The sequence below is a fragment of the Vicia villosa genome, linkage group LG3 (genome assembly GCF_029867415.1).
Source record: "Vicia villosa cultivar HV-30 ecotype Madison, WI linkage group LG3, Vvil1.0, whole genome shotgun sequence".
Lineage (NCBI taxonomy): Eukaryota > Viridiplantae > Streptophyta > Magnoliopsida > Fabales > Fabaceae > Vicia > Vicia villosa.
The window spans coordinates 54,539,432-54,611,520 of record NC_081182.1 but is presented as its reverse complement, the minus strand read 5'-3'; the positions used below and the strand labels follow the sequence as shown (position 1 = coordinate 54,611,520).

General features: G+C 32.1%; 6 protein-coding genes across 6 annotated transcripts; 5 read left to right on the top strand and 1 right to left on the bottom strand.

Annotated features, from left to right (window-relative positions):
• Nucleotides 1-7,788: 7,788 nt before the first annotated feature.
• Nucleotides 7,789-8,832, top strand: LOC131658073 (uncharacterized). The gene is made up of 2 exons (XM_058927408.1): nucleotides 7,789-8,428; nucleotides 8,630-8,832. Exons 1-2 carry the CDS (start codon nucleotides 7,789-7,791, stop codon nucleotides 8,830-8,832), a joined length of 843 nt encoding a protein of 280 aa, XP_058783391.1.
• A 34,580-nt stretch (nucleotides 8,833-43,412) lies between these two features.
• LOC131655765 (uncharacterized) lies at nucleotides 43,413-45,538 on the top strand. The gene is made up of 2 exons (XM_058925571.1): nucleotides 43,413-43,526; nucleotides 43,923-45,538. The coding sequence occupies exons 1-2, from the start codon at nucleotides 43,473-43,475 to the stop codon at nucleotides 45,333-45,335; spliced, it is 1,467 nt and encodes a 488-aa protein (XP_058781554.1). The 5' UTR covers nucleotides 43,413-43,472; the 3' UTR covers nucleotides 45,336-45,538.
• Nucleotides 45,539-50,934: 5,396 nt separating this feature from the next.
• LOC131655764 (uncharacterized) lies at nucleotides 50,935-52,939 on the top strand. Its single transcript, XM_058925570.1, has 2 exons — nucleotides 50,935-51,010; nucleotides 51,410-52,939. The coding sequence occupies exons 1-2, from the start codon at nucleotides 50,957-50,959 to the stop codon at nucleotides 52,820-52,822; spliced, it is 1,467 nt and encodes a 488-aa protein (XP_058781553.1). The 5' UTR covers nucleotides 50,935-50,956; the 3' UTR covers nucleotides 52,823-52,939.
• A 9,408-nt stretch (nucleotides 52,940-62,347) lies between these two features.
• On the top strand, nucleotides 62,348-63,046 carry LOC131658072 (uncharacterized). The gene has a single exon (XM_058927407.1). The coding sequence runs from the start codon at nucleotides 62,348-62,350 to the stop codon at nucleotides 63,044-63,046; it is 699 nt and encodes a 232-aa protein (XP_058783390.1).
• A 1,628-nt stretch (nucleotides 63,047-64,674) lies between these two features.
• LOC131658071 (uncharacterized) lies at nucleotides 64,675-66,839 on the top strand. Its single transcript, XM_058927406.1, has 6 exons — nucleotides 64,675-64,887; nucleotides 64,930-65,281; nucleotides 65,333-65,513; nucleotides 65,574-65,780; nucleotides 65,856-66,068; nucleotides 66,245-66,839. Exons 1-6 carry the CDS (start codon nucleotides 64,675-64,677, stop codon nucleotides 66,837-66,839), a joined length of 1,761 nt encoding a protein of 586 aa, XP_058783389.1.
• Nucleotides 66,840-68,699: 1,860 nt separating this feature from the next.
• Nucleotides 68,700-71,809, bottom strand: LOC131658070 (uncharacterized). The gene is made up of 9 exons (XM_058927405.1): nucleotides 71,696-71,809; nucleotides 71,086-71,535; nucleotides 70,792-70,965; nucleotides 70,492-70,741; nucleotides 70,302-70,386; nucleotides 69,715-70,155; nucleotides 69,155-69,495; nucleotides 68,994-69,057; nucleotides 68,700-68,832 (listed from the first exon to the last, which is right to left on the bottom strand). Exons 1-9 carry the CDS (start codon nucleotides 71,807-71,809, stop codon nucleotides 68,700-68,702), a joined length of 2,052 nt encoding a protein of 683 aa, XP_058783388.1.
• Between the last annotated feature and the right edge of the window lie 280 nt (nucleotides 71,810-72,089).

Below are 72,089 nucleotides of genomic sequence, written 5' to 3'. Positions count from 1 at the left end.
TTCTGCTTCTTATACCCTTGTTCAGAGAAGGTGCAGTGACAAACCTCTACGTGAAGTTATTCATGTCCTAAATGATGTCTTGACATCATATTGACTGGTTAATACTTGAAGATTCTGATCAATAGTATGATGATTTGGCAATTCGTGACTACTGTTGTCTTGATGACCTCACCATCTCGGGTTCTCTATGATGAGTGCACAAGCGGAGGAAAGGAGTTTTACATGGTGAATTGCAAAGGAAGATGATTGTGTCTACTTTTCTTGCAAGGGGTTGTTTCAATGTAGCGCTCATGGACATCAGAATGACATCAATTACCCGTAGCAAGGGGAGTGAATATCTTGTTCCTGTTCTCTATCTGTGAAGTGCATCTTTAGGAAGCATGTGCTTTGGTCTTGAGTTGAAAATCGTGTGTGCTAATCAAGCGAAACAAATGTTGAGGCTCTTCTGGTTTGTCTTGCTCTTAACTTGCATTTTTTTGTGGGAATCTTAAACTTACTCTAGATTCCTAGGGTTATTTTCCTTGGGGAGAAACTTCGACTTATTCTTCGTTTCTTGGGGCTTTCATTATTATTTTTAAAAGGCTTTGTCAATTGTTTTTTAAGAACCATGGAATGGATAGCCTTAGAGAATTTAACTTCACAAGACTGCTGTTAGTCAGAAAGAGAAGACAAAATTATATATCTTGGAAGCTACATTGTGAAACACAAATATTGATAATAAAAACATTACACTACTACGGAAAGAACATTTAACCACGGTTGAGAGAAGGATATTACAACGGGTGGAGGTTCGTGGTGAAGTGGGGTGTGTTAGTAAATGTGCTCTTTACCACAACGGACTGGAGGGCGTCATGAATTTGACATAACTTGGGTTACAGAGTCGAGGTAACGAAGGGCATCATGATAACTTGCCACTTAACCCCTCGATTTTTTAATAACCGAGGGAATAGTTGAAATGGTAATTGGTTCAATCCCCAATTATTTCTTTATTATATATTCAAAAATAGCGCCACATACCTCTTGATTTATGACCAAAACCAAGGAGAAAGAAAAAATATTTAAAAAATAAATAAATTACATTGTTTACACATAACATTTATAAATTAATTTGTTTACAAACTATTTTGTTTACAAAGAATATTACATCGTTTACACTGAATATTAAAGTAAAAAATAAGAAACAAATTTTGAACCTGATTCATCGTCATCACTTTCAGTGAAGATAAGATACCAAATCTTCAAATCATTCAATTTTGGGAAGATTAAATGTTGGATGAAAGTATATTATCAATGGCTTTTGCTTGCATTTGTTTCTGATATAAAACAAAAAAGGTTAGATAAGGAAAATAAATATTTCGTTATATGATTATTTGTAAACTTATATGGAGCTTCGCGGTATGTTCTTATTGTTCTCCATTATTGTTGTTCTTGTTGTTCTCTGCGCATTGTTTTATTGTTGTTGTTGTTGTTGAGAAGCTATATTTTTTTTACTCTTTTTTGTTTTATTTTCATAAGCTTTATTTGATTATTGATTATAGTTGGATGAAAGCCAATAAATTAAGTAGCGATTATGAGAAAGGATTGTTACAATTTCTTGATTTTGCAGATAAAAGCATTCCTAACAACAATGGTATTTTTTGGTGTCCTTGTATGAATTGCTATAATACGCAAAAACATCCAAGGGATGTTATATTCAATCATTATGGTTGTGCTGGAATTATTCAAAATTACACGAAATGGGAATGGCATGGTGAAGGGACAAAAAATAGACCTTTGTCACAAAAAGTTGAAGATGATGAATGTATGACTGATAATCTAGAAGACATCATTCGTGATAATTGATTCGATGCTTTCAAGAGAGATAATATGCTCTATACTTTGCAAAGAGACATGGAAGATTCATTGTACCAGGATGTAAAGGTTTTATAAGATTGTCAGATGTGTTAAGACTATTTAATCTTAAGGCAAGAAGCGAATGGATGTATAAGAGTTTCACTAAATTGCTTGAATTGTTGAAATAAATGTTTCCTAAAGATCACACGTTGCATGAGTGCCCGAGATGTGGGTGTCGTGTGTTAATTTATAAAATTGAAGTCTTTGTATTCCGATTGTCAACCAAATTATATGCAAGAGATTTATGAATGGCGAAGGAATTTGAGTTGATGTTATATATACTATGGTGCTTTCGAAGGCTTTAATTTCAACAAAGGGCATATGTTATAATATATTCAAAAAGGCATTTGGAAAAGACATTCGAAAAAGTCATGCAAAGAGTCAAATATTGACATATTGCATCGATCAAGCAAACAACTCCTACAAGGAAGTTATAAGAAGTTATTAAAAGTAGTTATCTAAAGGGACATGTGTCAATTTTAGATTAATGAAGTTATTAAATAAGACACTTGTCAAAATATTAGATGTGGGAAGTTATTTCCTTTTTCTATAAATATTTGTAATTACTATGTATTAGGGGTTGGATCCTATTTTCTGAAAAACTTTGTAGCATCCACGTTGTGGGGAAAACGAGTTCAGGGGTGGACAGAGATGGATTCCGACCATCCTTTACATTTTCAACCAATTTAAGATCGTTTTGTTTATATTCCTTTTTCTCTTGTAATTCTACATTTCTTTTCATTTTCTTTATTTCTCTTTCTTTTGAATGCTCACTTTAGTGTTATTTCTTTTTAAGTTGCCATAAGATAACTTGTCTTATAAAAGTTGTTGGAAGCAATTCTAACACTTATAAGAACAGGATTTTGTTGCATGAAGTGATATCATAAATCACGAGACTTGAACGAATATTTTAAAAATACTTTTATCCAATCCTAAAGTGTTGATGGATAATGATTGTTTACATTACCAAAAATCGGTGTAAACAAAGTGGTGAACATGACGTGAAATTTCAAGTTTAGCGTGATTCAACACTTTATATGCATAAAGAAATTTTGTTGAAGCCATTAAAGGAGGACACCCATAAAATTGGAGAATCTTAACAAAATGGTTTTGAAAATTTTTACAAATATTGAAACTGAAAAGTATTAGCCTTTGATTGACGCTTTTGAATTATTCTCAACAACATTTAAAGTGTGTTTAATTTATAGTTTATTGATCGGAACTTGTCTTACAAAAAGATTGATTATTTTTTACTAATATTTTTAAGGATTACAATCCAATAATGGTTTAATTTCCTTCTCGGGGATATCAAATTATTATGATTTCGGTTTAAAAAAATAATAAAATGCAAGTTATTGTTAATGCCATTATAACATGTCAAAGATGAAATATGACAGCATGCCACTTTGAAATGTTTTAATGACAATGAATTAAATGGATTGATCATGGTAGTAATATCAACATAATATTTTGATCAAGATTTTTGTATAATATGGAATTAATTTTTCCAACCAAATAATTGGCTAAGTCTTGGTCTATTTATCTTTCGATATAAAATCAATTTGGAGTCGAAATCCTCTTCTTCAAAATTTTGCTAAATTTCCAAAAGAGGCTTTTAAGTGTTTTCACTGAATTGGTGGGGGCCTCTGTTAATACCACAAATATATAATTGATGGTATTGAGAAAGACTCGGTGTTAGAGGTCGAATTGCTATCTTGTGTTTCTCACTTTACACATATATATTGGTTCAAGTAGGAAAACATGGAACCATGTGCAAGGGGAGTGAATATCTTGTTCCTGTTCTCTATCTGTGAAGTGCATCTTTAGGAAGCATGTGCTTTGGTCTTGAGTTGAAAATCGTGTGTGCTAATCAAGCGAAACAAATGTTGAGGCTCTTCTGGTTTGTCTTGCTCTTAACTTGCATTTTTTTGTGGGAATCTTAAACTTACTCTAGATTCCTAGGGTTATTTTCCTTGGGGAGAAACTTCGACTTATTCTTCGTTTCTTGGGGCTTTCATTATTATTTTTAAAAGGCTTTGTCAATTGTTTTTTAAGAACCATGGAATGGATAGCCTTAGAGAATTTAACTTCACAAGACTGCTGTTAGTCAGAAAGAGAAGACAATGTCTGACAAAATGTTAGGACATCTTATCAAACATGTTTGCTAAGTAACTGACAGAAGAGTTGAGTTGATAAGATCACACATGTGTCAGATAGGTGCGAAGAACTGTCCAAATGCATGCATCAAGAATTATTCCTTTTCAGCAGAAACAGTCAAGATTCAGAAAAGGTATTCAACGCACACATTGAATGGATGATAGTTTTCCTTGTTTAGCGTATCCTTTTGACCGAGACCGTTGAAGATCGTCCAAAGATCATTACCTTCGAGGCTCAGGTTCAGCTATTTATAGAGGGTTCTTCTTGCTTCCATCATATTGTGAGTTCTGGGTTCATATCAAACATGGGATTCATATGCGTGTGGGTGAGCTGCATCCATCTACGGTACTGTGAGAGACTTCTTTGTAAATTTTTGGCCAAAAGGGGGGAGAAAAGTATGGGTTTAATTCAAAGAAATCTAGAACTTGATTTTCCACTGCTGAAACGTCAAAGAAGAAGTTGCGTCATCTACTGAAGAATTTGTTGTTGTGACTTGTGATATGAGTTAACGAACACAATTGTGACTTGTAATCTGAGTTACAAAGAGATTGAATGATGTTCTACTTGAGAGATTTGTCATTGTCCATGGCCCTCTTTCTCCACCATTACAAGTGTAGATCATCTCTTTGTAACATAAAACGGTTCTAACGTTAAGGGGGGTTTTCATCAAATAAACACAAAACCTTCTTAGCGTTAAGAATAAGGTTGTAGGTGTCAAGGCCTGTGCTGCATTGAATCACTGGAAGAAAACTGAAGGAAGAGATCAATCCGAAGATGTTGGATCAAAGGTGAAGATGGTGAACAAGATGTCTTGACATAGTAACTAAAGACTGGCTTTATTCAACAGTTGTTGCATCCCACTGCCTTGTTGCTGAGGTCTACTGACCATCAAAAGTTATGTTCTACCTGTTTATATGTAATATTTGTATGTAATATGTAATTTATTTGTTTTAGCCAAAAAATTTCCAAAGGGCGAGATTGTTAGTTCTCTGTTTTTAGGGTTGACTTAATTTTTGTAAAACAAATAAAAGGATCAGTGTGTATAAATGTATAAAAATAACAGGTACAACAAAGAGTCCCACTGAAATGATAGAACATTTATGTTGGAGTAATTCAACATCTGGAATGACATGTCACATGGGATATTACGACATCATGCCTGAGCTGAAGAGAAGAGTTCTAATTAAATCTGTGTGATTTAATTACTACAGAAGAATGCAGAATATCCAGGGATATTGTGCAAATCAAATAAAGGCGTGATACATTATTTGACAGGACTGAAGAATCGATAAGAAGGTTTGAGGAATCATTCAGAAAAATCAAATTAGAATATTTGAAGATTATATAGTTTCTAATTATAGAGATATTCTCGAAAACTAACAGATTGAAGACCTTATTTGTAGCAGAAGATACTGTGATATTGTAACAGCAAATATGTTGTGATTGAAGGCCCAAATCTAGTTGGGTATAGGTTATAAATAGAAGACTTTGTAACCTAGAAAAAGAAGACAACCACCGAGTAGAAAGATGTAATCTTAAGGGTTTGTCAAGTTAAACCTTCCGGCATGTAGGAAGGTTACCATTGTGGTCCTCGAAGCCTGTAGACAAGAGGAGTATTGTTCTTGGAGGAAGTTTGAAGTAACTCCAAGTTCGTGGTCATAATCAATAGTCTTGGCTAGGGATTGTCATGGAAGTATGTCTTCCAAACTGTTTATTTGTGGGATCAGAATGCGTTTGATATTAGGTCGTTGTTACAGCTCGTGGGACTGGAGAACTGTACAACATCATTGCGATTATTGGAAGTGGGATGGAGATATTCCATATCTAGGGAGGACCTAGGTAGAAGGGTCATTAGGTAGGGATTAAGTGAGGGGTTGTAAACTTGGGACTAGTTTAGCTCTGAATTAATACTGTTGATAGTGGACTTCATTCTTGGCTTGGTATGCCCCTAGAGTAGGTGTGATTTCATCGAACTGGGTCAACAATTACTGGAGTCATTTATCTTTGAGTTTGACATAATTCAGTGTATATACCTTGCTGATGTTTCTTTACAAATCACATGTCTCGACATCTTTCAAGAAATCTGGATCTGTTACACCAGAATTCCACTTTTTCTTCTTCTTATTTTCTGGATTGGATTCAATTCGATCCAAACCAATTCAATTTTATGCGGATTAATTTTATTAGTTTTTGGATATCCATATTACAAATTATAATTTGTTTATAAATATTAATATTATAAAAAAAATACTATAAAATAATAAGTTTAGAGTAATATACAAAGACATTAAAAATTAAAATTACAAACAAATAAAATATTAAAAATAAATAGATAAATTAAACCAGTTAATTGCATAATATATCATACTAATAAAAATAAATAAATATTAAAATATATGAATATGATTCGGTTCGGTTTACATCAGTGTGTGCATGTGTGGTCTAGTGGTGAAAGTTTGGATCTTGAGAGTGTGTTCCCCTCAAAATCTCACACCCGAATTTTACTAGACACAAATTACTTATGAAAAAAAAAGTTTGCATCGATTTTAAAAAAATTGTGATATTTATTTGGATTTTAATCTATTATAAAATTATTGAATAATTAATATTGAGTTCCCAAATTTTATATTAAAGCCGATATTTAAACGGTATCACTAGAATTCAAATCCTTGTACTCAAGATTGTGTATGACTTTTAGTGGTTATTTAATTTTTATGTGAATTTTTTGTTTTATTGATTAAATTTTTTTTTATCAATTATCTTTTGACCCCTCAACAGTAAATAGAGAAAAATGAAAAAAAAAAAAAAAAACCTACAAATTTATTTGATTTTTGAACTAATTCTACAATTTTATTAGAAAAAATAAATTAGAGTACAAGTGTAAAACATTTTTTTTATTTTATATTTTTTACCTTATAAAAATATATAAAAAGATAATTGTGATTGCTCATTGTCGTTTACTAGAATCTACTTATCAATTAAGGTAATACAAATTGAAATTCTTAATTTTCTTTTTTTTTTTGGTAAAATGAAATCTTAATATTATTAACCTATGAAACTGAAAATCCCTTTTTAGTAGATAAAGTTTTCGTTGACAATAAACAAAAGTTAATAAATAATAAAAAAATATACTATACTACTAAATCTAAAACATAGTAATGATTAGTTTAAAAAATATATTTATTTTGTATCTTTTACTGTATATATAAATCAGAAACATAATTATATTTTAAATATTAGATTCAGATATATTAATGTGATTGACCAGAATATCAAATATTAAATTTAGATACATTAACGTGATTGACCAAAATATATGCAAAGATTTTTTCTATCAAAATCTCTAATTTTTTTGTCATGCTAAGATAATAAAAATTGGAATTTTTAATATAAATATATCAAATAGCAACCATAATGAACACATTGATTTCCTGATAGTTTTAAACTACTGTTTTTGTTCTTTTTATTTTCCGGAAAAAAATAAACAACCTTTCTCTTTTCTTTTTGTTCTTCTTATTTTCCGAAAAAAATACAAACAACCATTCTCTTTTCCTATAGTTTTTAATATTGTTTATGGAGATAGATTGGAGGAACTTAGAAGCACTTCCTTTAAGTTTAATTTTTGATAAATTAGCAGAATCTATAGATCACGTATATTTCAGTGTCGTATGCAAGAATTGGTATTCCATTGCAAAATTTAATTATCAAAATCGACAAATACAAAATAATGTATTGCCCATGCTTTTGATTCCCACAAAAAAGAAGTGCAAAAACAAGAAGTGGAAGAAAACGAAGAAAAATTTATATGGAATTTCATCCAACATTCCTTACACGTTCAAACTACCGGTACCTTATGACAAGAGGCTTTGTGGTTCGAGTCATGGTTGGCTAGCCAAGGTGGATTCTAGTTCTAAAGTTACCCTTATAACACTCTTCAATCCTTTTAAAGATGCGGCAGTATCCATCACTTTACCACCCATCTACTTCGTGAATTTATATAGAAGAAGAAAACGTTATGAGTATGATGTGCATAAGGTTATTTTATCGGCTAATCCTACATTTAAGCCACATGATTATGTAGTTGTAGCCATTTACAGTATGCGTAAATGCCTTGCTTTCTTAAAAGCTGGACAAAAGAATTGGACTTATATTGATGATATTCACCGTCTCTTTAATGATGTTATATTCTACAAAGGTTTAGTCTATGCGGTGGGACTATGGAATAACATTGTCTCTTTTGATTTGTCTGATTTAAAGGATGGAAGAGTAGTTTCTAAAGTTGTTTCTTTGAAGAGGGATGATTATGCTGATCGAGTTTATCTTGTAAAATCATTAGAAGGAGACTTATGGCTTGTAAGAAAATTTATTGGGTATCATGGTGAAGAAGAAGAAGATGATGATGATGATGATGATGATGATGATGATGATGATATCGAGTATAGTAGTGGTACAAAAAGATTTGAAGTATATAATTTGGAATTGGATCTTCAAACGGGTGAACTTATACAAATGTCAAAAATTGATAGTTTAGGAGACAACGTCTTATTTGTGGGTGATAGTGATTCTATTGCTGTGTCAGCTTCATATTTTTCTAATTATCTTCAAAAGGATTCAATTTATTATACAGACGACTTTTACGAAGATACGCCACCTTATCCTAATGGACCATTTGATATGAAAATCTACAACGTAAAAGATAAAAGGTTCAGTCAACATTGCCCTTTTTACCATTGGTTTAAAGAAAATCCACCTGCAGTATGGGTTATTCCACCATTTCAATAGGATTGACAACTTCAAATTGAAATATATTATTTTGTTTTATTTTATTCCTTTTGAAATTTATTTGTTTATTTAAGTAAAAAGAAAGTATTTTATTTAATTATGTTATATTGCTCATGATAAGGATTTATGTGGATTGTATATACGAAGAGAATTTAAAATTTACATGTCTCCAACTTTATTTAGGGAAGCAAAATAAAATAAATATTTAGTTGGCTTAACTTTGTCCCTAAAAAGCATATCCTATTCAATGGAGAAGGAAATAAATACATATAGTTTATAAAGGAGAATGCTAGACGAAGCAATTATATGCATTTGCCGTGTTTATTCTGTTGCATCATTAGAAGATTTCTATGGCACCAATGTGTCAATTAGTATTCATCTTTATCCTCATTCCGAAAATTTTAGATATATCTAATGAGAAATCCGTGCGTATGCAGGATTCTGGTATGGACCGCGGATATGTCACTAGATTATTATAAAATTTCAAAACAATTATAAAATATCAAAATATTAAAAAAAATAAAAAATAAAAAATGAACCGGAAGATAATTGATTAAAATTTTAAAAACAAACATTCGTTACGAAAAACTATTAAACATAAATCTTGTAAAAAAGAGAATAATTTAAAATAATTAAGTTTAATTGTTGTATTAATTATTAAATTTTACATAATAATATTTAATATTGCATTCTTAATTATATTGATAACTATAATTTAAATGTTATTTAATTATATTTTTAATCCAATGTTAGTATATATAAAAGGACAAAACTTATGTACAATTATTTAGGTGTGGTTCTTGCTATTTTCCAATAAAAATATGACAAATATACTTAAATATCTTTTAGTGAGTGAAAATAGGAGAAATTTACATACGTGTAAGTAGAAATTATACACTTGTCATATTTTCATTACAAAATAGTAAGAACAACGCCTAAAGAATTGTATCTTAGTTTTGTCCTATATAAAAAACCAATATTTAAATATGAGAAAGATATATTTGAACTAAAAATATATCTTCCTATTAAATATAAAAGGAATGACGTATTTTGAAAAGAAAAATAAAATTATTATACTAAAATTGTTTTACATCAATAATATATATATATATATATATATATATATATATATATATATATATATATATATATATATATATATATATATTATATTAATTTGTGCGTATGCGCAGATTTTAGTATGATTATCCGTGCAGACACGGTACCCGTGCGAACGCACGAGTAATGGTATGAAACACGCATTTGTTTTCAGAATATAATAAAAATGAAATAAACGAAAAACAAAATTTAATCCATAAAACTTATTATTTTTTAAAAAGATATTAATAAATTGATGTGTGCGTGTGTGTGTATATATATATATATATATATATATATATATATATATATATATATATATATATATATATATATATATATATATATATATATATATATATTATTAATATATTTAATCAACACTATATTCTTTTTGAATATAAGTCTTATTTTTGTTTTGCCATTATTTATCAAAATATTGGTAAATAATTTCATATTTCCGTTATATTAACTATTGTGATGCATTTAAAAAAAATTGGTATATTAATTGTATAGAAAATGGAAAAACACATTTATGTAGTGGATAGTTATGAAGAGTAGTACTTAAAAAATCTATTAGGATTTTGTATTCCCTTATATAAATATGAAGAGTAGTACACATACAAATTATTCAATCAATATTCCCGAATGTAAGTTTGGTGTAGGGGTGTTCGCGGTGCGGTTTGGGCGGTTTTGACGAAAAAAATCATCCGAACCGCAAGAGAAAAAATCGTGCGGTTTGGTTTGGTTCGGTTGGCTTTTAAAAAAAATCCGAACCAAACCAAACCAAACTAATGCGGTTTGGTTCGGTTCGGTTGGTTCGGTTTTTTCAAATATTTTATTGAGCCATAATACACATATAGATGACAACATAATTTTGTATTTAGACATTCATACACTATCAAATAACAACAAAACTCGTCATATTTTGACAACAATTTGCCATTTAATATGTAAAAATTAAATTAGAAAAAAGTTGAATATTAAATATAAAATAATAACATAAAACAATATAAAAAATATTATAATGAAACAAAATAATATTAGAGACAAGAGATTAGTGAAGGTGAAAAAGAAAAAAAAGTGTTGAGAGATTAGAGAAGAAAATGTGCGATAAAAACGAAACTGAAATACGGATCATTTACATAAAAATAGAAGGTGAAAAAGAAAGAATATAAGAGAGTAGAGATTATAGAAGAAGAAGGAAGATGTATGTGGCAAAGAAGGTGCGATAATGTTATTAGAGATTTGAGAAGATCGGGACTAAAATTATATGTGTAAGGATGAGAAAATTGTTGGTAATCATAAGGCTAAGGTATAATAGGTTTAATTTTTGGTTGGATGTGAGTTAAGTAAAATTTAGGTTGTAACATAATGCGGTTTGATTCGGTTTGGTTTGGTTTACAAAATATAAACCGCAAACCGAACAAAACCGTGCGGTTTTGTTAAAAGATGACCCAAACTAATCCGAACCAAATGCGGTTTTTTACGGTTTCGATTTGGTTTGGTTTGGTTTGCGGTTTTCTATTGGATTGGTTTGGTTTTGATCACCCCTAGTTTGGTGGGTATTTGTGTTGTGACTCATGAAGTGAAAGAGTTAAAAGACTAAAGTTAGATTCTTGTAATTAAGAACATATTAACATAACAACTAATATACTAATCGTTTTTAAAATAATACAATATTAATCTAAATAATAAATCATAGTGTGTAAAAATAAATCATAAAATACTCTTCAACTTCTCATTTCAATTGAATTATGTGAAAGTAGAAGCGTCTAAGAGCTTTCTTTTGTTTTGTTTCATGGTGTCTCATTTCAATTTAATTCATACTATTAAAGTAAAACTACTCGGTGTCTTCTCATTTCTCACACTATGATTCATTTGTTATTTATAAATATATTCGATAAAAAAAAGAACTTATACATGTGTGTATAAGTAAAACAAGTATGTTGGCAGACGGGTGTGCGTGACCTGGCGAGTCATAGGCGAGTAGTTTTAGAAATAACTAGCAAATGAGACACCAATAATAAATATCAATTCATAATTATGTTCAAAGAGAACAACATTACTCAATAACACTAAACATACATTCCCATTGTAAATTAAACATTTTGTGTTGTATTAATTCATCTCCAACATGAATATCAACAAAACATGACAACAATAATAGAAATATTAACAACAATGTTACTCACATCATCATCAGTACAATCTCTTTGATCATAAAGAGCTTGTTTCTTTTTGTTCTCAAGAATGAAAATAACTTTTTTCAATTTGCTGGGATTTTTCTTTAACGTGTTGTATGAACACTCAAAATTACATCTAGAAACACTAAAAAGCTAACGACTCAAAAATTAATAATATCATGGTTATGCCATTGATGGCCATTGAAATGTACTTAGCATCAAAATTTGGATAAAATATTTCCTTTTATGAAGTTAACACCCGATTCATCTTCTTGTTGTTTTAAAATTATCAAATCAACTTTAAGAAATTTAAGTTAAGGCCAAATGAGTCTTTCACTCTTTCCATGTATTCCTAGTCGTCTGTAGAGTTTAGTTTTTTTTTTTTATAAGCAAAGTATATTAAACAAGCACAAGGGGTGCTAACCCACGATTACAAAAGAGAGTAGTCTAAACCACTCTAAATTCCAACTAAAGCGGAAAAAAACCGGAACCACAAAAAACACTACCCAAACAAAGATTAAAAACAAAGCATCGGGTTTATACACCACTCCTCCCAACTAGAAGCTTCTTTCAAATTATAAGAAGAAAGAAACCATTCCCACGACACCAACTTCAACAACCCGACCATATCAAAGCTACTCACATCAACTCTATTGAAAATAACCGCGTTTCTACAAACCCAAATACCCCAACAAAAAGCCATGCCGAAAAGCCATCTAGTGTGAAATTTAAACTTTAATCTACACATAGCTTCCAAGCAACAAAGACGATTAAAAAGATTACCCGATAAAGAGTTGACGTCAATGCGAAGCCAATCACAAAACTTTGTCCACCAAAGGGAAGAAACCGAGCACGAAGCAAAAAGATGATCCACATTTTCTTCCTCCAAACCACAAAACGGACAAAAAAGAAGAGCCGAATCCACCAAAATCTTCCTCCTAGCCAAGTTCATCTTTGTAGGAATCTTATTCAAAATAAGTCTCCAACCAAAAATTAACACCTTACTTGGAAGTTTGGTTTTCCAAAATCCTTTCAAAGCCTTCAAACGACAATCATCAAGATTTGACACTCCACCCTTGCCTTCCATAATCATTTGATAAGCGACCTTAACCGAATATCCCGATGAGTTCCTCCACCAAACGAAAGAATCTTCCTTCTCCACCACCGGCGCTTTCCCTTCTAACACCGGTAAAAGAGACCCAACCGTAATACCATCCACCTCCCCATTAAAAGCTTCGACAAAATTAATGCGCCATTCCCATATTCCGGAAATCCAAAAACCGTTATCGCTCACTTTTGAACAACAAGGATCGGCTACACGAAAAAGAGAAGGGAACCTATCACAAAGAGGAGTTCCACCCAACCAACGATCATTCCAAAAGTCTAAATCGTCACCGTTACCAAGCTTGCAAATAATTGAAGATGGGAACCAATTTTCCAAAGGACCAACTCCACCCGAACCAACCACACAAATGTCCTTCCACCAAAGAGAGACCTTTTTTCTTCCATGGGACACCGAATTTGAAAGCATTGATCTAACTATGTCACCGTACCTGCAAGAAAGAATGTTAGTCCATAAAGTATGTTTCTCATTCAAGATCCTCCACCGCCATTTACTAAGTAACGCCTCATTGAACATCCCACAATGTTTCACTCCTAAACCTCCCTCCTTCTTCGAAAGACACACCGTCTTCCAACCGACCCAATTCACCTTCTTCTCCCCACTCACACCACCCCAAAGAAAGCCTCTTTGAATATTGATCATCTCCTTAATCACCACTTTAGGAGCCTTATAAAAAGAGAAGAGATAAAGAGGGATACTAGACAAGACCGAATTCAAAAGAACCACTCTCCCACCAATAGACAATTGTTTAAATCTCCAAGACTCCAATCGTCTACGGAGTTTGGAAATGACCGGTTTCCACATCTCCCGCCTCCTATGATTAACACCCACCGGAATTCCAAGGAACGAAAAATGAGAGGAGCCCACCACACAATTAAGAAAAGTCGAAGCCGATTGAACCACATCCGCTCCCAAATTTATACCCACCATCCTACTCTTCGAAAGGTTCACACGAAGGCCGGATACCAATTCAAAACCCCTTAGAATTGCCTTAATGCTCCAAAGATTATTCCTCGAACCATCTCCAATCAAAAGCGTGTCATCCGCAAATTGAAGAATTTCAAAATGCAAATGATGGCCAACTTTGAATCCTACATAATCACCCACATTCGAAGCATTAGACATCATAACCGAAAGCCCTTCCGCGACTAGAAGAAAAAGAAAGGGTGAAAGTGGGTCCCCTTGTCGAAGACCCCTAGAAACAAAAAAATCTTTAGTCGGGCTACCATTGACAAGAATCGACATCGAACTATTAAAGACTAGAGCTTCCATCCACCTCATCCACCTACTACCAAAACCCATTCTTCTCAACAAGAATCTCAAATAATCCCAAGAAACACAATCATAAGCTTTCTCAAAATCCACCTTCACCAACATACACTCCATCTTAAGTCTTTTTGCCATATCCAAAATCTCATTTAAAACAACTACTCCATCAAGCATGTTTCTTCCCGGGATGAACACCGATTGGCGTTTCGAGACTAACAAACCGATCACCTTCTTCAACCTATGAGCGAGAAGCTTTGAGAAAATACGGTATAGGCTTCCGATTAGACAAATCGGCCTAAACTCATCTAAATTACAAGGATTCTCCACTTTCGGGATTAAAGCAAGAAAAGACGCCGTGACCGCCTTAGGAAGAGTGGCATAATCAAAAAATTCCTTCACACAATTCATAACGTCCCTTTTCAAAAAAGGCCAACACACCTTGTAAAAACACATATTAAAACCATCGGGACCCGGACTCTTCTCTCCATCCGCACTCCAAATGACATCCCTCACTTCCTCCTCCGAGAACGGCACCTCAAGGTTCAACGCATCACACACAGGTAAACTCGCAAAAACCCCACCTTCCAAAACCGGCCTAGTGAAGGAAGTTTCAGAAAACCTCCTCTCAAAATGCCCTTTCACCTCCTCCTTCACCGCTGTCACATCCTCAATCCAACCCTCTGCCATATCAAGACCCGCCAATGAATTCCTTCTATTCCGAACTTTCACGGCTTTATGAAAAAAGCGGGTATTGGAATCACCCTCCTTAAGCCAAAGAGCTCGCGCCTTTTGCCTAAGGAAACTCTCTTTTTGGTGCACCGCATCCCACACCCTCTTAGAGACCAACGACCGATTAACCGCCATGGCTTCCATATCAACCGGGTTATCACCTTCAACAATAAAATCCAAAGCATTTAACTCTTTGAAAGCTTCCTCCTCTTGAAAATCAAGAAACCCAAAAACCTCCCTATTCCAAACCCTTAACTTTCCATGTAAAAACTTCAGCTTCTCCTTGAAAGAATAAATTGCTCTATTACCAGTAGGAGCCAGACTCCACATTTCTTCAGCAAAAGAAAAGAATTCAGAGTGTTTAGTCCAAGCATTAAAAAATTTAAAAGGCAAAGGCCCCCAATTGCGATAATTCCCCTTAAACCAAATGGGACAATGATCCGAAAGCTCCCTACTGCCAATAACCTGACACTCCACTTTCCATAAAACCAATAATTCTTTAGAAAATAGAAAACGGTCGATACGACTACTCGACGAACCATCCAAGCTAAACCACGAAAACTTTCTCCCCACTGCTCCCACATCTTCCACCTCCAAATTGCTCATGAAAAGATTAAACTCCTGCATCTCTCTAAAGTTAACAGAACTGAGGCAGCCCCTCCTCTCGGCCTCCGATTTTACAGCATTAAAATCCCCTCCGACACACCACTCCCCCACCGGAAATCTCGCCTTGAAATCCAATAACTCTCTCCAAAACCTCCTCTTCTTCTGTAAACAACAGGCAGCATACACATTTATCACATAAATATTCACTCTTTCCACAAAAAATTCAAGCCCAGAAAACCCTCCCCCACAAAACTAAAGTTCAACTCAAATAATCCTTTACGCCACAGAGTAATCGATCCCCCTGATCTGCCAACAGACGGTTTGGCGCACCACTCGACATCCGAGCCTCCCCATAATTCAAAAATCAGCTGCTCGTCAACACACTGTAACTTAGTTTCTTGAATGAGACACAGATCAAAACACTCCTTCCTAACAAACTGACTGAAACGCTTCCTCTTAATCCTAGAACCACATCCCCTCAGATTGTATGAAATAGCATTCATAGAGAAACAGATGAAGGTACTACCTGCTGAGATATAGAAATGCCATCCCTAATCTCAAAATCTTGAATCGCCTTCTCATAGCCACCACCGAGTTTGTGACCAACAACACCGTACGCCGCTGCCTTCGACCAAAGTTTACTAGCCATCTTCTCTGGAAAACTGTTTTTGAATCTATCATTTGCTTTCACCAAGCAAGAGTCTGAAATCGCTTCAGTGGAAATAGTGGCAGAACAACCCATCTCTGGCGTTGACGGAGCCGACAATGGAACCTTGGACTGAGTGTTGGACCGCGCCTGTCGCCGGAGAGGTTCATAAAACGGCTTCAAAATATTCAGCAAAGATTCATCTACAAAATCCCCAACGTGAGCATCCTGTCCCGAAATACCCTTGTCACAAACAAGCTTCACGCTGAGAGGAGCATCCAAAAAGGGATTAATTTCTGCAGATTGGGCTTTGCACAAAACCGGCCCAATCCCCTTCACAGCCAAGTCAAATTGGCACACCACCTCTGAAACCACTTTACGCACCTCCCTCCTTTTCTTCCTGGCCACGTGCCCCCTCCCTTCAAAACCTGACCCCACACCTTCTTTTAACCTAGTCAACTCAGCAGCCTCTACACCTGGCACCTTTCCACTAGCCCCCACAGAAACCCCATGCTGATTTCCTAAAACCATGCAACGTCCTTTCTCCCCCAACAAGCCAGACGCAGAAGTTTCCGAAACCATGCAAGTAGTCACATCATCATTAATATTGGCATTAAAAGTAGCAAACTTTGGTTCCCTCTCCAAACACAACCCTCCGCCATCAACCTCCTGCACCGCTACGCTGCCACCCTCCTCCTCCTCCACCTCTACCCCGAAAGCACGACCCACATCTTCTTCTAAAAATTCCCCCGAAGCCACCGAGGAAGAAGAATCGTCCTCCTCCTGATGATTAGAAACAGTACAAACCCGAAGAGGGCCTTGAGTATCCTCCACCACCTTAATCCTCAAAACCACCCCCGCAATCTTGACCGACAAAGTTTCGCTAATTAGAGAGAAACAAGACGTCCTGATCAAACACCTAGCCACATCCATCCTGTGCTGTGCAAGAGTAACATCATCCGCTCTAATAAACGCACCGAAGGGCAAAGAGATGAACTTAAAAAAATCTTCAGTCCACACATTGCAAGGGATGCCAAAGATCTTAACCCACGTAACCCTTTCATCATCAACAATCCCCGACTCCCATCTTTTGACCTCTAAAAACCATCTATCCAGCCATGAAGCTCCACTCTCCACCAGGCTGACAAGCTCCTTACCTTCACCCCTCTCTTCCAGCAGACATAACCGCGCTCCCAAAGGCGTCACTTTGACCCCAAAGAACCCCTCCAAGTCAAACACCTCTTGAACCTTAAAAGTCAAACCCGCCGTCACCACCCTACCCACAAAAGCCTTACTAAACCTTCTAGTGTCTTCTTCAGCAACAGCATCAAAAACAAGCTGAGTTCGATGGCCCGAACCCACCCCCTCCGCCAGCTCCTCTTTCCTCACCACACCAGCGTAGGATCTCTTGTTCCTAAACCCAGAGGCAGGAACGGAATTCCTGACCGGTTTACCCAACTTATCAAGAAGAAACTTTACTTGTTGTTTCTCCTTCGAAGCCCGTTGAAATCTTGGGACGTTAACGAATAACTTCTGTTTACCCACAAAAATGTTGTCAAGCTTGACAGCCAACAACGGAACATCATCCACACCAAAAAACCGAACAAAACCGAAACGATGGCCATGTTTGTTTCTCCTCTGGGGAATAAACACCTCATCAACCTCCCCATGTTCCTCAAAAAGCTCAAACAACTCCTTAGCCTTCATCTTCTCCGGAAAAGAGGTCACATAAAAGGAAGAAGATAGCCGAGAAGCATCTCTCCGACCCTTATGTGCCAAATCCCACCGCTTTCCTTTGCTACCTGACGCCTTCCTCCCACTCACACGAACCCACGGCTGCGCCTCCACGCCTTCCTCCGAAAGTCAACCCAACCCCCTCCATCTCTCTCCTCTCTCCTCTCTCCTCTCTCATAGTGAAAGAGAGTAATACCATATAAAGATTATTCATATCAAAGATAAAGAAGAAGAAAAAAAATAGTCTGTGGAGTTCATTGTTATTTCTATCAATGCACTATGCAGTAAACATTCAAATATATTCTATTGTTGACTTATCAATCTCCCTAGAAAAAAGTTGAGAAATCCAAAGTCGTATAACCTCTAGACTAATATTGTGATCAATTATAAATAATAGATAAATATAAATTATAGCATATATTAAGAGAACAAAGAATGAGAGAAATATTACTCTCATTGTTGTCTAAAATTTCCAAAGTATATGTTAATCGTTTAAGGGATGTTTAAATCGGGAAACAACTAACGGTAGTGACATTTTTGTTAAACTTAATTGAATGGTCTAATTGATCACGATTCATTTAGTTACAAAATTGAATTAAATAATTCATCAATAGTTAGTGTTTAATACAATTGATCATAATATAATTAACTAATAATTAATTTTTTCAATTCAAATTTGATTAATTAAATAATTAATCTAATAATCTCCACTTGACAATAATTAATTATTAAAAAATAATAATTTTAATTTTAGATTAATAAGTATGGTAAAAACATTAATCAATTAAAAGAAAAGTTAATTTTAACATTGTGAAAATTGTATATGATAAGAAAAACAAATCATACATGTTAAGAACTTATAATTTATATAAGGAATGATGAATTTACTGTAACATATTTACAAAAATAAGTTATTAAAAAATGACTCAAACATATCAATATGTTAATTATAAACTCCAGCTAACTCAAAATATCACAAAACTTACTCCAAAACTTACTCCAGCTAACTCAATATGTTAATCATAAAATGATTCTAATGAATTTTAAATTAAAGGTTGTAAAATATCCATATAGGTTTAATAGTGATTACATATAGACATAATATCCTATTACGAAATTTATTATATTTAATCATAAGGACCTTCATAACAAAAAATCACGCGTGATTGGAGTATTGATATTACATTTGTACTTTAATATTGCATACTAAAAAATTATTACTCCTTTTATATATATATATATATATATATATATATATATATATATATATATATATATATATATATATATATATATATATATATATATATATATATATATATATATATATATATATAAAATAGAACGAGACTTCTTAGAGTTAATGTGTATTTTGAAGTCTTCTTAGAATATGTCATATGTTATAGTGACCATAAGAATATACAAAAATATCATAATAATAATTTAAATATTTTAATTATATGAAAATGAAGACTAACTAATTAAGGGACACACTTTAAATCCTAGTAACTACAATTGATGTTTTATTTTTTTATAATGTCGTCATTCTTTTTTAATTAAATATTAAGTCATCTATTTGTTTGGTTATCCTACAGATTGAGGGAAAAGATAACTCAATTTTGTCTTTAAAAATATCCGTTCATTAAGTTTTGCTTTAATCTAACTCATTTGCTGCCACTCAAATTTGTAAACGTCATTCTCTTACATGGATTGCAAGACAGAAAAATATTTAATGTTTCTTAATTAATTAGGAAATATTTTAAAGATGTGTTGTTGTTTTTATTTTTGTTGTTGCTATTGTAATTGTTATTGTTACATTCGTTCATTGAAGAAACAAATTTTACGTACTTACAAAATATTTTTCTGCCCTTGCATTCTATCTCACAGAATAATATTTACTCCACCTTTCCAATCCATTCTTATATTTGGAAATAATTTATCAATATTGTCATCTAAGGAAAAAATTTAATGATTTAATTCTTTTCATAACTGACAATATTGAGAAGTTTATTCGTAATCATACTTAAAAATATTGTAACCCCAATAGAAATGGTGGATGGTAAAAAATATGTAAATGATATACCTTACAATTTACCATTTTTTCTAGGTCTGCAATAGAAGTAATTTATTCTCTCAGGTGAGCTTAAAATCGAGGGGAAACATCATTGTTTTATTTTATTTTTTATTTAAAAAAGAATTAACTCGTTACATTGAGTGTTCATAAATATCCAAGGGAAAAAGTGTCATAGTTTTGTCCATAAATGAATCTCTGTCATGGCAAACATATTAATCCAAAAGAAATATTAGTGATCCACGTGAAACCAGCAAGACAACCAATCAGAATGTGAATGCCAAAATTATATATCTTGGAAGCTATATTATGAAACACAAATTAAATATTGATAATAAAAACATTACACTACTACGGAAAGAACATTTAACCATGGTTGAGAGAAGGATATTACAACGGGTGGAGGTTCGTGGTGAAGTAGAGTGGGGTCGTAAATGCGCTCTTTACCACAACGGACTGGAAGCTGTGGTAAAAACATTGTAGCGCTTTACGTATCGCCATAGTTTATTATAAAAACTATAGTAATAGGTAGAGGTTATAGGTTCCATTCTCAAGCCAACATTCACTACTACAAAAAAACTCATTTAACCTCGGACACAAATTCGACATAACTTGGGTTACAGAGTCAGAGTAACGAAGGGCATCATGATAACTTGCCACTTAACCCCTCGATTTTTTAATAACCGAGGGAATAGTTGAAATGGTCATTGGTTCAATCCCCAGCAATATCTTTATTATATATTCAAAAATAGCGCCACATACCTCTCGATTTATGACCAAAACCAAGGAGAAAAAAATATTTAAAAAAAAAAACAAATTACATTGCTTACACATAACATTTATAAATTAATTTGTTTACAAACTATTTTGTTTACAAAGAATATTACATCGTTTACACTGAATATTAAAGTAAAAAAATATGAAACAAATTTTGATCCTGATTCATCGTCATCACTTTCAGTGAAGATAAGATACTAAATCTTCAAATCATTCAATTTTGGGGAAGATTAAATGTTGGATTAAAGTATATTATCAATGGCTTTTGCTTGCATTTGTTTCTGATATAAAACAAAAAAGATTAGATAAGGAAAATAAATATTTCGTTATATGATTATTTGTAAACTTATTTGGAGCGTCTACTTATAAGTTTGGTTCAGTGTAAAACTTTATTAATTTACGCTTTTCTAGTAAAATATGATTATCTAATCCTTCAGTTATTATAGAAACTGAAGGAATATATCATTACAAATAAAAATAAATATACCACTTTTAATGAAATAAAACATAATATGCATTTGATGGGATTTGAAGTATGTCTTGAATTATTTTTCTCCTTGATTTTATTTAGAAACTAGGGGAATATGTGGTATTTATTTTTTAAAAATGAAACATGGTGGACCATGGCATTATACCTCAGTTTTTTTTGTTGGGTGAGGTCACTACAACAAATAACATTTTTCATGACGAAGCTTTCACAACGTACGAAACAAAATCGCGGATACATATGAACAGAACGAGTTATTTTATTTAAAAATAAATATTAATAAAACAGTTACCTCTAATATTTATAAATCCGACATAAATATATGCAAAGATTTGAGGTTTGCTTCTCAACTCCTAATATTGAATTTTATATATGGAACCAAAAAGGCGTCATTATGTTTTCTAGATTTTACACCGGATATGTTACTTTGGTTTTTATGAAAAACGAGATAAATACTCCCTAATTTTTATCCTTTTAACGACTAAAAAGGCGTATTTTTTATATATTTTACGTTGGCTAATCTACCTCGGTTTTTTAAGTTTAACCGATATAAATTTTCTTTTAATTTTGACTCCCATGTCCATCTAATTCAATTTTCGAGCCCTAACGAAAGAACACTTCTTCTCTAAGGAGTTCATCCAACGAAAGAACAATTCTTCTCCAAGGAATTTCACCAACGAAAGAACATTCTTCTCCGAGGAGCTTCGCGGTATGTTCTTGTTGTTCTCCATTATTGTTGTTCTCTGCGCATTGTTTTATTGTTGTTGTTGTTGAGAAGCTATATTTTTTTTACTCTTTTTTGTTTTATTTTCATAAGCTTTATTTGATTATGGAATGTAGTTGGATGAAAGCCAATAGATTAAGTAGTGATTATGAGAAAGGATTGTTACAATTTCTTGATTTCGTGGATAAAAGCATTCCTAACAACAATGGGATTTTTTGGTGTCCTTGTATGAATTGCTATAATACGCAAAAACATCCAAGGGATGTTATATTCAATCTTTATGGTGGTGATGGAATTATTCAAAATTACACGAAATGGGAATGGCATGGTGAGGGGACAAAAAATAGACCTTTGTCACAAACAGTTGAAGATGATGAATGTATGACTGATAATCTAGAAGACATCATTCGTGATATTGGAGTCGATGCTTTCAAGAAAGCTTATATGCTCTATACTTTTCAAAGAGACACAGAAGATTCGTTGTACCAGGATGTAAAGGTTTTACAAGATTGTCAGATGTGTTAAGACTATTTAATCTTAAGGAAAGAGGTGGGTGGATGGATAAGAGTTTCACTAAATTGCTTGAATTGTTGAAATAAATGCTTCCTAAAGATCACACGTTGCACGAGTTCCCGAGATGTGGGGTATCGTGTGTTAATATATAAAACTGAAGTCTTTGTATTCCGATTGTCAACCAAATTATATGCAAGAGATTTATGAATGTCGAAGGAATTTGAGTTGGTGATATAGATACTATGGTGCTTTCGAAGGCTTCAATTTCAATAAAGGGCATATGTTATAATATATTCAAAAATGCATTTGGAAAAGACATTCTAAGAAGTCATGCAAATAGTCAAATATTGACATATTGCATCGATCAAGCAAACAACTCCTACAAGGAAGTTATCAGAAGTTATTAAAAGTAGTTATCTAAAGGGACATGTGTCAATTTTAGATTAATGAAGTTATTAAATAAGACACTAATCAAAATATTAGATGTTGTAAGTTATTTCCTTTTTTCTATAAATATTTGTAATTACTATGTATTAGGGGTTGGATCCTATTTTCTGAAAAACTTTGTAACATCCATGCCACGGGGAAAACAAGTTCAGGGATGGACAGAGATGGATTCCGACCATCCTTTACATTTTCAACCAATTTAAGATCGTTTTGTTTATTTTCCTTTTTCTCTTGTAATTCTACATTTCTTTTCATTTTCTTTATTTTTATTTCTTTTGAATGCTCACTTTAGTGTTATTTCTTTTTAAGTTGCCATAAGACAACTTGTCTTATAAAAGTTATTGGAAGCATTTCTAACACTAATAAGAACATGATTTTGTTCTTAAAGAATGCATGAAGTAATATCATAAATCGCAAGACTTGAACGAATATTGTAAAAATACTTTTATCCAATCCTGTAGTGTTGATGGATAATGATTTTTACATTACCAAAAATCGGTGTAAACATCGCGCTACAAACAGAAGGACAACGTTGTTGATGACGACGAGATTATAGTACCTACCGATTATTCTAAGGTTCAAGAGATTCTTTTCTAATGTTAGTGACACCAAGAATACTAGATTCCATGCAGATGAAAGAGTGTGTGATGGAAAAATTTCCCATGTAGTTGATTCATTACAATGGAAGAAAATTGATTTCTTGTTTCCAGATTTTGCTAATTAATCGAGGAACCTTAGGCTTAGACTTTCCACTGATGGAATGAACCCTTTTTGCAATTTGAGTACTAACCATATGTCATGGTCTGTTCTTCTTTTAATTTACAACCTATGTCCATGGTTGTGCATGAAGCGCGAGTATATGATGTTATCGATGATGATTTCGGGTCCAAAATAGCCAGGGAACAACATAGATGTTTATTTATCGCTATTGATTGAATATTTAAGAATTTTATGGGAGGAAGGTGTTGATGTTAATGATGCGTATATAGGTTATAACTTTAAGTTATGTGCCATGTTGTTTTGCACAATCAATGACTTTCCTACATACGGTAATTTGTGTGGGTAAAACGTCAAGGGTCATAAAGTGTGTCCTATATGTGAAGTTGATACAAATCACCATTGATAACCAAAAGGAAAAAAGACAGTTTATCTTGAGAATCAAAGATTTCTAAGCCCTAATCATTTGTATCTTAGATTGTGCAAGACTTTTAATGGAGAGCAGGAGTATGGTATCGGGCCAAAACCCTTAACCAAGAAGGAAGTTTATAGAAGACAACAACACATTAAAATTGTATTTGGAAAGAAACAAAAAAAGCCCATGGAGAAAAATTATTTGAAAAAGAAGTCGGTGTTCTTTGATCTTCCATATTGGACAAGTCTTGATGTAAGACATTGTCTTGATGTGATGCACGTGGAGAAAAATGTATGTGATAGTTTAATTGGAACATTTCTCAAGTTAAAGCAAGATAAAAGATACTAAAAAATCACACGAAAATATGGTTGTGATGGGTATATGATCGGTGGTTTTTACACATTTATTTATCGATTGATTTTTGTTATCTTTGAATTATTTAGTAAAGCATTTTACCTCTTTCTTCTGCATTTTATGTGTGGTATTGTGCTTTAATATTGTTATGCTCATATGGAGAAATTGGAATAAATCAGTGCAAAACTCATAGTTTCGAAGGAAGTTCAGAAAGCATGTTTCAGGAGGCCTAACACGGGTGGCCGTGTTGCTCAACACGAATCCTGTCAGGAAGAGATCTGGGTGCGTATTTTTCAAAGAAAGGAAGTCAGTGGTGCAACACGGGTACCCGTGTTGCCCAACACGACCTGTGTTGCAAGTCCTGGGACCAAAACAAGAAAATAGATAGAACAGAGGGCCAACACGGGTGCATGTGTTGCCTAACACGACCTGTATTGGGTGATGGCGCTGATTTTAGTGATCTTTCATATTTTGTTCCGTATTTGGCCCGCAAGGATGTTTTTGGTATTTCCAACCAACCTAAATAAGTCTGCACTATTTAGAGGAGTTTTGACGAGGAATTAGGGGATCTTTTTGGCACACGAAGAAATACACGATTGAGGAGTGAAGCCTATGCAATTGGAGAAGAACGAAGAACTTTCATGAGCGGAAGCAATTGAAGATCAAAGTTCATCATCTAGATTGTAATGTCTTTATTTGAAATTTATGTAATTTTTGTGAATGATATGAGTAGCTAAACCCCCCCCCCCCCCATTCTAGGGGGTGTCCCTGATTAACATTTGTGATGATTTTGAATTCTGAATGTCAATAATATATTTATCTTTCAAGTTCAATTTAATGGTATAAGGTTTTTAACACTTACCTCGTCGGACCAACAGGACTGATATATGACTAACAATTAGGATGGACCTCCATTGTTAGGGTTTTTATATCATTAGACTATAGTAGATATTACCTACGACTAAGGATACCCTATAGTAGCCAGAATATTCTTGATAATTCAAAGGCTTAATTTCATCTTAATTCGCTAAGGAATTAGGCTTTAGGATGAATGTTCAAAGGTTTGCCCACTAAGGACTTAGGAGCAAACACCCTTAAGAATCGGTAGTAGATAAGTTGGATTTTGTTAGTGAAACAAGGGTTCAGAATTGTTACATGTTAATTCACACACCTACCCTGACATGTTACTCATATTTGGCCAAATCAACCTTTTAAGCTTATTTGCAATTTAATTCATAATTTTCCAAACCAAAACCCCCAAGGCTTTTTTTTTAATTGAAATGAAACACAACTCTATAGCATCACGCAGTCCTTGAGATCGATACTTTGGGATTTTCCATTATTACTACATTGGCGAAATAGTACACTTGGTATTTTACCGATCAAGTTTTTGGCGCCGTTGTCGGGGACTGCCGTAATATAGAGTTTTTAGTTTAGTTCAATTGAAATTTTGTTGCTCTGCAACTAAAATTTTATTTTTCTGCATTTGTTTATAAATTATTCCTCATTCTAATCGTCGTCTAATTTGTTTATGCGAGGTAAGGCCTCAGCTGAATTTCTTTTTGACGCAGAAATTGAAAGAACTTTGCACGCAAAGCGTAAACAAGATCGTCTGAGTAAACTGGAATCCGAAGAAGAAGTTGTTTCAGTTCATTCAGGTTCAGATACTGAAAGTGAAGAAGAAATCATGGGCGAGAATCCACGAGCACCAGAGAGACTTTTGGGAGACTATGATGTTACAAACACACCAGGTGGGAGACTAACAACTGTCAACCAACCGGTGAATGCTGCTAACTTTCAACTGCATCCTAGCACAATCAATCAGCTTGAAAGAAAAAATTTCACCAGAAAGGTTAATGAAGATGCAAACAAGCACCTGTAGAGGTTTTTGACCATGAGCACTACGTTAAAAAGGAACAGTATCTTATATGTCGGACTAAATGTTCTTGCAAAAACTCTCTGCGTCATGTAAATGCCGGACTAACAGAATCTTGATCAAAAGGAACATAAATCTCACGTATGGGTACCGGTATGCTTTGATGTTCATTTTCTCTTATAATTGTCGCTTGAGGTCAAACAACAGTTTAAGTTTGGGAGAGTTTGATCGGTGGTTTTTACACGTTTATTTATCGATTGATTTTTGTTATCTTTGAATTATTTAGTAAAGCATTTTATCTCTTTCTTATGCATTTTATGCATGGTTGTGTGCTTTAATGTTGTTAGGCTCATATGGAGAAATCAGAATAAATCAGTTCAAAACTCAGAGTTTCGAAGGAAGTTCAGAAAGCATGTTTTAGGAGGCCTAACACGGGTGGCCGTGTTGCTCAACACGAGCCGTATCAGGAAGAGAGCTAGATGAGAATTTTTCAAAGAAAGGAAGTCAATGGTGCAACACGGGACCCGTGTTGCCCAACACGACCCGTGTTGTAAGTCCCGGGACCAAAACAGGAAAATAGAGAGAACAGAGGGCATACACAGGTGCCTGTGTTGCCTAACACGGTCGTGTTGGGTGATGACGCTGATTTTAGTGATTTTTCCTATTTCATTCTGTATTTGGCCTACAAGGGTGTTTTTGGTATTTCCAACCAACCTAAATAAGTCTGCACTATTTAGAGGAGTTTTGACAAGGAATTAGGGGGTCTTTTGGCACACGAAGAAATACACGATTGAGGAGTGAAGCCCATGCAATTGGAGAAGAAAGGAGAACTTTCATGAGCGAAAGAAATTGAAGATCAAAGTTCATCATCTAGATTGTAATTTTTTTATTTGATATCTATGTAATTTTTGTGAATGATATGAGTAGCTAAAACCCCCAATGCTAGGGGGTGTCCCTGATTAACATTTGTGATGATTTTGAATTATGAATTTCAATAATATATTTATCTTTCACATTCAATTTAATGGTATAAGGTTTTTAACGTTTTTCTCGTTGGACCAACATGATTGATATATGACTAACAATTAGGATGGATCTCCATTGTTAGGGTTTCTTAATACCATTAGACTATAGTAGATATTGCCTAGGACTAGGGATACTCTATAGTAGCCGAAATATTCTTGATAATTCAAATGCTTGATTTCGTCTTAATTCGCTAAGGAATTAGGCTTTAGGATGAATGTTCAAAGGTTTGCCCACTAAGGACTTAGGAGAAAACACCCTTAAGAACCGATAATTGATAAGTTGGATTTTGTTAGTGAAACAAGGGTTCAAAATTGTTACATGTTAATGCACACACCTACCCTGGCATGTTACTCATATTTGGCCAAATCAACCTTTTAAGCTTATTTGCAATTTAATTCATTATTTTCTAAACCAAAACCCCCAAGTCTTTTTGTTTAATTAAATTGAAACACAACTCTATAGCATCACGCGGTCCTTGAGATTGATACTTTGGGATTTCCCATTATTACTACATTGGCAAAATAGTACACTTGCTATTTTACCGATCACCATACGACAAGAATTAGCCCCAAAATAAGTAGGAAATAGAACATGTTTGCAGGGTATCAAAGTTCTCCAATGGTACTCATCAAATGTGAAGAAACTTGTGTCAGAGAATGATAACAAATTAATTGGCTTAAAATCTCATGATTGTCATGTCTTGATGCAACAAATTCTTCTAGTGGTTTTTCGTGTAATCTTACCAAGAAATGTAAGGGTGACTATAACCAGATTGTGCTTATCATTTAATGCTATATGTAGTAAAGTTATAGATCCTGGAAATTTAGATGAATTGGAAAAAAAACTTATAATTATCTTGTGCCAATTAGAGATCTTTTCCCTCCATCATTAATTGACAATATGGTTCATATAGTTGTTCATCTATTAAGGTAGATTAGAATTTGTGGTCTAGTTTATTTGCGATGGATGTATTCGGTAGAGCGTTACATGAAAATTTTCAAAGGGTATACAAATAATCATCACTGTAATACGGTGGGAGAACTGACTTTTGTTTTGTTATTTCACAAAACATGTTGCGGTTAGCAAGAGTCACCACCGACTTTTATTTTGTCCAATTAGGAAAGACAAAAAGAACAGGAAAGAGCTTTTGAAAAAGATTTTGAGTTCGGCGGGTAGGTTATATAAAGGGAAGGTGTAAGCACCCTTTGTATCCATGATTATACATGGGCTCTTAATTGCTTAGCTCACTTGTTTGTTTTAAAATGTTTGAAAGTGTAGTGTGTGTTTAGTAAAACAGTTTGAAAAAGAACTTTAACTTTGTAATGATCTTCGTACGGATGTATACAAAGTGTAGTCTTTGAAAATTGTCTTTAAAAAGGAGGTGTGAAAAGTATTCGTTGTTTTTGTTGTGAGCAAGCAATTAGGAGTTACCTACCCTAAGTTCGTAAGGTCTTTCCTTTACTTTAAGGCTTTCCTTGGGCGATAGTACTATTTATACCATTAGTGGGTAGGTAGTCATATACATTGGATGTGAAGGGACATCGAAGGGTCATCAGATGGTTATTAAAGGCAACATTGTAGGGATACCTTAGCATTCAAAGGGACTATCATCATTTAATTGACGGACGAGATCATTTAAATCGTAGGCAACATTGAAGGGACCATGATCTATAAATCGGAGGGAATATAATGATTTTTGACTCGCAGGCAACATTGCTAAAGGTACCCCCACGTTCGAGGGACTTGACCATAATAATCGAAAGGCAACAAGAGAGGTTACCCTAAAGGTGAGTGTGTGAGAAGTGTGGGGTACTCAGATATTTATCTTGAAGTTAGTGAGCTAGCGTTCAGTTGTTATCTTTCTATACAATCCTATTAACATACATCTAGCAATTATATAGCAGTTTATATGGTGCGGAAAGTAAAGAGCAGAAATAAAATCATACGCTATTACATGGCTTCGGGATGGGGGGTACATAACCAATAAAAAATTGTTGCGGGAAAGTAAAGTCCTAGTTACTATTACAACCCATGGGCAATTACATAAGTAATAAAAATGCAGAAAATAAATCCTAATTAAGCTATTACAAACTCGAAGCAATTACATAATAATTGTAAAAATATGCGGCAAATTTAAATTGTAAATGTCCAAAGAAATAATTAATTAAAATTAAATCCTATGTCTAAGTATTAAACCTAAAATTAATCTAAATCCTAATTATTAAAGTTATTAAAAAAGATTAAAAATAAAAAATTAATTAGTTAAAAAAATCTAAATTCTAACTATTTTTTATATTTCTTATGGTTTTGTATGATTAAGTGTAATTAACTTAACCTAATAAAATGTTAGAAGAAAAATTAATTAATTGATTAAAAAACTAAATTATAATTAAAATATATTTTTTTTGGCCAAATAAGTTAATGGTGAAACTAATCTTATTTGATTTTTGGGGTTTGTCATGAGTGATTATAAGGAAAAAGAAAACAAATAAAAAGAATATTAGAGAAAATGGCCAAAAAAATATGGTTTGTGGCCTAGGGATTTGAAGTGGCCAATAAAGATTTGGCCAAAATAGGATTAATGGCCAAAAATAGAGATTTTACCAAGGTTATCAAGCGGAAGTGGCAAGTGATTAGAAAATACAATGGAGTGATGAGAGATAGAATTTACATTTGCTCCCTTTAATCAAAGGAAGTATTTGCAAAAATAGGATAATAATAATAATAATAATAATAATAATAATAATAGTAATAATAATAATAATAATAATAATAATAATAATAATAATAATAATAATAATACAAGAAAAGAATTGGGGTTTAGAAAATTAAATTATGGCCAAAATTACGAATAACCTTGATTTGGCCAAATACCAACAGATTTTTAGCCAAATACGAATAACCTTGATTTGGCCAATAACCAAAGGATTTTGGCCAAATATGAATAATCTTGATTTGGCCAAATACCAAAGGTTTTTGGCCAAATACGAATAACCTTGATTTGGCCAAAAACCAAAAAGTTTCTGGCAAAAAAAACAATTGGGGTACCCCTTGAGGTCAAGGGGTAAAGCTCCATCCACTTGGTCAATCCGTAGGAAACCTATTCATAAACCACTACAATGTTCCGGTTAAGAAAATAAAATCAAAAAAATATAAAAACCTGGTTATAAATCAAATAAAATAAGATCACGAACCTACAAATTTTGAGATTTTTTTGAAAAATATGAAAATAGAAATTAAATCAAATAAAATAGAAAAAAAAAGAGGAATTTGCGATTTTGAGTAGTTTCAGAATTCTGGAAAAAATTCGGAGCAAATCAAAACAGTAGTTTCAGAATTCGGCTGATAGGCTGGAAAATTTATCACTGTGTTGTGAGGAAGGAGAATTAGGAAAGGATGGCGTCATGGATCCGTTTTGCTTCTGAAAAAAAATCTTCTTGTTCCTTTTGATCTTTCAACCTGCAAAACAAAAAGAAATTGTTACCCGAAAAAATTATGTGATTTTGGATGTTTGATTGTAATTTTTTAGAGTGACGGTATGTTATTCGTAGCGGCCAGAAACGATGGTGAATGGTGGAGAAAGGTGAATGGAAATTACTGGTTAAAACAAATAAGGGTTTAGTTGTGAGAGAATGAATTGAAAAATTGACAATTGTTAGTTTGTGAATAAGGGTTAAAAAATTGTTAGTGAGGGTTAATTCTTAGTCCCCTTTTGAGAATGAAAAGTGTCTATTTATACACAAAAATTAGGTTAACAGAAAAAAGAAAATCATAATAAAAACTAGTGAATCAAATCAAGGCCAAAAAATTAATTTGTTTTAATTCTAGCAAGAAAGTAAATCAAAATAATTCAATGAGATTGACTTACTCCATAAGATATGAAAAGTGCTATAAATAGAACAAATAAGATTAAAAACTTCCTTTTTTGGATTTTTTTTGAATATTTTATGATTTTTTGACTAAAAATGCATAAAAAGTGAAAATTGATTATTTTAAAAAATGCCTAATTAATTAATACGAAAATTAAATTTAAATAGTAAAAAAATGAAATTTTTGTGATTTTTGAATAAATGGAAATAAAGTTAGAACTAAAATTAGAAAGCAAGTAAAAGGGAAAATGTTAGAAGCGGGATTCGAGCCCGGGACCTATCGCTCTTGTATCTTTTAACCTCAAATCCTTATCAATTGTGCTATGCCACTTATTCTAAATAAAATGACATATTCAAATATATGAGGATAAATTTTGGGGTACAACAGTTGCCCATGTTCAATCTTTTTAAACCTGAGGATGTAGATTACCTCGTTTGCCATTCGTAATGTGAAGGTGGAAGAGGATTGAACACTTAAGTGCCCAAAAATTTGCATTCATAATGTGAAGTTTGAGTTCAAACGAACCAGGATAACCAAACGTGTCATAAGTTTTTATTTTATCAATAACCCAATCCAACGCCCCTTATTGTGTTTTTCGTACCTTCTATTCAGATATATGATGCAATCATATAAGGAGTTATATGTTTAACAGATCAGAAGAATCAATCAAAATATTTGAAGAATATACAACTTTATATAGTTTCTAAATAAGGAGGTATTCTTGGAAGCCAAGGAGTTGAAGACCTTTTTTTAGCAAAAGTTACTGCTAATTTTTAACAACATATTTGTTGTGTTTAGAAGCCCAAATCCAGTTGAGTATAGGATATAAAAATAAGGATTTGTAACCTAGTTTGGTACAGCTCAAGATGTAGGAGTCTAGGGTTTGTCAAGGTGAATCTCCCGATTTGTGGGATGGTCACCATGTTCTTCTCGAAGCTGTAAAGCAAGAGAAGTAGTGTTCATCTTGAAGCTTGTAGGCAAGAGGTGTATTGTTCTAGGAGGAAGCTTTGAAGCAACTCTAAGTTATTGTTCTTAGTCAATAGTCTTGCCTAGATATTGTCATGGAAGTGAGTCTTGTGCGATTTTCTGATACTGTAGAGTCTCATTGTTTGTGATTGAAGGGATTTGAGGAGGGCCTCTTATCTAGGTGAGTCTTTGGTAGAAGTATTGAATTGGGTAGTGATTAAGTGAGAAGTTTTAACCGGAGGTTGTTTAGATTCGAATTGATACTATTTAGTGGACTTATCCCTGGATTGGTATGCCCCCAGAGTAGGAGAGTTGTTCCGAACTGGGTTAACAATCACTTGTGTTCTTTACTTTCCAGTACTGTGTGAAACTGTTTATACCTTGCCTGTGTATTTCATGACAGATCGGATGTCTCTACATCCTTTAGGACATCTGGGTATGCTGCACCAGAATTTCATTTATCATCTTTGCTTTTTATTGTGTTCCCCATTATACTTTGTTAGAGGTATCCTTTTCACAACACCTGTCATAGAAGGCTATCTACCAAGAATTGTTGCTTTTGTCCAAATGAGGAGTCCATCAATCATCTATTTTTTTATTGTTCCGCCACTAGGAATATTTGGAAGGAGGTCCTGGATTGGATCCAAGTTGAACATAATTCAAAGGCCTGGAATAATGAGATGGAGTGGTTTATCCAACAAGCAAAAGGAAAGAGCGCTAGAGCTTCCATCATGAGAATGTCATCAACATACATAAGTTCATAGATTGTTATAAGATGTATTCCTTTACATAAGATACATTTATAACAGGTAAATGAATTTTAGATAAATTTAGAACTATAATCTATAATGAAGAAATTGAATAAAACAAAAACTAGGATAACTGCTTTGTTCTCTTTTGAATTTAGAAATTTCTAATTTTACACTTGTTTCAGCTATCATTTATTCAAAAAATTTATAAAAAAAAAACAGCCTTATGTACTCTTTTACACTCTCGCGCGTTTTTATACTACTGCAACAAGAAAAAAAAAACACACGAATATATATATATATATATATATATATATATATATATATATATATATATATATGGCCTTCTATTGAGGGTTACATCCACAAGATTAGGGAGGGTTTTAATATTATCTATGGGAAGGAGAAGATTAGATATATTGGTGGATGATATGTTTGTCACAGCTTAGTGGTCAGTGCTCGTTTTGTTGTATTGAATTATAATTGAAATGGAAAAAAATGAAATTTGAATCTGTATTGAGTTTTTGAAAGAAACTGTGTTTGAGTCTCTAACTCAATTGTTTCGTTTTCCTCGCATGGAAGATCCTTTCTATGATCGATATATCACTCTAATCTGGATCTTTGATGATGACCTAATGTTGATGAAGAAGGAACATATGTCATTGTCATCATCGAATATGAATTTGGTACTTTGCGATTTCAAAAATGGTTCTTTTAAGATTCAAATGATTCAATACATCCATGATTGGATTATCTCTAAAGTTTACATTGAGAGTTTGATACCACCTTATTTCTAATGTGAGGATGTCAATGTGATAGGTACTATATGACTTGAACTTTAGACTCAATTTCAACTTATCTGTTATCTTTATGTTACTTATTTTATACTTGTTCTAGTTGCTAGTGACTTTATTGATCATTGTTAATTGCTGGTTGATTGCATATATGTAGCTTGAAAATTTGATATGTCATTCTCTTTTAATATATAGTTGCGTTCGTTGATTTTCTGTTCATGCATTACTTATTATTTCACAACTATAGGTTTCTTTGGATGATTTGCAATTCTATTTTATAAAAGTTAAATTTAAACTTATTTATCAAATCAAGGCACTAGTGTATCTGTTAAAGTGTCTACTAACCACAGTACAAAGTTCATATTGTTTGTTTCGTATCTTATCTTATCTCATATTCTCATTCATTATGAACTTGGAAATTAAATATGTATCAGATATGTGGTTCTTAGTGAAAAGGTTCAGGAAACTTTAATAGATATGTCATCTTGAATTTGAACGTTATATAGTATGCTTGTCTATTTGGATATTTTCTGTCTATATATAGGATAGTTGGGATAATCTCTATCATCATAAAAATTACCATGATAAGTGATGATGACGAGGTAGATTATCCAATGCCTTGTTGTCATTGAAATTTAAGTATAATCGAAGATAGCGATGTATCGAAGGAGTTAGACCAATAAACCATAACCTATATGTAAAAGAGCATGAAATGACCGATGAGACGCATGAAATCAGAAAACAATGGTTTGTTTAAGTTGGTTTTCAAGAATAGTTAATTTTCATACTATAGACTTCTTCATCAATTGTACTACTTGTATTTCTTTAGCAAGGTGTTTGGAAAAACAAGCAATCTACATATTATATTATAAACTTTGGGTACTTTCAACAACGATTATCTATTGTAACCGTGATCAAATGTACTTATGCTTTAAATTATTTGCTGTTGTTGGGTTTCGAACCCAGTACCTACGTGTATATATCACAACGATATATAAGAATAACCGTTGTGATATGTGGCACGTGCCCTGACTTACAATAAAGGTTTCTAGACCATGGTGGAAACAACAAACTTACAACCATACCTTACGTAACAACAATATGACATGTGTGATGGTACCCATTTTCCAACCGTTGTGTAATAGGTTTTCCGTAGTAATGCTAGTAGTGCCAACAAGAGAAATATGTCTGAAACCCCCATATGTGAAGGAGTATAAACTCTTGGAACCAAGGTAACAAAATAGAAGGATAACTCATGAGGAAGAGAAGCAAAGTGATGAAATTGGTCAAACATGACCCCTACATCGTCCCTTAAAAGGTGGCAAAACCTCCTAATAAAGGAGAAATAGAACCTATCAGGGCTAAGACTCTTATTTTCATGAAACAAAGAAATTATCCATTAAATCTCAGAGAGGACAAAAGGAACGGTAAGACTAGTGCGATCCTCCTAAGAATGAAAAGGGAAAATAGCCCTATCCAACCGAGGTAGGTCAAGAAGAGGTTCTCTAAAATGGCTAATAAAATAATTGACCACCTTAACTCTAGAACTTTGAAGAAGTTTGGAATCTTTAATATAGAGCACAAACTAGAGGTTCAAAAATGTCTTCTTCCTATAATAAATCTCCCCCGCCAAAAGACTGTCATGCTCAACTCACGCATCTAATGCACACACCTCATCCTTTAAGGAAGCAATGTCATAATCAAGGTTACCAAACACTTGATGGTTCCAAGATTTCAACACAACTTTGAGAGATTTGATTTTCTCTTTTAGGAATAATGTTTTCTAACCAACAAAATGGGAGCTAGGCCAATTACTAAGTACCACCTCAGAGCGCTAGCAGTGAGAACGCCAATGATTAGTGAAATGATAAGGATTTGGAGCCCAAAACTTATTAGAGTTAATAATAATGATAGGTAATGATCAAATGCATCTCTAGAAATATCCTAGTCTCGTCCCCTAGAATCCAACCATCCATTCAAAATAAAGATCTTAACCAGACAATTGGTCGCCTCACCAATAGATTGGTACCATGTAAAACTTCTACGTAGAAGAGCAAGATCCAACAAGTCCATCTCAGAGATAAAGTTTTGGAATTCAACACAACCAACATTATCATATAAATGGACCAACACATCCCATCCAATTCTTTCAGGCGGAGAGGAAACAAAATGAAAGTTCTCCAAAACACACCACACCTCCTCACCAATATTATCCTTCCTCAGTAGAAGATCACTCCACATAGCCCTATTCTCTATAGGACTACACTTAGAATAAATGTTAACCATAAAGTGAATGGTCTTAGTCACCCCCTCTCAAGACAAACAACCAAGTACCCGGGATCGACAAAGGAAAAAAGAGATAAACCCTTCAAGTTACACCAAATATAGAGGATGCCACCATTACTATACAAAGATGGGAAAAAGTTCACTCACAATAAGGGTTCCCCTAAAGAGTATGGACAAGAGCACGAGAGATGACACCAAGTTTAGTCTCATGAATCACAAGGAAATTCAAGGATTTTGACACCATGAGGCCTCCCACCTTATTTTTCTTAATCGTACCCCCAAAATCACGGATATTAAACGACCTAATTAACATCCGAGTCCTTGGATTTTTGTTCCAAAACATTTATTTGAATTCTTCTAAAAGACCTTTGGGCAAGAAAGTTTTCCCCATATTTATACTATTATCCCTTCATCTTTGCATTTATCAAAATATTTCAATTCTACCTTTTCAACTATCAAATACTTTTACAATTTAATTTTTACAATCACAAGAAAGTTTTTCAAAATTGGAGTAATTTTGTCGCCATACACCAATGTATCGGAAAATTTTACTTAAAGGATTTCGGTAAATAGTTTCCTTTCAAGTACTACGGTAGGGTTACAGGGTTACGTGTTCACTAGAAAAATTATAATTGAGTTATGCGGTGAAGATTATAATACCAGATAAATTTTATGTAATTTATATAGAATGAAATTTTTAAATTTTTTTGCCTTTCTATGTTTCAAAATTGTTGGTCTGACATTAACTAAGTTAACATTTGGTGTTACATTGGCCGATATGGAATTTGAGTAGACATAGAACTTTTGTCGGATTTTGGATAAGTTGAAACAACTATGTAGGAAGAAAGGGACTGGGCCATAAGTGATTATGACTCATAGAGATCTTGACATGAAGAAAACAACTGAAGTTGTGTTTCCAAGGATGATTAAATATTTTTCTTTTTTGATGTCACATCAACAAAAATGTTCAAGAAAGATTCAAAAAATATATTGTGAATGATATGCAAGAGGAGTTGTATTATTCGTGGAAGGAAGTTGTATGGGTTAGTAATGATGTGGAGTATCATCAATGGTTGCAACAACTTGAGCAAGCTTGTGTTGATTATGTTGGATTCATTGATTATGTAAAAGACACATGGTTAACTCCCCACACGCATAAATTTTTGGATGCATGGATCAATCTAGTACTTCATTTGTGAAACACCACAACTAATAGGTACATACTTTAAGTAGTTTTAGTTTTTATTTTTAGTCTACATTATTTTATGTTTTCTTTCATTTTAGGGTTGAGTATACTCATTGGAAGTTAATTTAGATGTTAGAGAACAATATGGGTGACCTGGGAAAATGTCGAGCCACTATAAACAACAACATGAAGTTACAATTCAGAAACATTAGAGCTTATTTTCAAAAGAGTTTTTATGAGGTTAAACATGCCCAAACTAGTCTATTTTGTTAGAATCTGCGTGGGTCGATATCAAGAGCTACTTTGAGAGCATTGCTGGAGAGTTTTTGAGGGTTGATTTCAATGAGTCACATTAGATTGGAAGAAATGATATTCCTAGGAAGTACGTCTTGAATGTTAAGATTTCCAATGCGTTCAAATCATTGGCAATAACTTACATGTGTATTAAACATTGTTTGTTTAAAATAATACATTGTATTATATTAGATGCTACTGACTCAAAATTATATTAGATGCTATTGACTAAAAATTATAATGAATAAGTATCAAAATAGTAATACATCAATCTTAAAATAATAATACATCAATCAGGATAAATCGACTATCGTGAGCTAAGCGTAATGTTTGAAATATCTCTACAAAATCATGATAGTCCTAAACAACACCTAATCGGTTGATATAACAATGAAGCTCGTGTGGAATATATGAAAGTCATGGAACTGACGGTCCTTCATCATAGACAAGAACCGAAACTGCTATTTTCTCATCCTTAGGGGGTGGTATTAACAGAAGATGCGACACCTTGTAATGCCACTCTAAGTATCCAACGCCAACATCATGTGGGGTTCTAGCCACATTTGTCGGACGAACCGTATCGAGCATGCTAGAATGGTATCTAATCCACTCAACATCAATATCAAGTATGTTGTAATTGGGAGGTAGAGGTGGTATATATTGTCTAAATTCAAATTGGCATATGCACTTGTCATGCAATTATGGAACCATTGTGTCATACCATTTCAAACTTCCTTGTATAAACATATATATCATCATATTATCTATCATGTCTATGACTCTTGAATGGAGGCCATATGACATCAACATGCCTCAATACGCCCAACATGCTCCTCAGCTCATCAACCTTGTTTACCCATTGCTTATAAGTCCATCTCATTGCTCATGGAAGTCCACTACCGCATGTCATAATCCAGGACTTTCCACTCTTGTCAACAGTTGGAAAATAATCGTGAATCCAACACTCTTACAACATGAATATTCTTAAATAAAATAAAAAATATATCTAAATAAAAATAAATAAAAAATAAAGAAACTAAATAAAAAATACATGTAGCAGAGTGATATATCCGTTGGGCTACTTGCAAGTAAATATAGAAGCATATCATAAATATTTATATAATGTGACCAATGCAGTTGTGCCCCGACTATATCTACCACATCCTTACAGGTTTGTAAATAATGGTAGATATCTCGCCTCTATAAGAGTAAAAGTCTTGTCGGAAAATATAATGCAACCAATAGCACCATCATATATCTCTAAGAGCACAATCGAATTGATCATTAACTCGATGATGCACGAATAAAATATTCATCCACTCTAGCTTATAAAATGAAACCTAAAGGCATAAACCTCGTGTGTTACCTCCTTTATAGTCACTCCCAAGTAGGGATGTAAATTTGCATCTGTTAATGGAAATCTCTATGGGGATTATCTGTTTGGAGCACTGAAGTTGGAGACTTTTTCCCCCGCGGGGACGGGGATGGACGGAAAAGTTCCCCCGGTGACACTTTGAGGAGGAGATTGGGAAAATACCCCCCGCCCTGTGGATTCCCCGACTCTGACCATATTATTTAAATTTTATATTTTGTATATTATATAATATATAATTATAAAAGTTTACATAAAAATATTAATGTATTAGAAAATGAAGAGTCATTAGTGTAACATTTTATTTTTCATGTGTTATTGTATAATGTATTGTTTCACTACCCAAGTATCTAACTCTAGAAAGTGAACCCAATACATAAAATATACACATTGTCTCCTCATTTTCTTTTCTCAATTATCTCTGTCTCCTTCATTCATTATCCTCTCGGTTCTCTTCATAATCACCACAACAACCACTCTCTTTGTTCGTTGTGCTTATGGTAATTACTCTTAAAATATATGGTAATAACGAAATACTAATGTCATAATTTTGATTAAAAAGTATAGAAATTTTTTTAAGATTCAATATCCGTGGATCTCCATGGGGATGGGGATGGGGGAAATATTCCCACGTGGCGGAGATTGGGGATGGGGAATAAATTGGAGGTTGGGGCGAGGAGTGGGGAAACATCTTCCAAACATTCCCTTCCCCGTTGACATCCCTACTCCCAACAGGTCAAAAACAAGAGTAGCAACAACTTCTTTAGTGATACCCGGTGGGGGTGGGGGGTATAGAAATCACTCTTACGAATGTTGCTAGTAGGTTTTGGTCAATCCTTTGCAAGCAAATTCTTTGGAGTAAAGATAGACTATAATCATCTAACCAACCTCGAATCACATGTGAGATAGATAGTGGAACCCACTCTAACAACTTACTTCCATGTTCTACAACCTTTAGTTTTTTCTTCGGACCTCTCTCATGAAAATAATTTAAAATATGAACTATATATAATAAATGACAAAAAAATTAAATATTATTCAATATAAAGTTTTAGAGATTTTCTTACCTTGTATAATAAATGACGAGCAACTAGTTTCTCGTACCATACAATAAAATATGGTAAAAACTCATAGACATATTGAAAATTTTGGTAAAAACTCATACTTTTTAAGAGATCAGATACTGTATTTATAAAAAATTCGATAAAAACTCAGATCCCTTAAAAAAACAGGTAAAAACTCCTGAAATTCTTTAAAAATCCAATAAAAAAATCAATAAATTTTAAAAATCTAAACACTTTTTTTTTCTTTCAAAAATGTGAGTATTATGGTAAAAACATAAAGGGTGTGGGGGTGCCAAATAAAATTTGGGGGTAGCAGGAAGATTTCTTCCAAGAGTTTCGATGCTCAAGTTTTTTCAAATCTTCTCAACTTCTTCTACATAGACCGAATGTCTTGAAAATGGAAAGATGAGAAAAATGCAAGTTTTCAAACTAGAAGTATTTATACATAGATATTTGGGTCAAAACATATAAATGGTAAGGATAATGGATTAATTGTTGGATTATAGGATAAAATGTCCCTTTTGTCATTTGTTTAATTTCCTTATTAAGAGGTTATTGACCCATTAGTACTTACTTAGCACACCCGACCCAAGGCCTATCAGTAGGATTGTTCAAAAAATTATGAATTGAACCGAACTGTCGAATCGAACCAAATGAAAGTTAAAATAGCTTAACTGTTATGTTTGGTTAGAGAATCAAACCTTATTGCACAAATAGTTCTAGAAAGGAACCGAAACAATAGTTGAACTGAAATTGAAAATGAAAAAAAATAAGTTTTAAGATTTTTAAATAAATTTAATAACAGTATAATAGTTAGGTCCTTTAATAAATTATTCGAGTTGTGAAAAAATAACTTCTAACGGTTCGGTATGGATCACAAAATCAAAACGATATACCAAACCGATAATTATGATTCAATATGATTTTGAATAAATTGAAACGTTTTGATTCAATAAGTAAATTTTTATTATTGTTTGGTTTGGTTCGGTTTTGTTTTCTCAATAAATCATATCATGAACGGCCCGGACCACCAATTTGATTATTCTATATTGTATTATATTGAATAACACTTATTATAAAAAAAAAAAATTTCTATTTTTATCTATTATATGCAATAACATTTACTATTTTTTTATCTATTATATTAAATAACATTCACTTTATCCAATAATATATTATTGATAAAACTATTGATATTCGACATAACTAAAAATATATATGACAACAATATAATAATTTAAAAATAGTGCAATAATATAATCCTTCCATTATATTAAAATTAAAATTAATAAAATTTTATTTAAGATCATTTCAATAATAATTTTTAATAAGGATTAAATATAATTTTTTTATAATTGATTATTAATATTAAATAAAATTTATTATCATAATTTAATAAATAACTTTACATCTTAAGAAATACTTATATGTTATCATAATGCTTATATATATATATATATATATATATATATATATATATATATATATATATATATATATATATATATATATATATATATATATATATATATATATATAGGTTATAACTACATAAAGTATGCAAGCCCTACAGGTTAACATGTGAGTCTAAATAGCATGCAAGGGTCTTCACAATATTTTAGTGTTTCATGTGAGATTATTTTGTATTCATTGTTGGCGTGTAGTGAATTCATAATGAATAATACAAAATAGCAGATGAGTATATCTATTCCTAAGATGTGGACTCCACCTAGTTATGAGCACAAACTACATAAAATAGGTTTCTTCTACTCCGACAGTATTATTATATCTATATTTCCATTTCACAAGAGTAATATTTTGATTTTTTTTTCAAGGTTGCATGCAAGATTTAGAACGAAGATATTAATCTTGAAATTTCAATTAATAAAACCATTGCATATTTTAAATTTTTATATATATATATATATATATATATATATATATATATATATATATATATATATATATATATATATGTTCGGGAATCATAAATTTTAGGAAGTATGGATAAAAAATTTACACACTATTTTAATTAATTTTACATCTTGTTTCTACTAATTTTGTCGAAAACTTTTGCCCTTGATTTTGTCCAAAAATTTTAGAACGTGTTTTTATTAATTTTGCCCTTAATTTTTTTTAAAAATTACTAATTTTATCATTTAGGTTATCTAAAAATCAACTATTAATATGGGAAGTATACAACGAAATGAGGGATTGAGCTCGGGCACATGCCCGGATTCGCTGGACTATAGCTCCGCCCATGTATACACTAGATACATTAATAATTAAATTAATTTAAAAAATGAATTTTCATTTAAAATAAGAACCAAAAGGAGTATAAGATAAAATTTAGTTTTTTTTATCTCCACTCCTACTTTCTTCGTCACTTAAAAAATAATTTTAAAAAATAAATATATTAAATCATAAATTATTTATATTTAAAGTATACAACTAATATTAAATAAATTAATAATTATAATTTGAAAAAAATTAAAAACATAAATTTTACCAAATGATATTAATTTAAAAACATAAATTTTACCTATCTTACAATTTAAATGTCAAGGAATATTTGTACCACTCAAGGATGTATGATAATATTTAATAAAATTAATTGTTAAAATATTTTAATTTATTTTAAAATTGAATTTGAATAATATGTAAATTCTAACTCACCTAAAAAATATAAATATTATTTTGTGAGATACCATATCTCAAATTAGAATCATGTTGTCACAATTGTGCTTATAATCAAAATTATTATCACTATACTTATAAATTAAAAGAAACTGAAACTTTAAACTAGTTGAAGTAATTTATCAAAATAAATATAATTGTTTACATATTATTCAAATTTATCACTATACAATAAATATATATGTGAACTTAGATGGTAAAAAAAAAAATGAATTTCTTTGAAAGTAATCGCTTTCTAAAGCTCAATAAACGCACCTAAATGTGTGAAAAAATAATTGTTACTAAATAGATTAATGTTAGACATATGAACTTATAAGTTTAAAAAGTAAGCTTGTTAATCAAAGTTTCAAACTCCTTATTATTTATACTTTTTCTTTTTATTGACTAATATATAATATATAAGATATAAACTATAATTAAATTTTTATTTTACTTTTTATTTTGCCAAATAAAGTCTCAATATCCCTATTGTTTGTACTTTTTCTTCTTATTCGCTTATAAATAGTTTATCTCACTTCCACTTCAAATGCATCTATCACATTTACTACAACATAAGAGAAAGAAATGACACACAAAGTTGTTATGTCTCTCCTTCCCTTTGTCTTGCTCTTGTTGATTGTAAGTTACTAACTTTACATACATATTTGTATCTTTTACAATTATATTTTTCATAGCTTATTTATTAGAATATATCATTTCTCATCTTCATTTTCATTTATCAATTATATTTTTCATAGCTTATTTATTAGAATCTATCATTTCTGATCTTCATTTTCATTTATCAGTGTCACTCACAATCAAGTTGTTATATTTGATTTGATAAAATAATATTTTTCAATAATGAAACTTAAAAAAATTGTTTTTGCCTAATTTTTTTATAATATGTGTTCATATGCTATCTTGAACGTGTCTTAATTTTGCAGCATAATTTGTATCATTAAAAACTTGTATTTTTTTTAATCATATATACCATCCAAATGTTAATAATTATCATTTTACTCAATTGTATGGTAGAATGGACAAGGTAGTTTTGCTAGATATATAAAACTTCAACAAGAGATTGTAGAAGAAAAAGAAGTTGATCAGCCTTACCTTGATGGCTGGCTCAAAAATCCATTGAAGAACCAAAAACTCACTTCTAACTCCAACCAAGTTTATCTGGATGGATGGTTGAAAGATACCAGATCTGAGGGAGCAAAATCCACGCCTGAATCCAACCAAGTTTACCTTGATGGATGGTTGAAAGATACTCGAGCTGAGAAAGAAAAATCTAACGCTAACTCCAACCAAGTTTATCTTGATGGATGGTGGAAAGATATCAGAGCTGAGAAAGTAAAGTCTGCACCTACATCCAACCAAGTTTACCTCGATGGATGGTTAAAAGATACCAGAGCAGAGAAAGAAAAATCCACCTCAGACTCCAAGCAAGTTTACCTTGATGGATGGTTGAAAGATACCCGAGAAGAGAAAGCAAAATCCACATCTGACTCCAACCAAGTTTACCTTGATGGATGGTTGAAAGATACTCGAGCTGAGAAAGAAAAATCTACAGCTGACTCCAACCAAGTTTTTCTTGATGGATGGTTGAAAGATATCAGAGCTGAGACAGAAAAGTCTGCCCATAACTCTAACCAAGCTTACCTTGATGGATGGTTGAAAAATACCCGGGCAGAGAAAGAAAAATCTACCTCTGACTCCAAACAAGTTTATGTTGATGGATGGTTAAAAGATACCCGAGCAGAAAAACCAAAATCCTTATCTGACTCAACCCAAGTTTACCTTGATGGATGGTTGAAAGATACCCGATCTAAGAAAGAAAAATCAACTGATGACTCCAACCAAGTTTTTCTTGATGGTTGGTTGAAAGATATCAGAGCTGAGAAAGAAAAGTCCCCCCATAACTCGAACCAAGTTTACCTTGATGGTTGGTTGAAAGATACCCGAGCAGAGAAAGAAAAATCCACCTCTGATTCCAACCAAGTTTACCTCGATGGATGGTTGAAAGATACCCGAGCAGAGAAAGAAAAATTCACCTCTAATTCCAACCAAGTTTACCTTGATGGATGGTTGAAAGATACCCGATCAGAGAAACCAAAATCCACATCTGACTCCAATCAAGTTTACCTTGATGGATGGTTGAAAGATACCCGAGCAGAAAAATCTACCGCTGACTCCAACCAAGTTTATCTTGATGGATGGTTGAAAGATATCAGAGCTGAGAAAGCAAAGTCCGCCCATAACTCTAACCAAGTTTACCTTGATGGATGGTTGAAAGATACCCGATCAGAGAAAGAAAAATTCACCTCTGACTCCAACCAAGTTTACCTTGATGGATGGTTGAAGGATATTCGTTCTGAGAAAGAAAAATCTACACCAGACTCCAAACTAGTTTATCTTGATGGATGGTTGAAAGATACCCGAAAGTAAATTATATCTTTGTTTGTCAATGCCTATGTCATTCCTGTGATTTTCAATGTTGTCCTATGTTTTAAATTTTTATGTACTGTAAGATGTTATTTCTATGTACTAAGTAAGGTATCGCTGTGTACTAAATAATTTAGTGTTTCTATGAGCTAGTGTTTGTGTTTTAAAAGAAGTATATTGAATATTAGTGTCTTTTTAGTATTTAACTTTAGTAGTCCTTTGTATAACTTCTACGGAAGATGAAGTTACATTTTTAATAACTCAGTGTGTTTATGCTTAAAATAAAGGGTTATATGTTTTTGGTCATTATAAACACTCAAAGTTTATTTCTAATCCCGGTTAAAAATAACATATTTTAGTTCCTACAAAAGATTTATGCATATAGTTTTAGTCCCGACTATTTTCTAAAATTTTGAAAATTGTTTAATTATCCTTTATTTTTTAAATTTTTTAATAATGTTTTTCATATATGTTTAGAATATTGTACAATGTTTATTTATCAAATTTTAGAATTTTTTAAAATGAGAAAAATTAGATATGAATTTTTTAAAATGTTAATAACCAATTTGCCCCTTCCATTTAGGAGTGATTTGAAAAAAAAACCCATAATTTTTTTTAGATTCCCACCTTATCACTTAAAGATTCCACTGTTTAGGTCTTTCATTAAACCAGCTCATCCAATCAACATACATGACATTGGCCCGTTGTCATTTTGTATAAATTAAAACATAATATAAATGGCATATGTGATTTATTTACTTTAATAAGAACATTTTTACAGTTAAATCATTGTTTACTCTAATTTGAGATTGTCGTGTTCTTCTCCTTTCTTGAAACTCCAATCCTCCACCGCTTTCCTTCTTCAAATATCTATCTCTTCTTGCTTCTTTCTATGTGCAATGGCTAGAAGTTCAAAAAATAACATGTTATCTAATGCTAGAATATCTTCCAAATTTTGACACGATTTGTCAATGAAGGTGTTCATTTCTAAATCTGCTCCAAATCCAAGGAGAAAATATTAGAAGTGCAAATTATGGGGAAAGGAAGAAGGTTGTCACAAATTTTATTGAGATGATGAATACTTTGGCTCAATTGATAGGAAATGAATTATAGAAGACGATGAATGATGCAATAGATGTGATGTGATGTGATGATTGAGTATTTAAGAAATTTTGGGCGAGATTTTGGGAAGGAATATGGAAGAAAATTTGGGTCAAATTTTAGTTCCAAGGAGATGGAGGATTTGAAGAACAAGTTGGAGAACACAAGGAAGAAATTTGTTTTTCTAGTTGTAGTACTTATATGTTCCTGGGTTTACTTTGTCATAGATTTAGCATGAATGGTTTAATGTTTTGGAATTGTTGTAGTACTTATGTGAGCAAAATGTTTGATTTGAAATGAATGAGAAAAATAAGAATTGTTGTCAAGGTTTTAGCATGAATATTGTATTATAATGTTGATGTATATCTTAGTTAGATGAACATGAATTGTTGTCAAAGTTTTAGAATGAATGTTGTATTATAATGTTATATGTGAACAAGAATTGTTGTCAATATATCTTAGTTATATGAAAATGCATATTGAATTATGGTTTAGTTGAATTGATGTGAATTAAACTTCCCATATTATCGAATTATGGTTGATGTAAATCTAAATTAAATTGATATAATTTATGGTTAAATTAGTTTGAATCAAAACAAGATAACACATAATGACATTACAAGTAGCATAAAACATAGTCTCCAAAATGACATTACAAGTAGCATAATACATAGTCTCCAAAAGGATATTACAAGTAGCATTAAACTTCCAAAAGGACAGTGCATAAAACATAGTATTTCAAAATGACATTAAACTTCCAAAATACATTACAAAGTTACCACCTTGATGGAAGATGACACTGAATGCGACCTTTTCTACAATTACAAAAATACTCAAGCCTTAAACTAATTTTAATGGTAATGTAACACACATGCTTATGTTTGGGACCACAACAAACTTATAGTAAAAAAATATTAAACTACGTATACCTTTTTCCTATCGTACATTGTTTTCATGACGAGCTATCCAAGGTCCAGGCTTTTCTAGTTTCAATGCGATGCTCAAGGTTTCTAGTTTCAATGTAATGCAATTCTCATAAATGAAAATGATTGAGAAGAAGACGACAACATCCGATTTGGGTATGTAAGGTTAAAGAATGATTTTAATGTAAAAATTTCAATTAAAATAAATAAATCACATATGGCATTTAAACTATTATTTAATTTAAATAAAATGACAACGTGTCAATGCCACCTATGCTTTTTTAAATTTCACAAGATAATGATAAAAGTTATGAAAATCTAAAGGGACCAACCTTAACTTTTCCAAACAATGTGGGACTTCTAATTCACACATGTATCTCAACAGAATGATGGAATTTTTTTTCCAATTAAAGTATACATTTACTCTTCTCCATAATCTTATAATTATAATGCTTAAAAGGTCTTTAGTCAAATCTCTTGTCTTCAAATATAACTAGAAAACTTCGGCCATGTCCAAGAAATATACTTTGACATGGAAGATTCCCTTGGAATTAATTCCATTAATAGATAATCAGGAAATCATGGGATGGATTCCTTTTAAAGAGTTACTACAATGTCCATTATATAATAGGGATGTGGCGACGACAGTGAATTTGTTTCTTCATTGCAGGCTTACATTTGTGAGTAGTAATTTGTTTTAAAGAAATACTTATATGTTATTTTTAAATGGAAGTTATGAGTAGTAATTTATTTGGAGAGTTATTCTTCATCACGTGTAATGCTTAACTTCTTCTCTTTTAACTCATTAAGATAAGAATGTATATATATTTTTTTTTGTTATAACTACATAAAGCATGCAAGCCCTACAGGTTAACATGTGAGTCTAAATAGCATGCAAGGGTCTTCACAATATTTTAGTGTTTCATGTGAGATTATTTTGTATTCATTGTTGGCATGTAGTGAATTCATAATGAATACTACAAAATAGCAGAAGAGTATATCTATTCCTAAGATGTGGACTCCACCTAGTTCTGAGCACAGACTACATAAAATAGGTTTCCTCTGCTCCGACAGTATTATTATATCTATATTTCCATTTCACAAGAGTAATATTTTGATTTTTTTTCAAGGTTGCATGCAAGATTTAGAACGAAGATATTAATCTTGAAATTTATATATATATATATATATATATATATATATATATATATATATATATATATATATATATATATATATATTCGGGAATCAGAAATTTTAGGAAGTCTGGATAAAAAATTTACACACTGTTTTAATTAATTTTACACCTTGTTTCTACTAATTTTGTCGAAAACTTTTGCCCTTGATTTTGTCCAAAAATTTCAGAACGTGTTTTTATTAATTTTGCCCTTAATTTTTTTAAAAATTACTAATTTTATCCTTTAGGTTATCTAAAAATCAACTATTAATATGGGAAGTATACAACGAAATGAGGGATTGAGCTCGGGCGCATGCCCGGATTCGCTGGACTATAGCTCCGCCCATGTATACACTAGATACATTAATAATTAAATTAATTTAAAAAATGAATTTTCATTTAAAATAAGAACCAAAAGGAGTATAAGATAAAATTTAGTTTTTTTATCTCCATTCCTACTTTCTTCGTCACTTAAAAAATAATTTTAAAAAATAAATATTTTAAATCATAAATTATTTATATTTAAAGTATACAACTAATATTAAATAAATTAATAATTATAATTTGAAAAAAAATTAAAAACATAAATTTTACCTAATGATATTAATTTAAAAACATAAATTTTACCTATCTTCAAATTTAAATGTCAAGGAATATTTGTACCACTCGAGGATGTATGATAATATTTAATAAAATTAATTGTTAAAATATTTTAATTTATTTTAAAATTGAATTTGAATAATATGTAAATTCTAACTCACCTAAAAAATATAAATATTATTTTGTGAGATACCATATCTCAAATTAGAATCATGCTGTCACAATTGTGCTTATAATCAAAATTATTATCACTATAGTTATAAATTAAAAGAAACTGAAACTTTAAACTAGTTGAAGTAATTTATCAAAATAAATATAATTGTTTACATATTATTCAAATTTATCAATACAATAAACATATATGTGAACTTAGATGGTAAAAAAAAAATTTGAATTTCTTTGAAAGTAAACGCTTTCTATAGCTCAATAAACGCACCTAAATGTGTGAAAAAATAATTGTTACTAAATAGATTAATGTTAGATAGGGGTGTAATCGGATCGGTTTGGACCGGTTTTTGGTTGAAAAAAGATCCGAACCAATGATATTTCCATCGGTTTGGTTTGGTTCGGTTTTTAGCATTTTTCAAAAATGGAACCGAACCAAACTAATCGGTTTGGTTCGGTTTGGTTTGGTTTGGTTGATCGGTTTACAATGTTTATTTTTTAAAATATTATATTCATCTGTATATTCTCCATTATCGTGTTTTTTGGTGTATTTTATACTATTATTTTTTTAAAACATTATATTCATCTGTATATTCTCCATTATCGTATTTTTTGGTGTATTTTATACTATTATTTTTTAAAATAATATGTTTCATGCTATATTTGTTCAAACAAATTACAAGTTGTTCTTATTCTATACGAAATAGTGACATGATTTCCACTGCATCATGAAATAAATTTCCTATCAAATATAAAAGTTAACACTTAGTATCAGAAAGTTGGAAAGGGATTTCAAAGCTTAACATATAGAATATAACAAAACACACATTCATTAACATGTTTCACACCTCAAACACACATAAAAACTATTTTGTAACAAGATCTAGATGAGTTTTGATGAAGAAAAAGAAGGTACAAAAATATATGAAAATTAACAAAGAGAACTTGAGCACGAAGAAGACGACAATAACATATCATAATGACGGTAGTGAAAGGAACAATAGTTGTGGGCAGCAAGAGCAGCAGTTCTGTGAAAGCATAACTTTTGTGACTTATGGTTTCTATTGTCTATGTTTTAGAGTTTGATTCTAGATGCGTGTTTTGCTTAAAGGAAGGAAGTGTAAACAAAGATGGATAATGGTTGGACCGATAAAAAATTTGAGTTTAATGATGGGTAGAATAAAATATTTAGAGCGTCATTATTTCCATTGGTTCGGTTCATCGGATTGGCAGTTCCTAAAAACTAAATCCGAGAACCGAACCAAACCACATCGGTTTTTATTGGTTTGGTTCGGTTTTTGAACCAAACCAATAATAATCGGTTTAATTTCGGTTTGGTTTGGTTTGGATTGTCGGTTTAATTGGATTTTTTTGATCCGCTTACACCCCTAATGTTAGACATATGAACTTATAAGTTTAAAAAGTAAGCTTGTTAATCAAAGTCTCAAACTCCTTATTATTTATACTTTTTCTTTTTATTGACTAATATATAAGATATAAACTAAAAATATATTTTTATTTTACTTTTTATTTTGCCAAATAAAGTCTCAATATCCCTATTGTTTGTACTTTTTCTTCTTATTTGCTTATAAATAGTTTATCTCACTTCCACTTCAAATGCATCTTTCACAATTACTACAACATAATAAGAGAAAGAAATGACACACAAAGTTGTTATGTCTCTCCTTCCTTTTGTCTTGCTCTTGTTGATTGTAAGTTACTAACTTTGCATACATATTTGTATCTTTTACAATTATATTTTTCATAGCTTATTTATTAGGATATATCATTTCTCATCTTCATTTTCATTTATCAATTATATTTTTCATAGCTTATTTATAATTAGAATCTATCATTTCTGATCTTCATTTTCATTTATCAGTGTCACTCACAATCAAGTTGTTATATTTGATTTGATGAAATAATATTTTTCAGTAATGAAATTTAAAAAAATTGTTTTTGCCTAATTTTTTCATAATATGTGTTTATATGCTATCTTGAACGTGTCTTAATTTTGCAGGATAATTTGTATCATTAAAAACTTGTATTTTTTTTAATCATATATACCATCCAAATGTTACTAATTATCATTTTACTCAATTGTATGGTAGAATGGACAAGGAAGTTTTGCTAGATATATAAAACTTCAACAAGAGATTGTAGAAGAAAAAGAAGTTGATCAGCCTTACCTTGATGGCTGGCTCAAAAATCCATTGAAGAACCAAAAACTCACATCTAACTCCAACCAAGTTTATCTGGATGGATGGTTGAAAGATACCAGATCCGAGGGAGCAAAATCCACGCCTGAATCCAACCAAGTTTACCTTGATGGATGGTTGAAAGATACTCAAGCTGAGAAAGAAAAATCTAACGCTAACTCCAACCAAGTTTATCTTGATGGATGGTTGAAAGATATCAGAGCTGAGAAAGTAAAGTCTGCACCTACATCCAACCAAGTTTACCTCGATGGATGGTTAAGAGATACCAGAGCAGAGAAAGAAAAATCCACCTCAGACTCCAACCAAGTTTACCTTGATGGATGGTTGAAAGATACCCGAGAAGAGAAAGCAAAATCCACAACTGACTCCAACCAAGTTTACCTTGATGGATGGTTGAAAGATACTCGAGTTGAGAAAGAAAAATCTACAGCTGACTCCAACCAAGTTTTTCTTGATGGATGGTTGAAAGATATCAGAGCTGAGACAGAAAAGTCTGCCCATAACTCTAACCAAGCTTACCTTGATGGATGGTTGAAAAATACCCGAGCAGAGAAAGAAAAATCTACCTCAGACTCCAAACAAGTTTATGTTGATGGATGGTTAAAAGATACCCGAGCAGAAAAACCAAAATCCTTATCTGACTCCAACCAAGTTTACCTTGACGGATGGTTGAAAGATACCCGATCTAAGAAAGAAAAATCAACTGATGACTCCAACCAAGTTTTTCTAGATGGTTGGTTGAAAGATATCAGAGCTGAGAAAGAAAAGTCCCCCCATAACTCGAACCAAGTTTACCTTGATGGTTGGTTGAAAGATACCCGAGCAGAGAAAGAAAAATCCACCTCTGACTCCAACCAAGTTTACCTCGATGGATGGTTGAAAGATACCCGAGCAGAGAAAGAAAAATTCACCTCTAATTCCAACCAAGTTTACCTTGATGGATGGTTGAAAGATACCCGATCAGAGAAACCAAAATCTACATCTGACTCTAATCAAGTTTACCTTGATGGATGGTTGAAAGATACCCGAGCAGAAAAATCTACCGCTGACTCCAACCAAGTTTATCTTGATGGATGGCTGAAAGATATCAGGGCTGAGAAAGCAAAGTCCGCCCATAACTCTAACCAAGTTTACCTTGATGGATGGTTGAAAGATACCCGATCAGAGAAAGAAAAATCCACCTCTGACTCCAACCAAGTTTACCTTGATGGATGGTTGAAGGATATTCGTTCTGAGAAAGAAAAATCTACACCAGACTCCAAACTAGTTTATCTTGATGGATGGTTAAAAGATACCCGAAAGTAAATTATATCTTTGTTTGTCAGTGCCTATGTCATTCCTGTGATTTTCAATGTTGCCCTATGTTTTAAATTTTGATGTACTGTAAGATGTTATTTCTATGTACTAAGTAAGGTATCGTTGTGTACTAATATTTTTGTGTTTCTATGAGCTAGTGTTTGTGTTTTAAAAGAAGCATATTGAATATTAGTGTCTCTTTAGTATTTAAAACTTTAGTAGTCCTTTGTATAACTTCTACGGAAGATGAAGTTACATTTTTAATAACTCAGTGTGTTTATGCTTAAAGTAAAGGGTTATATGTTTTTGGTCATTATAAACACTCAAAGTTTATTTCTAATCCCGGTTAAAAATAATATATTTTAGTTCCTACAAAAGATTTATGCATACAGTTTTAGTCCCGACTATTTTCTAAAATTTTGAAAATTGTTTAATTATCCTTTATCTTTTAAATTTTTTAATAATGTTTTTCATATATGTTTAGAATATTGTACAATGTTTATTTATCAAATTTTAGAATTTTTTAAAATGAGAAAAATTAGATATGAATTTTTTAAAATGTTAATAACCAATTTGCCCCTTCCATTTAGGAGTGATTTCAAAAGAAACCCCATGATTTTTTTAGATTCCCACCTTATCACTTAAAGATTCCACTGTTTAGGTCTTTCATTAAACCAGCTCATCCAATCAACATACATGACATTGGCCCGTTGTCATTTTGTATAAATTAAAACATAATATATAAATGACATATGTGATTTATTTACTTTAATTAGAACATTTTTACATTAAAATCATTGTTTACTCTAATTTGAGATTGTCGTGTTCTTCTCCTTCCTTGAAACTCAAATCATCCACCGCTTTCCTTCTTCAAATATCTATCTCTTCTTGCTTCTTTCTATGTGCAATGGCTGGAAGTTCAAAAAATAACATGTTATCTAATGCTAGAATATCTTCCAAATTTTGACAATGAAGGTGTTCATTTCTAAATCTGCTCCAAATCCAAGGAGAGAATATTAGAAGTGCAAATTATGGGGAAAGGATGAAGGTTGACACAAATTTTATTGAGATGATGAATACTTTGGCTCAATTGATAGGAAATGAATTATAGAAGACGATGAATGATGCAATAGATGTGATGTGATGTGATGATTGAGTATTTAAGAAATTTTGGGCGAGATTTTGGGAAGGAATATGGAAGAAAATTTGGGTCAAATTTTAGTTCCAAGGAGATGGAGGATTTGAAGAACAAGTTGGAGAACACAAGGAAGAAATTTGTTTTTCTAGTTGTAGTACTTATATGTTCCTGGGTTTAATTTGTCATAGATTTAGCATGAATGGTTTATTGTTTTGGAATTGTTGTAGTACTTATGTGAGCAAAATGTTTGATTTGAAATGAATGAGAAAAATAAGAATTGTTGTCAAAGTTTTAGCATGAATATTGTATTGTAATGTTGATGTATATCTTAGTTAGATGAACACGAATTGTTGTCAAAGTTTTAGCATGAATGTTGTATTATAATGTTATATGTGAACAAGAATTGTTGTCAATATATCTTAGTTATATGAAAATGCATATTGAATTATGGTTTAGTTGAATTGATGTGAATTAAACTTCCCATATTATCGAATTATGGTTGATGTAAATCTAAATTAAATTGATATAATTTATGGTTAAATTAGTTTGAATCAAAACAAGATAACACATAATGACATTACAAGTAGCATAAAACATAGTCTCCAAAATGACATTACAAGTAGCATAATACATAGTCTCCAAAAGGACATTACAAGTAGCATTAAATTCCAAAAGGACAGTGCATAAAACATAGTATTTCAAAATGACATTAAACTTCCAAAATACATTACAAAGTTACTACCTTGATGGAAGATGACACTGAATGCGACCTTTTCTACAATTACAAAAATACTCAAGCCTTAAACTAATTTTAATGGTAATGTAACACATATGCTTATGTTTGGGACCACAACAAACTTATAGTAAAAAAATATTAAACTACGTATACCTTTTTCCTATCGTACATTGTTGTCATGACGAGCTATCCAAGGTCCGGGCTTTTCCAATTTCAATGCGATGCTCAAGGTTTCTAGTTTCAATGTAATGCAATTCTCATAAATGAAAACAATTGAGAAGAAGACGACAACATCCGATTTGGGTTTGTAAGGTTAAACAATGATTTTAATGTAAAAATTTCAATTAAAATAAATAAATCACATATGGAATTTAAATTATTATTTAATTTAAATAAAATGAGAACGTGTCAATGCCACTTATGCTTTTTTAAATTTCACAAGATAATGATAAAAGTTATGAAAATCTAAAGGGACCAACCTCAACTTTTCCAAACAATGTGGGACTTCTAACTCACACATGTATCTCAACAGAATGATGGAATTTTTTTTCCAATTAAAGTATACATTTACTCTTCTCCATAATCTTATAATTATGATGCTCAAAAGGTCTTTAGTCAAATCTCTTGTCTTCAAATATAACTAGAAAACTTCGGCCATGTCCAAGAAATGTACTTTGACATGGAAGATTCCCTTGGAATTAATTCCATTAAGAGATAATCAGGATATCATGGGATGGATTCCTTTTAAAGTGTCACTACAATGTCTATTATATAATGGGGATGTGGCAACGACTGTGAATTTGTTTCTTCATTGTAGGCTTACATTTGTGATTTGGTGAGCAATATTGGCTTATTTTGGATTGAGTAAAAAGAGTGGAAGATAGATAATTTTGATTTAGTATGCACTGATATGGACAATTAGGAAGGCTTGAATAAATGCCCAAATGGTTGGGTTATTGCTCACATAATGAAGTAGCTTCAAATGAACTAAAACACAAGATTTTATGAAAATGCGCCTAAGGTCTATGTAAATGTCAACGAGATTCTTGTAAGGTTTTTGGACTTGAGCAGTGAAGTTTCAAAGCTTCCAAAATAATTAAGCGTTTATAGGAATACTTCTTAACTTTCAGAGTGTAAATCCAATTTTCATGTTAAACTCGTAAAGCTGAAAACCAAGACATAACACAAAGCTACAAGAGTTTTTCATAATAGGAAGAACTTAGTATATAACAACTAAAGTAACTCATTTGTTTCTAAACTATAATTTCTTTACTTTTGTAGAATATTGAGATGCATATTCAAGATTACATTTCAAACTTACAATACTATCTATGCATGATTAGTTTTGCACTCATTTTTTGTGAGATTTCGCTTTAGCCTTGTAGTGTATAACTTACTTGTTTGTTTTATTGACAGGTTGTACGCAAACAAATTTAGTGACAGAAAATAGAAATTTTAAACACATTATCCAAGTTTACATAAACCAATTATATAATATTTTTCTTCAAATGGAGTGATATACATTTTCATTTTCATTGTGTTTGTCCTTTCTCTAATTCAAACTCAAGAAGAGAAGAAAGAAAAAGTGGAAAAGGTCGCAGTAAAAAAGAAGATGAGAAAAGAAGACGCTACAATAAGAAAAAGAGAAAAAGAGAAAATAAAATGAAAGAAGAAAGAAGAAGGGATTTACGGTAAGATATAAAGAAACAAATAATAAACACGTCTTTTTTAATGTAACACCCCGATATCCGCTACACGCATCAACCGTGTCGGCCAACCGAGCATGTCACCAGCTTAATCAATACTCCCCCTAGATCCGCTTACAGGCTGCCCAGGAAATATTGTTTTTGCCACCCTCAGGAATCGAACCACGTACCTAGGGGTTAGGTACGTATTCATAGCAATTTCTGGTATCACTTGAGCTAGTAGCTCAATTGGTAGCAGGAATTGCTATGAATACGTACCTAACCCCTAGGTACGTGGTTTGATTCCTGCGGGAGGCAAACACAATATTTCTTGGGCAGCCGGTAAGCGGACCTAGGGGGAGTATTAATTAAGCTGGTGACATGCTCGGTTGGCCGACACGGTTGATGCGTGTAGCGGATATCGGGGTGTTACACAGAAGCCAAAGGTATCATATCTAGCAGCGACGAAGAGGATATACTAAGACATCTTAAAGAAACTCTCGACTATGACATTTTGTTTCTTGCAAATGATAAAGGAAAGTGATGTAAGTTAGTGGGTTGCACCTACTCAAGTTGGTGTAGTGATGTTGAGGATAGAAAATTTACAGGTGGTTATGTGTTTATGCTAGGTGGTGCACCAGTTGCTTGGAGTTCGAGAAAAGAACAAATAGTAGCATTGTCTTCGTGTGAAGCAAAGTACATAGTTGCTTCTCTTTGAGAATGTCAAGAAACATGGATGGTGAATTTGGTCGAAGAAATAATAGGGAAGAATCATGGAGAAATTACCATGAAGATTGATAACATGTCAGCTATCAATCTGCTGAAGAATCTGATAGCACATGGCAGAAGCAAACACATCAAAATGAGGTTCCATTATCTTTGAGAGCATGTAGCAAAAGGGAAGATGAACTTGGAACACTGCAGAATTGAGAATCAGATTGCAGACATCATGACGAAAGGAGTGCATGTCGAAGAGTTCAAGAAATTACGATATATGATAAATATAGACAACTTAGACACAATGAATTAGGTGGTGTGTTGAGAATGTAATTCCTTGTGCCGAAGCAGGTTGCTCAACTGAAACAAGGTTGTGTAAAAAATAGTATATTGTGTCTGTGTCGAATTTGTGTGTGTCGAATTGTCGAAGGAGTTGCCTCAATGGAATTTTGACTTAGGCCTAGTTTTGTAGTTAGCAAAATTATGTATTTTGGGCTTTTGTATTTTGGACTCTGCTTGGGGAGCAAGGAAGTTCAACTATAAATAGGGAGTAACCTCTATTATTGTATGTGTGAATAATATTGAAGTTGGCAGAATTAAGAGCACATAGTTTACTCAGCAGAATTCACAAACTCTTCTTCTTTTTGTTCAAACCATAGCTCTCTTTCTTCTCCAATTCATCTTTTATTTTCTTCTCCAATACAGTAGAATCATCTTACAATCAAGGTTAGTTGATTCACTCGAGTGAAGAGTGAAGAATAAGAGGGAATTTGATTGGTGAGATTGAATCTTGTTCATCAAGATTGACTCAAAATTCTCCGTAAATTTGATATAATTCCTGACAGAAATTTATAAAATCATCATTTATATTACTTTAATTAAGAAAATTCATCCTTTTTTAAATTAAAATTGTGTTTTAATTAGATACATGGTTGTGATTGGTTGACAGTGAAAAAATAGTTTACAATGTCAGTGCATATCCCTTTTTCTCATAAAAAAAAATGCAATGTTTGCTTAAGTAGTTCGACGCCTTTTATTTATCTATAAAATTACCTCACGTGTATGATATATTCACTAGATAACAAAGACTTTGAAACAAAACTGTAAAATCTTTTTACGTTCATTTTTAACCTCAAGTGTTTCTAGTCAACTTATTGTATATCATATCATACTAAATTATAATTTTACAAGTTCTCTTACAAAATTTTCCCTCCAAAACTAATTTACTTATTAACTAATTTATTAATTACCTCCAAAAAAAATTTACCTATTAATTAATTATTAATTATAATAATATTAAATTGAAATTAACAATAAAAATCCTATTAAATTAATAATATATTATTTATTAACCTACCAACTCCACTAACCCATTACTCATATGGGCTAAAACACTATAATAATAATTAAAACAGGTTCTATTTAGCTTTATGATAATTAATAACATAAAAGTACTTCTACTAAATAAATTAAATTATTAAAATAATATTAACAAAATTTATATCTCATACTTCCACTAAATAAATATTAATTAAATTAACCATCGAAATTTCATTACGCTAACCAACCTTCCCAAATCTAAATAATTATGTTTGGCTAAAAAAACTTAAATAATAATTAAAACATGCTGTATTTAGCTTTATAATAATTATCAACCTATAAAATATCATTACAACATTAACCTTACCTTCTAAATGACTTAAATCAACAAAATGTGAATCCTTACACCAATATTTATAATAAATAATAACTAAATCAAATAAATAGCCTCACAATTCTATTAATTATTTTAATTGATTAAATAAATAACTCTAATTCAACTAACTAATATTAATTAAAAATTAAAAAAAATGGTCATATAATAAACCCACTTCACCCATACTCACATTCCTACTATCTTCAACCCACTCACCCACACAGCCACACTCACCTTTCTATTACCCCAACCCACTCACCATTTACTTCCTCTATTTTTCCATTAACCAACCTCCACAATTTTAACTATAAAATCTCACCATTCTCACATAATTTTTACAACTTTTTTTAACTATAAAATCTCACCATTCTCACATAACTTTTACAACTTTTATGATAAGAGAATTTCTTTACCCACCTTCCTATAGAGGTCACCCCCATCGAAAACTCCATTTTACCCCGCTTCGAAAATGCATTTCCGAAATATTTTTTTTTCTAAATTTTTTCAGATTTCGGAAGTGCATTTCCGAAAAAATCCCAAAAATTAAGATTTTGACTAATTCGGAGATGCATCTCCGAAACAACAAAAAAAAAATCTAAAAAAATCCCAAAAATTAACTTTAGGATATTAATTAACTCACATATCATAAATTTGATATAATTTATGAGTAATGAATAATGATAATTATATATTTTGATATAATTTATGAGTTATAAATAATAGTTATTATATATTTCTATCCTGATTCATATTTTAAAATTTAAAATAATTTTAATTTAAAAAATTAAAATAATTTCACTTACAAAATAAGTTATAATTTTTTATTTATATAATTATAATAATTGTTATATATTTATAAAAAAATTTAAAAATTGAGTGTTTTAATTTATATATTTATATAATAATTATAATAATTATTATATATTTATAAAAATTATTATATATTTATATATTTATATAATAATTATAAAAATTAAAAAAATGAGTGTTTTAATTTATAATAATTATTATATATTTATATATTTATATAATAGTTATTATATATTTATATATTATATATTTATATATTTCACTTACAAAATTAATAATTATGATTATATATTTATATATCCTTATTCTGATTCATAATTAAAAATGAGTTATAATTTTTTATTTAATTTAAAAAAACTAAAAAAAGATTTTGTCTTAATTTTATTTAATGAATAAATTTTATATTTAATTTTATATAATTCAAAATTTACTTATGAAATTAAGATATTTTTGATTTATATAAGATAGTAAAATAATTTTTAACTTTAAAATTGTTTAATTTTGATTCACCTTGATTTTATTGATTCATCTTCATTTTATTGATTCACTTTCATTTTATACCTATTAATTGTATTGATTCATCTTGATTTTAATTTTTTTTAATAATTATTGAATTCTTTAGGAAGTGTATATCCAAAACATTCCAATTTGGTCTTTGAATATATATGCATCTCCGAAAACACCCTCTCTCCCAAAAAGGGGTGTTTTCGGAAATGCATCTCCAATAACTCAAAAAAGGGGTGTTTTCGGAAATGCATCTCCGAAAACACCTTTTTTTTCGTGTTTTCGAAAGTGCATTTCCGAAAACACCTTTTTTTTTCAATAAAAATACGTTTTTGAAAATGTATTTCCGAAACAAGGGGTATTTTGATAAATTCGCCAGAGGTAACTAAGAAGGTTATGAGGTGGATAAAGAAATTCTCTTATGATAATATGTTAATTTTTTTTTTTGGAGTGTTCTTCTTTCTTCCTCTTCATTTGATCTACTTTAAATTATTTAGTTGTTGCAATTTTGTTATGTTAATTTTTCTTACATTGTTTTTGCAATTGCAGTATATATAAAATACAAGATATCTAAAACTATTCATAGATGATGGTTCTTCTTTCTTCCTCCTCATTTTATTTATTTTAAATAATTTATTTTGTTATAAAATATTCATAGATGACTTTGATAGTTCTTCTTAAATTGTAACATTTTATTTAAAAGAGATTTTGCTTTTTTTTTATTGTTTGCTCATTTTTTAATAATTAATTGTGACAAAAGTTGTTGTGAGAGAGGATGAATGAAAATAAATACGTTTTTTTGTTTTTAATATGTTTTTTAATAATTAATAATATTAAATTAATTCTTATAAAAAATATTTTTTACCAATAAAATATAATATGTGCTATACAACTCTATTTTACTTAAAAGAGAAATCCCCAATTAATCACTTATCATTATTTTTTTATTAATTAATTCATTAATTAATTAGTTCACTTATTAATTATTATTATTATTACTATTTTTTATTCACTAATAATTACTTAAACAAAAATAGCTAAACAATTTTCTTCTTTTTATAATTACTTCTTATCCTCTTAGTATAATCAACTATCGTCAATAAATCACAATTATTCATAAAAAATTATGCATAATTTGTCTAATTGCACATCCTCATTTTTTAAATATAATAATTTGAAGATTCATAAAAATTTAACTCTAGGATTAAATGCAAATACTCAAATAAATTGTGATAATTTTGTCATTGTGATACACAGTTTTTTTTTCTTCTACCATATATGAAATTTGTATTTTTTTCATTTTAACTTTACAACTTTATTTATTTTCTATTTCAATTATTAATTTGATGCCTGAAATATGGTCTATTTTTTTATTTTTTTAGTTATTAATTTATTAAATTTTATTTTAAATAGTTAAACAATACAATAAATTATATAACACCAAAAAAATAAATTTATATTATAAATTAGAGATACAACCAATATAAAAATTACATATACTAATATTTTTTAAATTATAATAATTATCATTAATATGTATATAGAATTAAACGTGCATCGCACGGGTGTACGTCTAGTTGAACTCTAAGAATAATATGCAAAGTTAGTTATTCACTTCTAACTAATTTTAATTCAAGTAACTACTTGGTTTTATTGATCATGGCAAAACTTATAGGGTGTGTTTCATTTGCTAAAAAAATAAGTATTGAACAAGACAATTTTTTCTTTATTATGTTGATGTAGAAATTAATCATGGTATATGATAAAATATATTGCAAGAAATTAGACAAAAGTCTCTCACTAAAATATTAGACAATTTTTTGTCTCAAAAACAAATTATTAAAAAAAACATCGAAATATCTTTTTTTTTACTCTCATTCTTATTATTTAATACTTTAATTCATAAATACAATATTAATATTTTATATATTATCAAAAAATATTATAATAAAAATTATATTATTTTTATTCTATTCATCGACATATCAAACAAAGTAGAGAAAAAAAGTTTATTTATCATTTTTTTAGCTCTTCTCATTATTTAATATTTTGATTTGTAAATATTAATATTTTATATATCAATAAAAATGTTATAGTAAAAATTATATTATTTTATTTGTTGGATAAATATATTAAATAAAATAGAATAGAAATATTTTCTTATTATTTAATATTTTGATTCATAGCCTTAGGGTTAGGGACCACTACGGTGTGTTTTTAGGGTTGCCTACTAACTAGAGTTTTGGGGATGGGGCGTGGTCGGCCAAAGAAGAAGGTGGCGATGACTCCTCCGACGAGTGTTAGGGTTTTCTCGTCAACACCAAACTCCAATAGGGACACAAGTAACACAAGTGATGGATCGGAGAAAGGACCTACAAGACCTATACTGGAAAGAATAGTGGAAAAAATAGACAAAGAGAACAAAGAGGATGTTGAGTCTCCAAAACCTTGGGTGGATATCATCAAGGGGAACAAACTGGCTGTGAATGGAAGTGTAATAGAATACAATGCACCTATGCTAGTAAATGGAGAGATTGAAGTGCACATTGAGGAACAGGATGTAGCATCTGAGAAAAAGTTCTGGAAAAATGCTCTGATCATGTATGCAATTGGAGAGGAGTTGTCAATGAATGCAGTAAAGAAATTCATGAAGACTACTTGGAATTTTGTGTCCCTGCCGGATCTTTACTATAATGAAGAAGGATATTTCATTATCAAGTTAAAGAGTAGTGAGGATAAGACTGAAGTGCTTATGAGAGGACCATACACAATATACAAGAAGCCAATCCTGTTACATGAGTGGAATCCCAAATTCACCTTGCAAGATGACATTCTCAGGGTTCTACCAATCTGGGTGATGTTTTCCCAACTGCCTTTAGTATATTGGGGTGAAAAAAGCATAGGGAAGATTGCAAGTGCTATTGGAAAACCCCCAAATGACAAATGAATGTACAGCCAAGAAGCTCAGGGTATCTTATGCTAGGGTACTCATTAAGGTTGATGTTACCAAGGAATTAAAGAATCAGATCACTATAAGGGGCCCTACAGGAGAGAAAATGACTCAACAAGTTGAATATGAATGGAAGCCACCATTTTGTACTCAGTGCAACAAAGTTGGACATATTTGCAAGCGAAAAGGTGAGAAACAAAAGAAGATATATGTTAAGAAACAAGCAGCACCTAGCAATGAAGTGATCAGTGTGACTAATCAGGAAAACAAACAGAGTAATACTGCAGATAAGGAGGGTCCATGGATCACAGTTATAACTGCAAGTAGAAATAGGGGGAAAGAACCAATTGAAACAACAAGGTGGGTTGTACAAATGGTTTTGATATCATGACCCAAGGAGAGTGTTCCACAACTTTCCCTGTTCCATGATGCTTAGCTGGAATGTGAGAGGGATGAATAACCATGCTAGATGCATGGAGGTTAGAGCCCACCTCGAGAATAACAAGGTTAGTTGTGTTGCTCTTATTGAAACTCAAGTCAAAATAAAGAATAGGGAATGTAGTAGAAAATATCTTAGCCTAAACTTGAGATTTTTGGATAAATATGATCAACATACCAATGGTAGGATTTAGCTTGGTTGGGATCATAAAGTGTGGAATATTAAATTACTTGGGGTTTCTGATCAGTTTATTCATAGTGAGGTGTCCAATGCTAAGGGGGAATTCTCTCATTTCTTGACCACCATTTATGTTCAAAATCAATTGGCCAATAGAAGAAAACTGTGAACTGATTTACAGGGAATTGGGAATAAAATTAATCAACCCTGGATCATCATTGGGGATTTTAATAATGTGATGAAGAGTAAAGATAGAATAGGAGGTAATGAAGTCCATGATTTTGAATATAGAGATCTGGAAAATATGATGGAGATTACATGATTGTTTGAGCATGAAACAAAAGGATCACATTTCACTTGGTCAAACAAACACTCTACTGGATTGATCTATTCCTGAATAGACAGATCTCTCTGTAATTGTGCCTGGTTTACTAGGTTCCCTGAGTGTATCATTGAGGTGCTTAATCCACACATCTCTGACCACTCTCCTTTGATGGTTAGTCTGGAGAATCATAAAGCAGTGGCATACCAGAGGAGAAGATTCCAGTTTCTGAACTCTGTGATTGAAAAAGATAATTATATGGAGAATTTGAGGAATAGGTGGCATCAAGATATAAAGGACGGGCCAATGTTTAAACTATGGGGGAAGCTGCTTAGACTGCAATCTATGATGCAAAAGCTCAATAAACAGATAACAGAAGGGGTGAAAAGATTAAAAGAGTATAGGGACAAATTGGATCAGGCTCAGAATTTACAAAAAACTGACATGATGAATGCTAAATTCAGTAGAGATGTCGAGATGTGGACTGAGGAAGTATTAAAGCAGGCAGAGTTGGAAGAAAAGATTTTAAAGCAAAAGTCTAAAATTGATTGGATTCAGTTAGGTGATGGTAACAATGCTTATTTTTTTGCTAACCTCGAAGCAAAAAATAAGCAAGCTACAATCCTTAGTCTGAAGAATCAATAGGGAGAAAGAGTTACTGATTTTAAAGATCTGGAAAAGGAAATCATGGGATTCTATGAGCAGCTGATTGGTACTGAGAAGCAGAACAGAAGACATGTGGATATAACCATTTTAAGGAAAGGCCCCCAATTGAATAGAACCCAACAGGACTCTTTGACCCAACATGTGACTGAGAAAGAAGTTTGGGATGCACTTAAAGGAATGGGAGACAATAAAGCACCTGGAACTGATGGATTCAATGCAAAAATTTTCAAAACAGTATGAAGTGTAGTGAAGGGAGATGTCATTTATGCAATCCAGGATTTCTTTATAAACAAGAGACTATACAAAGCAGCAAATTGTGCTTTGGTGACATTGATTCCTAAAAGTAAAGATGCTTCTGCTATGAGGGAGATGAGACCTATAGCTTGTTGTTCCACAATCTATAAGATCATCTCAAGGATCTTGACTGCAAGGTTGAGTAAAGTGATACACACTACAGTTCATGATAGTCAAACTGCATTTATGGCTGGGAGAAACATTCATGATAACATTATCCTGACACATGAATTGATAAGAGGGTATAATAGGAAGCACATCTCCCCTAGATGTACTATCCAAATTGATTTACAAAAGGCTTATGACACTGTGAACTGGGATGCACTGGAAACAAGTATGAGAGAGATGAGTTTCCTAGATCAGTTTGTAAATTGAATCATGATAGCTTTGAGAACAGTATCCTACAGGTACCTAATCAATGGACAGGTGAGTGGAATTCTTAAAGCTAAAAGGGGCTTGAGACAGGGGGGTCCTGTGTCCCCTTTGTTGTTTGTCATAGTCATGGAATATCTCCACAGATGTATGGTTGAGCTTGAGTATAATAAGGAATTCAAATATCATCCTAGGTGTGCCAAGTTGAACATTACAAATATTTGTTTTGTTGATGACTTGATGTTGTTTTCTAGGGGAGATGTGAACTCAGTCCAGGTTATGATGCAAGCTTTCAATAGATTTTATGAAGAAACAGGCCTTATAGCTAATCCAGAAAAATTCAAGGTATTCTTTGGTGGCACATGTTTGGAGGATCAGCAGGCTATTAGAGAAACAACTGGTTTTGTGGAAGGGAAACTGCCCATAAGATATTTAGGGGTGCCTTTAGCTAGTAGGAAGTTGTCAGTCATACAGTGTCAACCTCTAATTGATAAAATTATGGTGAGAATTCAACACTAGTCAGTCAAACTTCTCAGCTATGCTGGGAGACAGCAGTTGGTTCAGAGTGTTCTAATGGCAATTTCAGGATATTGGGTGAATGTATTCCCTATACCAAAGAAGATCATAAAAAGAATTAGGACTCTATGCAAGAATTTATTATGGTCTGCAAAAGTTGGTGGTAGGAAAGCTTTGGTGGCTTGGGATAATGTCCGTGAACCAAAAAATACAGGAGGGTTGAATTTCAAAAAGTTATACATTTGGAACAAGGCCCTAATTCGGAAACTTTTATGGAATATTCATAGCAAAGCTGAAAAGCTCTGGATTAGATGGTTGGACAGTTATTTTATGAAAGGAACCCATGTCCTTCAATGGCAAGTAACACACACGAGTTCTTGGATGCTGAATAGTGTGTGTTGAAATGCAGAGTATACACTCAGAATAACATAGCTTGGGAAAGAGCCAATCAAATGGGGAAATTCAACACATCAAGCATGTACAAAGCAATTTGTGGAGACAGTGTAGAGGTGCCATGGAAATGCTTATTCTTCCAGAACCGAGCCAGCCCCCGTACTAATTTCATTCTCTGGCTGACTTTACTTGGCAGATTATCTACTAAGGATAGACTAGTGCGATTTGGACTGATCCAGGATACTAATTGTTGTTTCTGTCAACAGAGGGAAACATTGCAACACCTTTTCTTTGTGTGCGAATTTTCTAGCAAAATTTGGGAGGATGTGTTGCAATGGAATGGATACAAGAGGACTGCCACTACCTGGGACAAGGAGAAATTATGTCTGATCAAAGAGACAGCCATGAAAGGCTGGCGTAGAGAGATTTTGAGGATAATTATAGCTGAGACTATATATCATATTTGGTATGAGAGAAATGAGGTGGTGTTTAAGCACACAAGACCGAGTATGAACATCCCCCGCAGGATTAAGGATAGAGTAATGAATAGAAGCCTCTTGTATAGGAAGCTAATCCCACATGTTAGTATTAGTAATGATAGCTTGATATAAGTGTTTTTTGATGTGGTTGTTTTTTTAGAGGCATGGATCTAGGATCGGCTTGTATTACTTGTTTTTGGAATTAATAAAAGTTTATTTTTCTCAAAAAAATATTTTAATTCATAAATATTAATATTTTATATTTTATTCAGTGCATTAATCATGTGTTAGTAAATAAACAAATTGTCTTTTTTTTAAATTTATTTCTGTTCTGTCCAATACTTTTTAATTTGCAAACCGAACACACTCCTAATCAATTGTCGCTACATTATGGAAGAGAAATACATAGGATGAAATTCTTCTACCCTTGGAAACTTTTTTAAATACCTTGGAGAGAATGATATATGCCTCTTTAACATTTGGGCATACCAAATTTCGATCTATCCTAGACTCTAGAATCAAAATGGATTTGATGTAATAATGATATGAGCATTATTCACTACACCTGGTACACTACTCTCAAACCATATGAAAATTTGAAATTATGCTTTCATACCTTTTGAAAATTAAAATTTGTCGCATTTAAAATACAACAATAAATTTCATGGAATGTGTATTATACATGTATGTATAGGGTAAACTTGAATTCCAAATCTTCGGATACAACGGACATTATTGAAATACAACAATAATACAATGGACATTATTGATGAACATTTCAATAAGACAAATGCTATTTTGACACGAGCAATTCTTGCATGGACACGAACCTAAATCTATATATTTAGGCACAACCAATAAGAAGGGAGAGAATTTAAATTTATTTAAAATTTAATTTCGTTTTTAATTGCCAACATGGAGGGTGGTTGTGATAATGGAGGAGAGAGATAATTTTAATTTTATTATTTAATTAATAAAAAAATGTGATTGGTTGTGTGTAAATCCAGGTGGTATAGCTGTGTCCATCTAAGTATTTTCCTTTTGACACTTATTCGTACAGTTATATAATAATTTATACAGAAAATATATACCCGTCACTTTTTTTTAAGACAAATGCTATTTTAATTTTTTAACGCTTATTTGTACACGTACACCATAATTTATACAGAAATATATACTCATCACTTTTTTAATTTTTTTTCACTTTGGTATGTGTGTAACACTAAAACAAGGGTATATTTATACGGTGTAAAGTGCAAGGTGTAAAAAAAATGTGTAAGAATAGCACAGTTCTAATAATTATTCCAATTTTTAATTATTGATCGCACTATAAGTCTCTTTATAAAGTATCTGGGTTTGCTTAAATCTTTTTGTAGTATGTATTAGGGGTGCTCAAATTAATCGGTTATATAAATTATTCATATCCATATTCAAATTTGATTAATTTTAGTATGGTTTTTAACCAAATCCACATTTTAGACACTATATAAATATGGTTTTAACCAAATCCATATTTTGGACATCTATATCCAAAATAAAAACTAAATTAAAATATTTTCTGAAAATCCAATTTTTTTTCAAAAATACAAAAAAATTGATTTTATTTCTAAAAACATAAAAAAATGATTTTTTTTTTTTTAAATACGAAAAAAAATCGAGTTTTTTCAAAAATATGAAGAAAAAAAATTTAAGTACGGAAAATTGATTTTTTTAGGAAAATTGATTAATGAAAAAAAATCGAGTTTTTTCGAAAATAGTAAAAATCGCTTTTAATCGATGTTTTTTTTGGAAATATAAAAAGTCAATTTTTTCGGAAATAAACCTTCCCAAATGGTCCCTAAAGCACCACCCTCTATTTGTTGTACCACAATTATTATTGAAACCTGCGTTAACATTACATTTCAGTTGATTAACTGTAGGAGGAATCCAACTTGTTGTTAAATTATTAACCGCTACCGAATTATGATCATCTCTAGCTAAAAACCAATCATATCAATTGTGATAAGCTTGTAAACCAATCTTCAAAGCATCATCCCAAGTATCTTGCCAAATCACATTATTCCTACCCCTCCAAAGGGTCTCGAGCAAAACAGCAAAATGACCTGCATCTCTATGATCCCCACGACTATAAACATAAAAAATAAGGGACTTAGCATCATGGAAAGTATGCAACCGAGGGTCTATAATAGATGACAAACTTGTTGCCCGCCAACTCTGAATGATGGAAACGCATCCGGAAAAAATATGTCATTCATCTTCATCCTCTAAATCACACCAAGGACATACAGACGAGCATTGAACATGACGTTGTTGTAGCTTTGCACGCGTCGGTAGGCAACCCCTAAAAATCCTTCATAACATGTGTTTAGCTCTAGATGGTGCAGAAATACTCCAAATACTCTTCCACCTACCCTCGATGTTATAATATCAATTGTTGCTTTGTATACCATTCCAAATTTTATAACCCGATTTCACACTATACTCACCATTTTGCTCCTCTTGCCAAATCAACATATCCTCCCTCACATCCTCTATTAGAGGAACTCTAAGAATAACTGCCACCCCTTCAGTGTCAAAAATTTGGTTAGTCTTACCCACATTCCATTGCTTTATGTTGGGTAACAAAAGATCTTTAACCAAGAGTTCATAAGTGCTTTGATTTTGCGGGCCATTAAGATAACAACTTCCTCTTTCTCGGAGCCACGGGTCATACATAACCTTAATGTTACTACCATCTCCAATAGTCCACCTAATACCATGCTTAAGAGCAACCTTTGCCTTCCACAAACTACGCCAAACAAAACTCGAGTTATTACCAATCAAAAAATCAAGATAGGAAGTACGAGGGAAGTACCTTGCTTTGAAGATTCTAGCTACTAGAGAGTTTGGTTTCGACAAAATGTTTCAACCTTGTTTAGCTACCATAGCCATATTAAAGGATTTAAAATCTCTAAATCCCAAACCTCCTTCACTTTTCGAAATAGTCATATGATCCCAAGCCAACCACCTTATGCCTTTGTTGTTACCACTACCACCCCACCAGAAAGAGTTAAGCATTTTTTCAATATCATTCACCATCCTATCCGGAATCAAATAAACAATCATGATGTAAGTCGGTATCGACTGAAGAACCGACTTAATCATAACCTCTTTTCCAGCTTTAGATAAAGATCTATCATTCCAAGAATTGACTCTTTTCCAAATCCTATCCTTGATAAAAGAGAACACCACCTTCTTGCTTCTACCTATCATGGAGGGTAACCCCAAGCACGTCCATGTACCCAAGACCCGCCTCACCCCCATCAATTGGGCTAAGTCTTCTTGGGCTGGGCCACTAATATTACGGCTAAAAAACACCTCAGACTTCGACAGGTTGATCTCCTGACCTGTTGTCGCTGCATAAATGTTAAAAATCTCCATAAGGTTTGTTGCCTCCACAAGATTTGCCCTGCAAAACAAAAAACAATCGTCAGCAAAAAGCAAGTGGGACACACTAGGTGCCCCCTGCATATCTGTGCACCATGGATGTCTCCTCATGAAACTACACTTTTTATAAGAGCTGGGAGACCTTCAGATACAAGAATGAAAAGGTACGGTGATAAAGGGTCTCCTTGTCTTAGTCCTCTTCCTAGGATAATAGGTCCAACTCTATCGGAATTAACAAGAACAGAATAGTGCACTGAGGTCACACACATCATAAGCCAATGAATCCAATTCTCATCAAAGCCCTATCGAAGAAGAACACCACATAGAAAACCCCAATCAACTCTATCATAGGCTTTACTTATATCGATCTTTAAGGCTAGATGGGCATTGTTACCGGACGAATTCCTTTTTAAAGCATGAATAATTTCCGTGGCCACCATAGCATTATCAAGAATGGACCTCCCTTCAACAAACGCCGACTGCTCCTCCGAAACACACTTATTAAGAACAAGTTTCAACCGATTTGCTAGCATTTTGGCAATCAACTTGTAAACAACATTACAAAGAGATATGGGTTGGAGGTCCTTCATGTCTTTTGGATTTGCACACTTAGGAATAAGACATATATTAGTTTCATTAAGTTCAGTGGGAAAAAAACCCCTCTCCAACCACACAGAGGCTGCCATGAAAATGTCATCCCACAAAGCTCCCAAAAATGTTGATAAAACGCCGGATTGAACCCGTCGGGACCCGGAGATTTATCCGGGTGCATTTGGAGCAGGGCTTCATAGAGTTCCTCTTTGGTAATATGATCCAACAACTTCCTATTTTCCTATTGCGATATTACCGGTTGGATACAATTCAAGACCGGATCGTACACCCCCTGTTTTGTTTCAAAAAGCTTTTCAAAGTATGATTTTGCTATACTACATAACTGATCCTGCCTTTTAACCTCCACTCCTGCCTCATCAACCAGCGAGTCAATTCTCTTAAACTTATTATGAACTGTAGCGGACCTGTGGAAGAATCTCGAATTCGAATCACCACGTCGAAACCAATGCATCTTGGCCCGTTGCTTCCAGAAAATCTCCTCCATGTTAAGGATTTTATTATACTCCCTCTGTGCTTCGATAAATCTCGTTGTCGCGTTCTCATCATGTGACAAACGAGCAGCTTCCATGGTTGCCATATAGATAAACAAATTATTATGTTGTTGTTTGTACTTCACCTTATTCCAACTTGAAAGTTCCAGCGCACAATTGCTAATACGTTGGAGAACATCCACCTCTGCCTCGACATTCCACCCTTTACTAACCACCTCTTGCAGCTCCTCTTCTTTTAGCCAAGAATTCTCAAACCTGAAGGAGTAGGACTTGTGGCGGTACCTTTGAATTGGTTCACACTGCAGTACGATTGGGCTATGATCAGAGTGTGAAGCCAGTAAATTACTAAGTTTTGTCGCGGGGAAGATGTCCAACCAATCTTGCGTAACAAGCACACGGTCTAACCTTTCTTCGATAACATGTGTTGTACCTCGGCTCTTAATCCATGTAAAAGGATACCTTCCAGCGGAATATCCAAGAGATTGGAATCGGAGACCGCTTCCCAAAAACCGGCGCACAACCAGTTTGGACGAGGGTGGAGACTAACCTTGTCTTGCTGTGAAAGAAGATCATTATTTGATGAATGTTTTAATCATCATATAACTAAACTTTTAATTCACATATAATTTATTTGGTGGTTTTAGCCTTAGATAGCTATACACCATTTTAGATAAACACTACATTTTTTCGTGTTTAGTCAAAAAAAAAAAAAACTTTTGTAATATGGTATTACCTTTTAAAGACTTTGTGCATTACCTTAAATAGAAAATTATATTATGGGGGAGGAAGTACAACTCATAAAATTTTGAATATTTTTCTTTTTTACTTTACAAAAAAATCTTGAAGATTTTTT

Coding starts and splice junctions, on each gene's coding strand:
- LOC131658073 (XM_058927408.1), top strand. CDS start 7,789: ATGCTTTTGATTCCCACAAAAAAGAAGTGCAAAAACAAGAAGTGGAAG. Junction 8,429..8,629: donor AAAATTTATTGGGTATCATG/GTGAAGAAGAAG, acceptor TTGCTGTGTCAG/CTTCATATTTTTCTAATTAT.
- LOC131655765 (XM_058925571.1), top strand. CDS start 43,473: ATGACACACAAAGTTGTTATGTCTCTCCTTCCCTTTGTCTTGCTCTTG. Junction 43,527..43,922: donor TTGTCTTGCTCTTGTTGATT/GTAAGTTACTAA, acceptor ATTGTATGGTAG/AATGGACAAGGTAGTTTTGC.
- LOC131655764 (XM_058925570.1), top strand. CDS start 50,957: ATGACACACAAAGTTGTTATGTCTCTCCTTCCTTTTGTCTTGCTCTTG. Junction 51,011..51,409: donor TTGTCTTGCTCTTGTTGATT/GTAAGTTACTAA, acceptor ATTGTATGGTAG/AATGGACAAGGAAGTTTTGC.
- LOC131658072 (XM_058927407.1), top strand. CDS start 62,348: ATGGGGCGTGGTCGGCCAAAGAAGAAGGTGGCGATGACTCCTCCGACG.
- LOC131658071 (XM_058927406.1), top strand. CDS start 64,675: ATGGGATTCTATGAGCAGCTGATTGGTACTGAGAAGCAGAACAGAAGA. Junction 65,282..65,332: donor CTGGGATGCACTGGAAACAA/GTATGAGAGAGA, acceptor GAATCATGATAG/CTTTGAGAACAGTATCCTAC. Junction 65,514..65,573: donor GAATTCAAATATCATCCTAG/GTGTGCCAAGTT, acceptor GTTGTTTTCTAG/GGGAGATGTGAACTCAGTCC.
- LOC131658070 (XM_058927405.1), bottom strand. CDS start 71,809: ATGATCTTCTTTCACAGCAAGACAAGGTTAGTCTCCACCCTCGTCCAA. Junction 70,156..70,301: donor CAAGGAGACCCTTTATCACC/GTACCTTTTCAT, acceptor TTTGTTTTGCAG/GGCAAATCTTGTGGAGGCAA. Junction 68,833..68,993: donor GTCATGTTCAATGCTCGTCT/GTATGTCCTTGG, acceptor TTATGTTTATAG/TCGTGGGGATCATAGAGATG.